The following is a 70124-nucleotide window of genomic DNA, read 5'->3' as shown; positions in this document are numbered from 1 at the left end:
ATGGGGCACGTTTCCTGTACTAGCAATCATCCTTCTTTCAATCCATCCTGTTCTCAAGGCCTGTCAAATTTATCTCCTGAATAATTCTCAAATTCATCCATGTTGCTACCTCTTCACTTCCACGATCACTATGGGACGGTCGCATTTACCTTTGAACTGGTCCCACACATGCCCCCACCCTTCCCTCCTCCCACCACTGCCACACGCCACGAAATGTTGATCACGTCACTCTCCTGCTTCCAACCCTTACACGGCTCCCCTTTCTCCCACAACAAAGTCCGTATGCTGTCCATGGCCTGTCCCTACCACTTCGGTGTCACCGCCGTGTTTCATTTCCCTCTCTCTCTCCGCTTTCAGCCACACTGACCTGAGCCCATCCCGGGCTTCTCTCCACTGGGAGCCCCTCCTTCCCCACACAGATCACTCTGCCTAAAATTCTCTTTTCCACCGCATTCTCACTCACCTGCCTGACTCTCCCTCGCCTTCGGGCCTCCTCTCAAACATGACTCCCTCAGGAAAGGAACCCCCACACCACCCTGCGGGGCCCCCGGTTCTCCCGACTAAACCTTCTCTGAGCCTCCTGAGTTTTGCCTTTGAAACACTCATCACAGTTTGAAGCTATACGCCTGTAAGATTGTTTGGCCAAATCCTGTCCCCCTGCCTAGACTATAAACTGCATAGGGTCCAGGACCGCACTTTCCTTGCTAATCATTGGACCCCAGCACCTCACACAATGCCTGGCACCAGTCAGGTGCTCAATACATCATTGTCAGAGGAAGGAATAAACAATCTCTCACCTTCCCAGACAAGGTGGTGCTCATTTTTAAACTCCACCCTCAGAGCTTTAGGCAAATAAATTCATCTTCAGAACAATGGTCTTCCGTGAAATCAGAGAATATTAGTGCTAGATGAGACCCAAAGACTTTTCAGATAAACATACCAAGGCCTCCGGCATTCACTGGACTGTGCACGGTCCCTGTGTGTCCTCTCTGCCCCGTGCTGTGCTGGGTGCTGAGAGCACAGAGTTAACTAGGACAGGGTCCCTGCCCTCCCAGAGCTCCTGTCTGGTAGATTTTCCCAATATTTTCTCCCTTCTGCCCTCCCCTGACCCAGTTCTCCATCTGTCTTCTGAGGCACCAAAGGCAAAACAAGTATGACAGCAGGACATCACGGGGCCCTGCTCCTGCCTGGGGGTGACTTAAGGACTTCCCAAAGCTCTGGTCTGGAATAGAAGACTCCTGGCCAGTCCTTGTCCAGCAGCCCATGGAATAAGGTACCACTGAAGGTTTTTAATGTGCAATGGATGGATAGCTGTAACTGCCTCGTTTCCCCAGGGTGACTTCCTCCTTCAGACGTAAGGATTTCCGGGACAAGGAAAGAGGAGAATTTCAAGCTCCATCTCAGAAGAAGATAAAAGTCCTATGGAATGCTCCTCAGCTCCCACTTTGGTGACTTTTTTGCTCCCTAAGAGGACACCAACCCCACTGACCAAGGTGGAGCTGCCAGAACCCCTCAGACCTGAAGTCAGGACTGACAAGGAGACCAGGAAAGAGCTCAGGTTCTGGTGGGGTTGGAGAGAGATGCCAAGGTCAGAAAACTCTCATGGGGACTACCAGGAAGTGAGTTTGCAGGGCAGTCTCCAGGCATGTGCTAAAAATGGACTCTCCAACTGGGCACCAGTACCACCAGACGGGCATGACAGTCCAAGCTTCTGGGTCCCCCAGTGCCTTTCTTTGCCTTGCTCTCTCACCTCAGATGCCCCCATGGAAGATGCTCCATTATCGAAGAACCCTTCTACAGACTGGCAGGCAGCGAGGGCTGGAACCAGAGGGAATGTGACACTGGAGAGAAAGCCACAGGCTTGTTTCTCTGAGACCTCAAGTGGCCTGTCCCAGCAAGATGGGCCGAGGATAGCAGCAGACCAGGGAGAGAAGAAAACTGGAAGAGAAAATTCATTTAAGGAAAGAGTTTTGTTTTTTAATTGCTTAAATACATTCTCTCTTTGCTTTCCCTCTCCTCCCTTTTCTCCCTCTTTTCTCCCTGCTCCCTCCCTCTCTCACTCCTTTCTCTCCCACCTCTCTCTTCCCTCTCTCTTCACTCTCCTCCATCTGTCCTTCCCCTTTCTTCTCTCTCTTCCTTTCTCATTCTCTCACCTCTCCTCTCTCTCCTTCTCTCTCTCTCTCTCTCTCTCTCTCTCTCTCTCTCTCTCTCTCTCTCTCTTTCTCTTTTCCCGCCACCCATCTTTCCCTTCCTGCACAGGAAGTCTTTATACAATTAAACTAGGACAAGAATGCTTTCCAAGGCTGTAAAATATTGTTGTTAAGGAAATTCACTGGGAGGAAGAAACTCTGCTTAATTTCTTGGAAAATAAAAAGCATATGGTGGAAACCCCTGCTGTTTCCCCATCCTCCAATCCCCTCCCGAGGAAAGCACAGCTCTGGCTCACCTGTCAGGCACACCAGGCAGGTGGGGCCTGGATGGTGACAGCCAAAGCCAAATCTGCAGTCTCCCATCTGGCTCCTGTCCTGAGTTCTGCTTGACAGGTGAGTTTAGGGACCAAGAAAATGCCTTTGAACATCTGTTTGTTAGAGAAAGAAAGTAACAGCTCCTCCCATTTCCCTCAAGTGGTCCTTCTTTCCACACTGCAGGCCAGAGCTTCAGTTAACCCACCTGGGCCCCCACTGCACCCCAAATAGTCACTGCAAAGGCCCACTATGTAGGCACAGGCCAGCTCAGCACTGTGGGGGCTCACCTCAGACATAAGGCAGCATTTCTATCCTTGTGGACTGAAAGACACAGAAATGACCCAGAAAGGGCTAGTTTTGCCCAATGAGAGTAAATAGAATGGTTAGAGTGGTGGTACTTAACTTTTCTGGGTCACTTTGGAGATTTGATGAAAATGATAAAACCTCTTCCTCCCCACAATGTACATACACACAAAGAAACGAGATTTTGCACATGATTTCAGTGAGTCCATTGAACTTAAGTTAATACAGTATCACCCTTAGACCCAGGCAAGAGGGGACTCTCCCCTGTGCCTCACTCTTTAGAGGGCTCCACTCTGGTCCTTCTCCATCCCTGTCCCTCTCCACAGAGCAAGAAGTCCTCACAGGTGGAGCTCACCTCTCTCCACGTACCTGGGACCCTTGATCCTTTGTCCAAATAGACTCAAGACTCAAGCCCACTCCCAGGGCCTGCACGTTACTCTTCCCCTGATTTGTCCTCTCTAGGATGGACCTTGCCCCCTGTGTGCTGATCCCAAGGCCCCTCAAGCAGCTGTGTGCAGGGGAGCCTGAACTATTCACATGGTGTGCACAGGGACCCTGGGGGCAGTGATAATGCCCCCCCCCAAAGATGTCCACGTCCAATCCCAGAACCTGTGTATCTGTCCCCTTACATGGCAAAGGGACTCTGTAGATATGGTTAAATTAAGGCTCTTGAGATGGGGAGATTATCCTGGATTATCCAGGTGGGTTCAGTATAATCACGAAAGTCCTTCTAAGTGCAAAGGGAAGCAGGAGAGAGAGAGAGAGAGAGAGAGAGGAGATTGATTTGAAGATGCTATGTTGGGGCCTTGAAGAAAGAGGAAGGGCCACCAGCCAAGGGTGCGGGCAGCCTCTAGAAGCTGGAAAAGGTGAGGAGACAGATTCTCCCCTCCAGCTTCCAGAAGGGAACACAGCCCTGCCAACACCTTGATTTTGGCCCAGTGGGACCCAATTAGACTTGTCTCCAGAACTGTAGACAATAAATCTGTGTTGTCTTAAATGACTAGCTTTGTGGTGATCTTCTACAGCAGCAATAGAACACAGACCTGGAGGTGTTAGAGAACCAGGAGTGGGAAGAGAAGGGGAGTGGTTTGCAAGCTGGGGACAGGGGGACAGAACATTCCACCATGTTATGACAGAACGTCGAGGAATCCGGGGTTTCTGAATTTGAACATGGCCTCCCAGGTTGTGATAAAGGCTCATGTGTCAAGGTACAACACGAATGTATTTTGTGTAACAGTTCTTAGCTTGCTTTATAACTTTAAAATATTTAGACATACGGTTCATGGGCTACCATTTGCACTCCTGCCCCAGACTCTTCAATCGTTTGCAAGAGCCTCTCAGAGGAAAGGCTCAGGACTAGCTCCCTTCTGGTCATTTACGTTTAGGCCACCACCTGCTGTTACAGAATAAATGCCCAGCACCAACAATGTATTATTTTCTACAGATGACCACACGACAGGGCTCTGTCCCACTCTGAAAGGTCACTTTGTCTAATGCAGTGATCACACTAAACTTAAGAGTCAAGCAAAATGCATATGTGGTGATCTTCATCACCATTTCTGGGAAACATGGGAAGGCGGCACAAATGGCAGTGTTTTATTGTATTTTTCTTGTATTTATACAGCCACTCACTTCTTACAGTTCTCATCTTCTTTGATAGAGAACCTCCAATGTTTGTAACAGGCATCAATGGAGATGTGATCTTCTCACACCACGCACAGTGTAGCCCTCATCCTGAGCGGACACTCAGCTATACTTCGGGACAATGGTCCTTTCCATCTTTCCAGCAGCCACGATTGTCTGTGTCCACCAGTGCCTTTTTCCTCCCAGCTCGAACACGTATTATGGCCAAGTCCTGAAGTTCCTGAGCTCTCTGTCACTCCGTCCCAATGCTCAAGTGCCTCCCTCCTCTGTCCCACAGAAGTCCACCTGCTTCCACTCTCCACCTCATACCTGGTGGCCTGGCTTCTGCACAGTAGGAGGTGGGGTAAACGCTGAGTCCTCCTCGGGACTCAGAATAGCAGCAGCAACAGAAGAACCAGGGGGAGAGGCAGAGCCACCGCACATCCTGCCTTCTCCTTGTGTTCCACTTCTTCTCTCTTGTGGGGATCCTTTCCTCCCAGGCCCTTCCAGGTTCTTTCTCTATGGCTTTCTGCTCCTTCCACTAGACAAAGCTTCAGCTAATATTTATTAAGCACTTCCTATTATATATACCAAGTGGCTTGTATGTACATTGTACCTTCTGATCACTATAATAAGCCTATGAAGTGCGTCGTCTTCTTTCCACTCAACAGGTGAGGGAGTGCACAGGTTTGCGAAGGTTCTGCTCTCCCACACACAGCTAACCGAGGGCAGTCGGATTCCCACTCGGAGCTTTTGCTTTCCAGTCCAGTCAGCGTCCCACTACTTTTTATTCACTGCCCAAAGACTAACCGTGGAATTTCAGGCTACAAGCTGCCAGATGGATAAAGCACTCCAGGGGCGAAAAGGTCTCGGAGTCTCTCTGCAAAGGCGGCCTTCTCCCTCTGCTCTGTGAGGGCCTGTGCAAGGTCAAGTGCTCCTGCCCAGGCTGTCTGGGAGAAGCAGACCCATGAGAGCTACTGGGACGGTCCAGGTAGTATTGCCAATCTCACAAATAAAAATATAGGACATCCGGTTAAATTTGAATTTCAGATAAACAAAGAATCATTTTTACTGTAAGTATTGTAGGGCATACTTGGAGGATACTATACTAAAAAAATCTTTCCTTGTTATCTGGAGTTCAAATTTAACGGGGCATCTATATTTTATCTGGCAACCCTGGGCCCAGGCCACCCAGGTGTGGGTTTCAGCTGGGTCAAAGGAAGGGCACTTGCAGTTCCCTCCACTCACCACAGGTGGGCAAAGAAGGTCTGGAAAGGCAGGTCCAGCGGGAGCAGCCAGGAGAAGGAACCGGAAGCCCTTTTACTCTAACCTGCCCTTTCCCTCCTCTGCTGGTTCTCTATGCCCACCTCCGGACCCGCCTCTGGCCCTCTTCCTAGCCTCCACTCCCCCCACTGCTCACAAGGCTGCCTCAGCCCATTGAGCTCTTTGCTGACTCCAGCACACCCAGGTCTGTGAGCCAAAAATGCAAGTCAGCCCAGGGCCACCTTTTCTGTGACCTAAGATGGCAGGAGTGGGAGCGTGGCCAGATCCCTGGGCCAGCACAAAGTCCTTCCAACACTGGAAAATCCCTCTATGGCAAACTCATTCACCAGAGCCGCTGTTCTTGTCCCTGAGCTGAGGGCTGACCCTGGTGGTGGACGGCTTGGATCAGAAGCCAGAGCAGGCAGGTCAGAGGACCCAACCGCTGATATTCTCACATTCTCCCAACCCTGGTCCCTGGGGAACTGGGGGAGGGGAGCAAGGGAGTGGGGGGAGAGACACAGGACATTTCCTATTTCGCAAAGAAAACTGTTAGCTCATAAAGCAAGTGTTTTTTATGTTTGTCTTCTTTGAATGAATCTTTCTACTGAATGCCTACTCTGTGTCAGGCACGGTAGGGGGCAGGGGTCTAGCAGACAAAACAGAAAAGAAAACTATCCCTGCCCTCATGGAGTGCAGGAAATGGATGATGAGAAGATACATGTGATAGTGATGAGTGCTAAGGAGATACATTGAGACGAAGGCAGGGATAGGGCTGGAGTGCGGGCTGCAGTTTTGAATAGGGAACCAGGATGGGCTGATGGAAGTGGCCCAAAGCATTCCAGAGGGAACAGCAAGTGCAAAGGCCTTGAGGTGAAAGCACGTAGCTATGTGTAAGGAACAGCAAGGAAGTCGATGTGGAACAGCATGAGTGAAGAGGGAGAGCATTGGGGCAGAGAAGTCATGTGGGGCTGGACCACTTACAGCCATTGACAGCACTTGGACCTGGGCTCTGACGTGTGAGCACTGGAGGGTTTGGGGAAGAGGAGACGTGAGTGATGTTTTCACGGGATCAGCTGATGTTTGGAGAATGTATTGTGGGGTAGTGGTGGGGGTGGAGAGCAAATGCATAGAGACCAGTTGAGAAGCTACTGGAATAATCCAAGAGAAAGGTTATAATGGCTTGAACTAAGGCCAAATCAGTGGAGGTGACAAGATGAGGTCAGATACTGGATATATTTTATAGTGGAGCAATACAAGTTTGGACAATTAAGTTTGCAAACTCATCCTAGAAAAAGTGCTATACACCTGAAATCTATGTAATTTTACTAACAATTGTCACCCCAATAAATTAAAAAATTTAAAAAAATTTAAAAAAAAAAAGTGCTACATACCTCATTGCTGAATACCACTACGGTCACCCTCAAAGTACTCCCCTTGGGAAACTGTGCACCGATGCCAGCACCTAGTCCACCCTTCATAACAATTTTGGAACTCTTTTTCTGGAATGGCCATCAGAGCTGTTGTTGTATTACCCTTGACGTCCTGAATGTCATCAAAATGTCTTCCTTTCAATATTTCCTTTATCTTTGGGTAAAGAAAGAAGTCACTGGGGGCCAGATCAGGTGAGTAGGGAGGGTGTCCCAATACAGTTATTTGTTTCCTGGCTGAAAACTCCTTCACAGACAGTGCTGTGTGAGCTGGTGCATTGTCACGATGCAAGAGCCAGGAATTGTTGGCAAAAAGTTCAGGTCATCTAACTTTTTCACGCAGCCTTTTCAGCACTTCCAAATAGTAAATTTGGTTAAATGTTTGTCCAGTGGGTACAAATTCATAATGAATAATCCCTCTGATATCAAAAAAGGTTAGCAACAGCATGGCAACAAGTTTGCAAACGTAATTGTCTGCCAGCGTATGACTTGCTGTAGATTGGATGTGGAAAGTGAGAGAATGAAGTTAAGGAGAACACCAGATTCTTCTGGGCACCTGAAAAAATGGAGTTAGCAGTTACTGAGAGAGACTGGGAATCTATCAAGAGAAGCTGATTTGATGGGAAATCTCAGGAGAGCAGTTTGGGACATGCTAGGCTGAAAATTGACATCGAGTGGAGACACAGGGTAGGTAGTTTGATAGACAAGCCTGGAGTTCAGGAGAGAAGTCTGGGCTGGGGAGAGTGTTGGAGTCATCATATAGAGGATATTTAAAACATGAGAGTGGATGAGATCACCAAGGGAGCAAATGCAGATAGAGAAGAGGAAGTGCAGGGCCGAGTCCTGGGTTACTCCCTCATGAATCTCTCAGAGAGCCTGGGAGCAAACAGCAAGGGAGGGTGAGAAGGGGTAGCCAGCACAGTTAGCACAAATCCAGTGTGTGTAACTATGATTGTTTGCTGTCCTTGCTGCTGCATCAACACAGAACGAATCCTCAGGACAGAGTGAGGCTGTCTAAGTGTACAGAGGGTGCCTGAAGGCTCTGAAAATTAGATAGAAATGCTCCCAGGTGCATTTTTCATCAGACCAAAAGAAGAGCAGGACTCAGCTGTATAGCGATAAAAGCTAGTGTGAGAAGGAGGAAAGATCTTGCCAGGGAAAGATGGAAACACACATAAAAGGAAAAAGAGAAGGAAGGAGGAAGTCATACCACTTCCACCCCCTGCAGCCGCCCTCTTCCACCTAGCTGAATGACAGAATAACAAGAGACAATGAGAAGACAGGAGCATTTTTTTTCTTTGAGTCACTGTCTTTATTTTAAAAGATCAACTTTAATCACATGATTAGGGTGCCTTGTTTGACTGAAGTATAAAAAGTCATACTTGATTAGGACAGGAAGTAATTAAAGAGGCCTCTTTAATTTCATAACTAGCTGGCCTCTTTCACTTGCATCCTGAGGGCACTTAGGAAATTGTGAATCTTTGGCCAATGCATTAGGGGTTGTTAGATGCCCAGAGGATGGCAGACATCCTAAGGACTACTCTGCGGTGGATATTGAGACAACCCTTAGGCTGAGAGCCCAGCCAACCCTCCAGGTACGAAGCCAACAACTCAGTCTGCACCAGGTAAGATGTGGAGCAAATATCTAAGCAATTCATGTGCAACCACCTGAAAGATAATAAGATGTAACAAGATTGCTACCGTATCCTAGAGGGAAAGCAGAAACTGCAAGACCAACTTCAACAACCTCATAGCCTCTGGAGGCGGGAGGGAGAGGGCACAGCATGGATCATAACTATTGTTCTCACGCTACCCACACATCGTGCGTACATCACACGTATGTAATAAAGAGCGCTGCCTTTTGTGAAGCACTCACGGGCACTGAACTAAACCCTTTACCTAAACAATCTTATTTACTTCCAACAACAACCCTGTGAGGTAGGGGTGCTAGTTTTACCCCCTCCCTTTTACAAATTAACGTGTTGAGGCTTAGGAGGGTCCATCGCCCTCCCCAAGGTCACACAGCTAGCTATTAAGCAGCTAAGTCGGGGCTTGAACCTCAGGCGGACTAGCTCTAGAGTCCAGTCATAATCCCATACCATCGCCTCCCTTCCTGAAGTTTCCAGGCAAGCCTCCTCCTCTTGCCTCCCAGCCCTCCTCCACCACTTTCTTTATTGGCTTCCTCCCTGCCAGGAAACTCTCAGCTTCCACCTACCTCCTGGTCAACGCACAATAATAGTACATGGTAAGTGCTCAATAAATACTTCCTGAATTAAATACCTGGTATCAACTTTGAATTGGGTTCCCCAACATGGACAGTGAGGAAACTCAGTTCCAAGGGAGACAGAGAACCGAAGCCTTTGATGAAGATAGAGGCAGGTTGAGATGGGACCTTTTTCCACCGGGCTTTCAGAAGCACTCTAACCAGTCCCATAGGTTGTTCTTGGGCCGTCACTGGCCTCCTGCCATTGTCCAGTTTCACCAGCATTAGGAGAGGAGCTTACTAAGTGTGTGACTATCCCCATTCTATCACCACTATTGTGTCAACACAGTGTCACAGCAACTGGTCAAGTAAGCAGGAACTAGAGGACGACCACCCAGGCCTTCTGGTGCTGTGTAGACACCCAGACCTCCCTTCTCTTATGTTTTACCCTTATTAACTCGTATGTGATATGGTGTAGACACGACCTACTCAGAAAGGCTTATTCCTTCGCCTTCTTGTCCTGAGTTTGGGAGCTCCTATCATCACATTAGACATGCCCTCTAATCACAAAATCTTTTTATGGAAAAGAAGAAGCCTGGCAGTTCCTTATCCAGTGGCTTTACAATCTCAACATAAGAGATATCAAAGAGACTATATCTATGCCAAGGCCACATTTCAAAGCCAGAAATCTAGACACGTAATTGGACAAAAGATTATTAAACTACTTCCATAACCAAGGGACCCCATGGACATGTGGGCTAGGTGGCAAAATATTAGAATTTCAGGGACATTGCCATGATTTATGGAAACCATGTGATAGCATATTTGAAATTGGGACGGTACCAGAAAATCCAGGATATATATGATCCTACCACCAAAATATAGACTGTTCATGTAAGACATTTTGCCAAACCATTCTGGAGGCCTGGAGAATATAGATCAAATTCTACAACAACAGGTTTATGAGAAATCTTCAAGCCCCAGGTCTGTAGCCTGCTTATTGGAGAACTGTTTTAGGATCCAAATCCTAATTGTCAAAACTTTCAATGGCGCCCCCATTCTGAGAAGCTGATTCTTCTTTCCTCAGTCTGACCAAGAGGCGATACCCAAGACCTCAGCACCAAGGACAGCGCTCACATAATCGGGGAGACATGGTTCCTCAACTCTGCAAACAAAAAATGTTGGTGAGTTCAAAATGAAACCACAGAATGTTAGCACTAGACACAATTTAAGTAGCTGAACACTTTTGTTTTACAGATAAAGAATCTGGGACCCAAAGAAATCAAATGACCTGCTTAACATCCCAGAGCCAGAGCGTTAGAACTGAGGTGGTCTGAGGCCCAGGCCGGTGCTCCTCCCCTGCCCTGTACCGGGACCTGGAGTCATATCAAGAACATCCCCTTGCTCCTCTATAGAAATCTTCCGTGAGCTGTCCAGGCGCAGTCAACTTCAGTGCTAAGAGTGAATATATGCAGGCGGAGGGAGAGAGCTAGAAAATACAGAGGAAAGAGAAAACTCCGTAACTTCTTATCTTCTGGGAGTGCAACCAGCTGGAAAGAGAATACAGGTAATGAAGCACAAGTAAGTGGGTTGCGCCGGCCAAGATCACAGCTTGAGAGAGAATGGATAGCAGATGGGAAGCCCCAGCCAGCCAAACCTAGGACTGAGACCATTCCCCAACTCCAAACCTCAGCGAGTCAGCAGCACATGTTGAGACCCCAACGGAAGTACACAATACCAGAGTCTTAGCGTTAAACGTGACTCCTCAGGGATGCACGCACGCCCGCATGCCAGACCTCTGCTCAATCAGCCACGCCATAGACCAAATCTGTGGCTCTCCCAAATGTGAATCCTCCCGTGTGGAGGATTCATGGGGTTATGTGAATCTGGACAACTTATATAAACTCTCTGAGCCTGAGTGTCCAATTGTATAAAGTGAGAAGGTTAGACTAGACGGTCTGCGTCACCACCTTCCTGAGTCACCATCCCAGGATTGTCCTTTCAAAGTGAGACACAAGGGACTGGAAAGATACTGCTAGGTAATGAGTCTCTGAATCTACAGGTCAAGTTCAGGGCCTCCCTCCCCCAACCTCCCCTACCAACCAGGAGAGATCATCCCTCTGATCTCACCGAGATTTGTATGTGCCTGGACAACAACATCACCATAGAATTGGAAGGGAAGGTGGTTATTAATGCAGAGACTTCATGAGGCCAGTTGGCTGGACCACAGAGGCGGCTTCTCTTCTGATGATGTTTCTTCCTACAAGGTTGTAGCCCTCGGCCTTACAAATTGATCAACTCAAGTTCTATCAGGGATCCCAAATGAAGTCTGTCAGATTTGGGGGTAGTGATGTACACTAACAAACCGTACATGAAACCTAAGAAAGACCAGAATGCCAATTAAATCACAGTGAGCAAGATAACTGTCTAATAGATCCGAAACTTAATGAAGCTGACTGCCGTCTCTCCATGGGAGACAAATTATAGAAACATTGAGGGGCCAGCCAATGTGAGTTAATTAAATTATTTGATGGCCTAATGGCATTGGGCCCTCCTGCCCTACCACACCCCTCTCTACAACTGGGGTCCATCTGTCAGCAGACTAGCTCCTCCCAATACCTGCCAGACAAGCTCCATCCAGACAGGGGTCAGATGGCCTCTGCCGCTTTCACCTGACTGGTTCTCCTTCCTTCTGCTTTTGTTTCTGACTGATTTTTCTTCTGCTTGATACGTTCTTTGTGTGCGTATGTGAATTCATCAAGTCTCTTTGGCCCTCTTGGCATTCTCTCTCTTTAAGGTTGTCTCTGTTCTGATCCATCATACATTGGCCATGTAGTTTGACTGTTACCTGTTTGCCAAGTTTGGGAATTAGAGGAGGGACACTGTATCAGCTAGATATTATAACATCACAGACTACCCTCAAACTTGGGTTTAAAACCACAGTCACTTACGATTTCTCATGCATCTGTGGGTTGGCTGATCTTGGCCAGGCCTGCTCCTGTGTCTGGGGGTTGGCTGGAAATCTCGTGGTCTGAGCTGGGCTCAGCTGAGGCAGCTCTGGTGTCCATGGCTCCCACTCTCCTTGGACTAGCAGGTTCGCCGAGGCAAGTTGTAAGGCACTGACAGCTGAGGGAAACCAAGCAGAAATCCATAAGACATCCTAAGGTTGAGGCTTGGTACCACCATGCTGACACTTCCACCTCCTTTTATTGGCAAAGGAGTCATGGTTGAACCCCAATCAAGGGCTAGGAGGAACCACAAAGTCACATGACAAAGGGCATCGCTATAAAGAGGGTGAAGGCCAACGGCACAACTGCCACAGGCACACGTTACAGTTTGAAAGCACTTTCCTGGATGCCATCAGCTGTGACCCTCACAGAAACCTCATAAATTAGGACTTGGTATGATCTTCCCTACTTTACAAATGAGGGAATGAAATGCTGAAGGATTTGGGTAAATTGAGATGAAAGGGCTTGATTCCAGCTCATCTGTTTCCAGATGTGTGCTCTTCCCCTCTGCTGATCTCCTTCCTCCTGCCCTGGCTGAGCTTTGATGCAGAATCAGGAGTCCCCTGTGCTTCTTGGACCCTGTGGCGGGCCCTCATGCTCTGTGCCTAACCCCAGACGCTTGCCCTCCCCAAGTCTGAGTCAGCAACTCCCTGGCTGACTCCTTGAGGTCCAGCATCTCCCCACCTGCGCCCCGCTGGCAGCCAGCAGCTAGCACACACACCCTCTGATCTGGGGAGAGTAATTCCCTGCCCCCAACCCACCATCCTGGGAGGTGTCCTGGGCTGTGGGGCCCTCTGCCCCCTCCTCTTGTTGCTGCTTTTTCTAAGAGTAGCCAGAGCCGAAGGGGCCTTGGCTTACACACCACAGACTGAGTGACCCAGAGAGGGGCTGGGAGTGCCGAGACTGTCCTAAAAAGCAGAGAATTTGGAAGTGGCCTCTCAGGCTGCACTTTCAGGAGCTCCTTTCTGGCCTATCCTCTTGCTGCATGGACATAAGTGAAGCCCAAGGGGAAGACTTATCGGGAAATAGGGCCTTGTCCCTTTCTTGGGGTCCCACCAACACTGGACCTTTCCTGAAACCTGAAGTGATTTATTCAACAAGAATTCATTAGATGCTTACTGTTTGCCAAACACTGTACTAGTCAGAGACAATGCAAAGGTGAATAGCTACTGTCCTTGGCCATAAGAGGAGGGGAAACAAGCAGTTACAATGTGCCCGCTGCTACGTAGACGAATGTACCTGGTTCCGTAGGAGCCTGTGGGAAGGAGGGCTTGAACAACCTCATGTGACCAAAAGAGAAAGCTTCGATGAAAGGGTGATGCTCTAGCTGGACCAGAAGAGTTTGCCAAGTGCACGAGCTTCGGGGGGACTGGGTGCCAAGGCATCCCAGACCAAGGGGACAATAAGGACAGAGTCCAGGGGACATCAGAGGGGGTAGCATGGGCAGAGCCCAGGGAGCGTGTCATCCTGGCAGTGTTGAAGGACCCACCCAATGAGGTCAGGGTGCAAGGTGAGGTGGGACTGGTCTTGTGTGCTGTAGTTGGGTTAGGTTTGACTGCAGGTGACAAAAACAAAAGTGGCTTAAACAAGATAGAATATTATTTCTCTCTTACATAAAGGCCAGATATGTGATCCAGGGCTGGTTTGGATTCCAATGTCAGGGAGCCAGGCTCCTTCTGTCTTGTTGCTTCCCTGTGCATCGACTTGACCTCACGGTCAAGAAGGGACATCTTGTTTCAGGCCGCATGGATAAGAAAAGGACAAAGAAGAGAGCAAGGGGCACTTGAGTGCCGGCTCTTAAAACAGGGCCCCCAGGAAGCTGCCAGGTAATCCCTCACTTAGTCCCTCCTTAGTCACATGACCACACAGCTACAAGGGAGGCTGTGAAATGTCTTCCTTCTTGCAACCTCACACCTAGCCAAAAATGACATTATTAAGCAAGAAAGGAAAACCAATATTCAGGGCCCACAAGCCCCATACACCATGAAAGGAGTTGCAGTTCTGCACCATAACAGATGGTGAGTCATTGAAGAATTTTGAGGAGGGAAGTGACAGATCTGATTTGCATATGGCACTGTCACTCAGGATGTTGCATGGAGAGAAGACTGGAAGGAAAAAGGAGAAACCTGTACAAAGATCACTTCAAAGCATCCATGGCCAGAGAGAGGGAGGAGGGCGGCAGAAAGGAGAGACGCCAGGGAGGTGAAAAATGAAAGGAGTGGGTGATTACTTAGAATAGAGAATGGGGCTTGGGAGGGAGTCAAAATTGACCCCTAGTTTCTAACTTAAGACAATAATAATGCTCAATAAGTATTTGTTAAATAGTGAAATTTTAAAAACTTTGAGTCATTTTGAAGATGAAATAAAGAGCTAAGGAGAGTGTCTAGCCACAGTAAGCACTCCAAAAGTGATCGTTAACACTCTGATCTCAGAAAAGACCTTAGGTTAACGGTGTTTCCTACAGGGCAAGATGACGACCTGCTAGGTAGCTATCTGCCCTGTCCTCCAGTTCCCTCCTCCACACCCCACTTGGAGTAAAGGACTGGCCAGCCTCCTGGCCTTGATCAGGTGGGTCCTGCCAGTGCTGAGTCACCAAAGGTAAAGAGAATGACCCAAAGGGGTCTGGATTCTTCAGCCTGTTCACAAAGAGCTTGCCGGGCCCACCCAGACAAGCAAGCAGTTCTCCTCCTAAACCACTGGAGTGAGAAATACGGGGTCAAGGGGTTTGCTCCGTGTGTGAGCCAAGGGGTGAGCAGGTGGATGCGGTTGGCATCACTTGCTCACAGAATGGGGGGGGGAGGCCTTCTCCAACCCCTACCCCAGCCAAGTCAGCCATATTTAGAATAAGAATGTTAAGAAATGGCTCAACATGTTGAGAACATTGTAGTTGTTTTCTTTACACTCTTCCATTTTTCACAAATTTTCTATTTGTAAACGTGTGTTTCTTTTTGAATAACAGGAAAATAAAATTTTAAATCACCGTTCCCCCCTCCCCCCAAACAAAAAAAGAAACAGCCCAAAGTGCTGGCCTGCTGTAGCTCTAATGAAAGGTGGGAGCCCTGGCCAGAGAGGAAGCTTACAGATTCTTGCCAACTACCCAGAGCTACGGAGAAGCCCCCTCGCCCCCACCAAACCTCTCTGCCGGAACTGACAGACTTTGCTATTGGTCGGTGGTCACACCCTTCATCCTATTGGTCAAGGCTGTTAACTTCATCAACCATCTCTCAGCTGCCTCCTGTGTGCCAGGAGCTGAGGATACAAAGATGACTAAGCCTTGGCCCACGGCCTGGAGGTGCTCACACGGAGAGACCTATTAGGACTGGCCTGCTCTGGCGGTAGGAATCTGGCTGGAGCTGAATGTTCGCGCTCGTTTGGCAGATGGAGATGGAGGGGTCTGGGCCAGAAGGCAGCGCCTGCAGAACACAGCTGAGAAGGGAGCTCACATTTTGTTACCACCCCCACCTTCTGGGAGAAGCCGAATTAGAGATAAACAGAGTTCTGGCCCTGACCTGAGGATAGACACAAGAAGTGCTGCGTCTGTGTCTAAAGCACCCTCCCCTTTCCACCCCCACCTCCACCCCCACCCTAGTCGGATGTGTGGGCATTTTTCATGAGGGCGCCCCCTCCAGGACACCGAGGGGAATGCACCCCCCACAATCACACCCTCCCATAGTAGCGCCTCCTCGGGATGCGGTCTCCCCCCTGGGTTGGAGAGGGAGGTGGAGCCTCCGGAGAGGACTGAGCTCCCATCTGCCTTCATCAGACTAGAAACTGAGCCACTCAGAACCTGATCCAGTGCGGTTCTTTTTCCAAATCAGTTTGATTAAAATCAGTATCACCTGAAACCCAAGACTAACGCGTGTCCACAAGGCCCCCCAGGTGGCCCCTGGGCAGGGGCACTCTCCCTCCTTGCAGCCCCTCGGAACAAAACTCAGTGGGCAGGAGGCGCCATTATCACCACAGCCCCATGCGGGGCCCGCGCTGAACAAGACCAAAACACCATTCTGAAGAGTCTCAGGGCATCAATATTTTATGCCACTGGAGCTGTCTTTGTTTTTATGCAAATTGCTCGGGCTGCCAGATGGGCAAGGCTTGGCAGCGCTATCCATCACCAGGCTGTTCCCTCCTCACAACCCTGCCGGCTGCCAGGGCCCCGCAGGCTGGCCTCAGCGGTGGCCAGGCCTCTCACTCAGTCTGCACCGAGGGCCACAGTCCTATCCTGGACCCTGGGGGACACAGAGAAAGCCAGAGGCCAGGTCGGCGCGCTGGGGGACTCACAGGTGGAAGGACCTCATGATGAGATGGGAGGCAGCTTGTCACTTTAGTACAAGGCAGTGCAGCTTTTATTTTAACCTGCAGAGAACCTATGAGGCAGGCAGAGCAGGGCTGTTAGCCCCAGTTTGCAGAGGAAAAACCAGGGCTCAGAGAGGCTAAAGGAATTGCCCCAAGTCACCCAGCAAGATAGCAGCAGAGCTGCTGCAGGGTGTCCTTCCGTCGTCCAGTCATACCTCTAATCTGACACCATTGTGAGCCGTTATCTGGAGGCGCTGCCCTTCCTGACCCAGCCTGTCCGTGGTCTGCATGGTTCCCAGTTTCTACAGCCTCCGTCTCCACAGCTAAGCCACCTGCCCCTACTAGCAGCCCCCAGAGGCCACAAGTAACACTAGCCTGATTCCCAGGGCCTTCGCCCATGTCCACGAACTTAGCCAGCGGCCACTTCCTCCAGCTTAGGGGTCTGCCTTGCTCTTGCCAGTTCTTGCCCACCCAGGATCGGGAATGAGAGATACCGCAATGCTGACTCCTGCCTGGTGGCTCCCTCTGTGCCAGGATTCCATGGTGACTCTGGGCTGTCCCCTGTGGGGACACCTAACCACCTGTGCCCAGCCTCCAACACTGACTTCTTAACAGTGTTGAGTGTCCCTCGGAATTCTCAGCATGACATCCTTCCTAAAACTGCTGCCAACCTATCCCACCCCAGTTGGTGCGTTTAGTCCCACCAGCCTGCCCCAGTCTGCCCCTTTGGCCCCAGTGTCCTGTCCCTGACCGAGCAGGGACAAATCCCCAGTCACAGCACTCAGTCCTGCCTGGTCCATGCAGGGTTCCAGGGCAGTAACTGTGATATGGTGATGTGAGTGACACTCAGCGCAAGACCCTTCCCAGCCTGCAGCCTTAGCTCCCAGAGCTCAGCCTGCAGGACTTGGTCAGCTCTCTGGGATGCCACTAGGCTGGAGCCAGCTCAGCCGAAGGCTGCTGTAGAACAGCCCTTCCCAGGGCAATCTGGACACCTGCCTTAACTCACTGGGGAACCTTGGTGTGCGTCTGTGTGACTAAGAAGTGAGGATCAGTGACTTTCAAGGCTTCCTTCTAAGTCTCTGCATCTATGAAGCAGTGGTCACGATTCCTAATCGCTCTCTTCCCCTTTTTCTGTCCCCTAGGACACTGTCAGAGTGAGATACGATAAATGGCTATAGTCAGCGTTGTAGTAGACAGTGACGTTCGCCCAAGCCCAAAGGTGTCAGGCAGAACCTGGATACCACCTGGCAGTGCAGCTGGAGAAGGGCTCCCTGCCCTAAGGGGCTGCAACAGACTACTCCTGACACCTCCTGATTCCAGAAATCTGAGTCTCAGGTTCTGGGCCTCACAGAAGAGGCAGGAGCAAGGTCCCACAGGCCGTGCATGGCCTGGGACTGCATTGTTTTATTTCGTCCTGGCATCACAACAGTTAATCAAGGTAAACAGTAAACTCCCCTTTACAGCTGAGGAACTGAGACTCAGAAAGGTTCAGAAATGGCCCCAGACCATACCGCTACAATTAGAACTGTCTGAGTCCAAGTCTGTCTGAGTCCAGAGAGCAGTTCTCCACTATACAATGCTGCCTGGGAGGGTGCTGACCTCAGGTCAGCTGGACATTCCTGAGCGTGGAGTTTCCCAGGTAAACTAGGCTATCTATCACAGGCATTCGGCCTTCCTTTGCACGTTCTATTTTGCATATGCCTAGAATGCCCTTCTCTGTATCCTTTCTTCCACTCCACAAGCAAAACCTCTTCTCTGCTTTGGAAGATCCCGTTTATCTTACAAAGTCAGCAGCTCAGGCTGCTCCTGACAGTCAGATCTTCCCTTCCTCCCTTGTCTTATCTCCCTCCGTCACCCCTACCTAAGTGTTCCCTCCTCTGTGCTCCCTTTCAAATACTGCTATTGTTTTCCCAGGCAGCAGGCTCAGAGCTAGGTGCTTGCGGTATGTGCAGGCAGGAGTCATCCAGTCCTCTCGGCGTGCTGTGAGGTGGCTCCCGATATTTCCATTTTACAGTCACAGTCCCACCTTTTTGCCCCCCCCACTACAGCTCTGTCTCTACAGCGCCAGGCACACCTGAGGGGCGTGTATGAAGAGAACCTGCTTGCACAGCTGAGAGATAGAGCAGGTCCACGCTGTGGAGATGAGCCAGAGCCATTCAGACCTGATGGTAGTTTGTTCACTGACCTGTGGAAACAGCTTCCTATTCATTTCGACACTTTGTTTCACCCTCCTCCTGCCTCTAAGCTCTCTCTCTCTCTCTCTCTCTCTCTCTCTCTCTCTCTCTCTCTCTCTCTCTCTCTCTCCTAGTCCCAGTGTATACAGCTGGGGTGATGAAGGCTCCCCAGAGGTGAAGGCAGCCATGCTCATCCTTTTGCCCCAGAAACTGGAGCGCGGGAGTTTAGGTCAGAGGGCAAGCCCAGACCGAAGCCTGAGAGGCCCCAGAATCTGATAGGGGAGTTTGTTTTTCATGGCTTGGTGTCCAGTTGGTCAGACGGAGGCCCTGGGCCCCTGGGCCTGCTTCCAGCTGATGGTGGTAACAGAGCCAGAGGTCAGAGTGAAGAGCAAGGAGATCAGGTTCTTGGGTGAGGACCCAATGGGCCTGCATCACTGGGTCTGCATGCTGGGGAGAAGGGGGCCAGAGGACATGTGCAGGTGGGGTCCAGGGCGTCTGGGAGGTCAGACCTCAAGGGGAAGCATGGGAAACAGTGGGTGTCCGACTGTGCTCCAGGGAGCTGGAGAGGTTCCAAGGAGCAGGGAATTCAGGGGCCCAGCAGACAGGCTCAGGACCCCCACCCATTCCTGACTCAAGCATAGCAGCTTCTTTGTCTGTTTTACTATTAGACTTTCCCGCAGTTTCCTTTGAAGAAAGAAAGGGTTGCGGTGATAATGAGGAGGAGGGGGATAAATGGAGGAGGAGGAGGAGAGGGGAAGGGGGAACGGAGGGGGGAGGGCTCGCCCTGTCTTAGACGCCCTGTGTCCTGGACCTCAGCTCCTTCTTTCCTGTTACCTAGTGACATAAGAAAACGACCGGCAGGCTCGTTTTCTTATGGTGAACAGTCCACATCATCACTTGACAGCCTGTGTGGCTTGTATAGACACGACCTAACTCAGACTGCTCTCTTCCTCAGCACACACACTCCAGTCTTCAGAGAATCACTCTTCTGGGCCTTCACGCCATCTCACCGAAAGGTCCTCCTGTGATGGAATGCCTTCATCACCCACATGGCTTTTTTTTCTCGGCCTGGAGCACTTTTCCTTTACTGCAAACGGTACGCCCTCTGGGAGCCCTCACTGACTTCCTCAGGCGGGGTGAGTCCCCCAGACACCCACACGCCTCTCGCCCACCTGCTGCCTGCACGTTGTAGCACTTCAAGCACAGAGGTGAAGTCTCAAGTCTAGATTCACATTTCGGCTCTGCTGTGTCAGGAGGTACGTGAACTTGAGCAAGCAAACCTCCCTGTGACTCCATTTCCCCAAACTTGAGATAATACCAGTACCTGCTACTATTGCTGAGAGGATCGAATGAGACAGCATGCGTTCCTAAAGACTGAGCCCTGGGCCTGGCACTGCGGGAGCACTTAGAAATGGCAGCTGCTGTGAATATTCTCGTGATCCAGTGAGTTTGCGTGACCAGCCTCAAACTCCGTTTCCTGCACCTTTTCCCCACCGTGACTTTTGCACAGACCAAATACATTTCCATTTTTGTCTCAACTTACTCTTTTGACAAGAATGGGAGGGCAGGTTCCTGTGCCGATGGGAGTAGATAAGAGATGCAGTGTCACAAAGAGAAAAGAAATGAGAAAGGTGAATGTTTTTGATAGTTTTATAGCAATCAGGAGAGTCATTTTTTTCTACCCATAGAAAACCCTGCTTCTCAGCCAGCACTCACGGCATTGTATTCTTTCTTTTTTTTTTTTAAGTTTTTATTGGGGAATATTGGGGAACAGTGTGTTTTTCCAGGACCCATTAGCTCCATGTCAAGTCCTTGTTTTCAATCTAGTTGTGGGAAGCGCAGCTCACTGGCCCACGTGGGGATCGAACCAGAGACCTTGGTGTTCTGAGCGCTGCGCTCTAACCACTGAGCGACCGGCCTCCCCGGCATTATGTTCTTTAGGCATCATTGCCCATCATGCCTACAGGCTGCCTCGCCAGGTCACCATGAGAAACAGCAAAAAAATTTATTTTCCCAGGATGGACCAAAATACCCACCCGTAGAGGCCTTTGTGGAGTAAAGGCATTGTGCATCCATGGGCCCCAGAAAGTAAAAGCCCTGATTTCCAGCGGCCATTTCCCCATGCCAGACAGTATTCTAAGTGTTTTATACGTAGGTACTAATTCAGCTAAACCTCACAGCAACCCTGTGAAGGATGTACTATTATTCTCATCCCCATGTTATAGATGAGGAAATAGAGACTCAGAGAGGTTAGGTAATTTGCCCAAGGTCACACAGCATAGAGCTGAGCCTGGATTTGGACCCGGGCAATTGGCTCCAGAGCTTGTGCTGAACCACGGTGCTGTGTTTCCTCAGAGAAATTAAGGGATATGCTCAAGGTGACCAGCTAGTAAATGATGTAAAACAACACCAAGTCTAACACCAATGTAGTTTTATTCCAACTCTCTGCCTCTCCAAATAGAGCCCCTCAGGATGGTGAGTGCAGAGAGTAAGGGGAGGCCCCTGTGGGAACGAGGGATCCTCTCTCTGTGGAGGGAGTCCTCCCTGACACTAGCTCTCCAAGGCCATGGACTTCCCAGGGAGTCTGAAGGGGGTCTGGAGGAAGTTGGAGAAAGCGCCCTGTCCCCAGTGGATCACGCAAGCTTCTGTCCCCACAGGTCCAATGAGACTGAAGAAAGCCCTCAGCTGTACCCCTACCCTGGCCCTTCACACAGGCAGGTGGTGGGGAGGGCCCAGACAGAGGCGAGGGCCACTTTCTAAGAACCTCAATGCCAGGGGTCAGTCACTGAGCAGCCCAACAAAACCAGGCCGGACTTGATCACCTACTTATGGGAAAGGTCTCCTAAAAACTGGGGGTAATGATAGGAGACACGAGCCCACCACCACCACCACCACCTGCAGTGCCTACATGCGATCGCCAGCTTTTAGGAACTGTCTCCTAGGTCAGCAGCTAATTCAGCAGCTGGGTCAGTATCTGATGTGTGCACTTTCAGCCATGAAGGTAGAGGGCTGTCCTCTGCTGAGTTCACTCTGCTCGTGTTCCCCTGCACCTGCACCTGTACCTGCCCACACACCCTGGCTGGATCCTCTCTCTCGGGCTTCCTTCAGAAGGGTGCTCCTGTTTCACAGAAGGATAAGATTTCTGAATCCCAGGCATCAGATGGCACGCTCCTTCCTGCCAGTCCTCCTGTCTGCCCTGAGACCAGCACATGGGCTGTGGGGAGCCGGCCCAGCCGGAGCACCGAGGCCCACACAAGCCGAACCAGAAACACCTTCTCCTCCACTGCTCCTGCTGGTGAGTTCTTGCCCACGTTTTCTCTTTGACCCACACTTCAATCTCTGCAGCTAGATCTTAACCACCATATCGAAGGGCCCCAACCGTCTTTCTCCTCGAGTTCCTAAATCCCTCTGGGGAGATTTGGATCTTTGTATCACCGCAGTCCCTAGTATGTTGCCTTGCTCCTAGAAGAACCTCTGTAAATATTTGTTAAAGAATTCATTGATGGGTACACAAAGGCATGAGCTAATGAGATGAAGCACCCATGGTGGGGTTGCAGGCTTCTGCCCGTGTGGGTTGGGATGGGCAGTGAAAGCTGCCTAAGGCGCCCGACAAAATGCCACAGAAGCCATCGTCTATTCTCCTGGCTGGAGCTCTGCTCCCGCCTTCTGGGCATGGCAACAAGCATGATCTGCCCAGACTAACTTGGCTGGCAGCATGCTGTTAGGGAGACACGCTATTCCTATGGCCACGTTCCTTGCTCATGTAGCTCCTGCAGCTCAGAGACTTCTAAAACACTCGTCTCCATGCCCCACCTGAGCCAGGCCTTGTCTTTGCACCAGAAGAAAGCATATCTGTCCCCAGATCCCCACCCACTATGCCCATTTCTGGTCCAGAAATTCTGGAGTCTTCTTGGGATTAAAGGAGGCCCGGAACCCCACTGCTTGATGCCCCCACATAAGTGCCAATAGAAGAGAGGCTGGCATTTGGCACTATTTTGTTCAATGTTGACACTGAGGCACAAGACCTGTCCTGGTCTGCCTGTATGGGAAAGGACGATGAGGGGAACGGGGTAGGTGACGGCCACGTGGAGCACGGCCGTGCTGGTTCTTCTCCCCCAGTCCCCTGAAGGGTATCACATGCGGCAGATACCCCAGAATTGGCCGCAGAGACTAGATGAGGCTGGGGTCCCACCGCAGCATGGGACGAAAAGGGCACACCGAGTGCCAGGTTTTGATCTGGGTGTGGGGGAATCGCTGGAGCTTTATGCAGGGGTCCCTGAAACCACCTCGCTGTGGGCAGGAGCGCCTGGTAACCACCTGGGGAAGCCATGGCAGCAATCCAGGCAAGAGGTGAGGTCTGAACAGGCTGGCACTGGAAGAAGATGGGAGCGCAGGGGCAGGGAGATGAGACCTCGTGGAGCCAGGTCCCACGGGATTGGGAAACTCATAGGGTGTGAAAGTTGGGCAGACGGAGGCCTTTCCCTCAGCAGAGAAGCAGACTGAGGCACAGACAGAGAAGGAGGACGGAGAGGACAATGTGAGCTCAGACATCACAGGGGCATCAAAGGAAGGCCCCAGGGATGCTCTCAAACTCAGGCCAGCAAGGCCGCTATTCCTGGGGCAGCCGGACCCAGGCTCCTAAGCAGACTGTAGCGCACCTGTATGTAGCACTCTCCAGGTGTCTGGTGCTGTCCTAAGGGTTTTACAAACACTCACTCCTTTAACTATCTCAACAGCCCTAAGATATAAGTAGTCTCCCCATTTTACAGGTGAAGAAACTGAGGTGCAGAGATTAAATGGCTTGCACAGAGCTAGTCGGACACCTAGGCCGGCTGGCTCCAGAGTCCATGCTTGTAACCACTGTAACAAGGCAAACAGGTAGCAACATGAGACCCTGACGGTGCTCAAAATCTAGAAGCCCAGGAACAGGCCCACACGTCCTGTGTCCCAGCTGACTTCCAGGGCAAAAGCATTTCCCCAGGGCTGGGAGGGAGCTGTTCCCGCCCCCACGGTTAATTGCTGTGGTTACATTGTAAGCCCTCATCTTCCTGCTGGAAGGAATTATCCTGTGATCCTTCTTTTCACCATCACTGCTGCTGCTGCTGCTGCTGCTGCTGCTGCTCAGGTTGTAAAGGAAAGCTGTTGCCCGTGTCATTCTGTCTCTTCAGGACGACAGCTCTGTCCTTGAGCAGTCCATGCAAGGAGAGAGACAGACTGCCCCCGCGGTGCCCACCCCACTCTAACGAGGAAGCGAACCATGTGATGGGCTTCCAGAGCCCCTGCCAACCCTCCTTGTCTTCTTTCAATTGCTCCAAGTAACAGAACATTCTCCTGTTCCAAGAGGCAGACAGACAGGATGGGGGGTGGGGGGGGGCGGCGGTCAGGGCACGCCAGAATCATCTGTGAACGTGGGCAGTTGCTGGAGCTGCAAGTTTATGCACGGCAGCCCACTCGTGTGTCTCCACACATTTGCACACGAGTACCTGTCCATCGATGTGTTGGGTATTCTGGTAATTTATGTGCAGCAAGTATGTGTCTGTGACTATTTGTATGAAAAGACACACGTCACCATATTAATGTGTGTGGGGGGGTCCTGTGTATGGTGTGGTGTGTATGTCCCAGTGTGTGGGACTGTGTATGTGTGGCCATGCGTGTATTTGTGTCTCCATGTGTGTACGTGTCCTGGGCACAGTCCCCGGATGAATGAGAATAGGTCACACACGGTGGTGAATCTTCGATTGTGGGACGAAAGGATACCGGAAGGAATGTTGGTTTCGAAAAGAGAAAACTTGGGTTTGATTCACAACTTCATAACTGAGTGATTGAAGGACCTTTGGACAGGCATGTACCTTTCTACCTCCGTTTCCTCATGTGTTAAATGAGGAATGACCCCGAGCAGGTAATGACCCCTAGCTACCTTAGCGGTCATTGTGAGGCTCAAATCCTGTGTGGAAATGCTTGGCCAGCCTGAGTGTAAGAGACTGGAGTGGACAGGAGGAAGCAACTTCGCCACAGGCAGAGATGCTCAGCGTACAGGCAATACAAGTTGTCCCTGGCCTTCAATGGCCCCAGGAACATCGGTCCCCAGGCATCCAAGCAGGCTTAGCCTAAGCAGGAGCAGCCTCTGAAAGGGCCCGCCTGCTGTACTAGCATGGACGTGACACTCACAATTTACCAGTGCCGGGAGAGGGAATGACGAAATGGCCATCCCACCCCAACTGCTGACCCGTGGCCCCGCAGCTACAAGCTACCAGCATTTGCTGAGCACCTAACACCTGCTGTGTACTTTCTTTGTGGTGTCACTTCCTCACTACACACTTATGAGGCAGGTCCTAGTAAGGCCATTTATTCCGGGTCACACAGACACTACATGTCCCGGCACTCCCATCTGCCCCAGAGCCTGAGCTCTTAACGAGGATGGAGAGTCTGCTGCAAATTCACTAGGGGCTGGTTTCTGCAGACCCCACCCCAGCCGGCGGGCTGCCTTCACTTCCTCATCAAGTTCAGGCCCCCTGGCAGAATGCTGCTCTTGGCTCTGAGCGCTACCTGTCTGATGCCTCCGAGGCTGCCATGTCCACCCTGGTCTTCTGCCCAGGAAAGCTGAGAGAGCCGGGTACTTGTGGTCACCTCCCCACCATGAGAGAGCTAGGGCAGGCAGCTGAGCGAGCAAGTCTTGCCTAAGACTGCATCTTATTATGCCCCAGTCAGGGAAACTGAGGCCCCCGAGGCTGGGCCAGTAATTCAGGATGAGGGAAGAGATGGGGCTTGGACTGAGGACCCGGCTGAGACCCGGAAGAGGTGGGCGAGAGAGCGACCATGGAGGGTGAGTCCGTGAGCCTTGAAGCCTGGCTGAGTGAAGAACGGTGTGGATGAGACGCGGCACCCCAGATGGAAGGAGGGGCGCTGTGGGGACGGCTGCGCAGAGTGGATCAGGCACTGGAGCCAGTAGAACCACAGCGCCCTCTTCTGTCCAGCCCTACGCGGCTGCAAGTTTGGCCTTTCAGCCATGGTCCTCTTCTTCCCTCAACAAGGGGCAGTGGGAAGCCACCCTATGCCAGCCTCACCTGCCCACCTTGTCTTTCCCCCACCTGCTGCCAGCCCTATGACATCTGAACTCACCCTCCATGCAGCTGTATGTCCCCGTCCCTGGGGCTCTCCAGGCCTGGGTCGCAGAGCACACAGTTGTCTGTAGGATGACTTCTTTCAGCCCTCCTCTGACTCAGATAGCTACGCACTCACCGAAGGTGTCAGGGTGGGAAGCAACCAAAGGTGAGCATGAACGAGGCCATAGGAGGCGCTCCAGGGATCAAGCCACTGACGCTCAGTGCAGTTCTCTGATCTTGAGAGGCCAGACCCACAGCCTGGCGCTCCCACGGACTTCTGAGTGACATCTGCTCTGGGAGAGGCAGAGGGCCGAGCCTCCACAAGGCCCTGTGTGCAGGAAGGGCCTTGTCTAGACGGGGACGAGACCACCATCACCATCACCACAAAGCCACGTGCGGCAAACATGAAGTGCTGCAGAGCGTGGCAGACAGTTGGGGTCACTGTGGACTACACCAGGCGGCCAGAGGAGGCCTCCCAGGACAGACGGAAATGATAGCGGCTCCATCTGGAATGCTTGCTGTGTGCCAGGCACACTAGTCACCACATACATTATTTCCTTCTTCCCCCAAGAACCCCGAGGGGAGGTACTATTAGATCTGTTTAAAGAGGAAGAAAGGAAAGTTCACAGAGGTGGTGATTGGTCCAAGGCCACATACCCAGTGAGCACAGAGATGAGATTCAAACCCAAGTCTGTCTTACTTAGGGGGAAGGGGAGTGAGTAAAGGTCAGAGAGAGGCAGGTGTAAGATGCACGGGGACCAGGAGTGGACAGCCTGTCCCCATGTACAAAAACGACAAAGCTCAGGGGAGCTGAGACACGGATCAAATATTATTGTGCCAAAACCTTGTCTAGGGGGTTCAAAGGAAGGCAGGAATACCCTTACCTGGTGTCCTCTGGAAAGCTTCATCTCCAGGTGAGGTTAGAAGTAGGCGTGCAGGTGGCAGGACCTGCATAAATAGTGACCTAGAGGGAGTAAAACACAAGTATGTTTGGAGGGGAAAAGAGGTTGTTTTAACCCAATGTGCTGTCTTGGCACTGTGCCAGGCAAGCACAGAGCTTATGGGTGGACTCAGACACTGTAGAAGATTCTTGAATATGATGATCAACTATGGAGAAGAGTTCATCCTTGAGTACTGGTAATTTTATCGAAGCCTTAGCATACTGGGCAGAGGAAAAGATGTAGGACTCAGGGAAAGCCATCAAGGACCCCACACTCTGCAAGCCGAGCAGGCTCCAGGACCCTGCCCGGTGCGATGGCTGACGACCCTCAATACCTTAGCCCGCAGATCCACCCCCACTGGTGTGTCCCACTCTACCCAGAGTGTCCCTCGCCTCCCAGGGACCAACGTGAGACAGAGGAGGGCAGCCCGGGAAAACCCAGCTCCAATCTTGGCTCACACAGTTATTGTCACTTAGTCGTGAGATAAGCGAATGTGAATGCGAAATCGCTTTGAAAAGACTACAACGCTGTCCACGGCAGGCTACCCTTGTCATCTGTCCGTGAAACTGCTCCCAAGGCTGTGACCACTGCGGATTTGACCTCCTCCCACTCTCATCCCCAGCCTGCCCGGCTTCCGTGTTCTTGAGTTGAAATCGAAGCTTGAGTGACTCTGAGGAAAGATTCTTAGTCTGTTTGTGGAGCTCCAAACCCAGTTCTCTTAACCCCACCCCCAACACACACACACACACACACACACACACAATTACTTCCCACTGCCTAAAATGATTTGTTTTAATGAAATCATTCCCCATAAACATCTTGGACTTAGGCCAAAAAAAAACAGTGTCTGTTGGCTTCTAAAGTTCCTGTTATGTGGGAAGATTGGCAAACAATAGGTATAATTTAATAATCTTTCCGCCAGGCACTTTACATATGCTATCTCATTTAATGTACCCACAAAACAAGCCTCGGAGTTCCCAGAAAGGAGGGGCTACGGCACAGATAGCTTCCTGCTGGAGGAGACACTTATGCCCACGCAGCCTCCATCCTCTTGTTTTTCCTTCCCAACAGAATCCATTGCGTTCACGTATCCATATCCACCCCACCCCCTGGTCCAAGAGGCAGTGGCAGAGGTGATGAGAAATGGTTGAAACCTAGACATATTTTGAAGATATAACCAAAAGGATATGTGAAGGACTGGCTGTCGAGTGTGAGAGAAAATAAAGGGGTTAAGGAGGAGATGGGGTACGGAAAAGTGCCGGGTCCACTGGAGGACTTCACGCAAATACAAAAGTATGTATTTCATTATTAAGAAACATTAGCTTCCTCTTTCATTGCGGCCTCTATCTGCCATCGTGTACAGAGACCTTTTTTGGCTGGAGGAAGTTTTCCCCTCTCAGCCAGCCTCCTTCTTTGCCATTTCTCCAGTAAGTATGTGAACACCCAGGCCGATGCAAGTTGATCTCAATGTTGCCAAAACAACCATGAGTTTCCTTTCTCAAGTTAAACATAAATCAGTTGTTTATCCAATGGTGTCCCTTACGTGTATAAACAAACTTCTTCTCCACAGCTCACAGCAAGCAGGGAAGGCTGAAGGTCTTCATGCTTCTTCCCTGACTCCCCTAGAATGGATGTGTGTGGCTGGAAAGAAATGGAGGTCGCTCTGGTCAATTTTGATAACTCAGACGAAATCCAGGAACAGCAAGACTACGCCACAGATTTCGACCCAAGCAGCCGAAACGGCCAGCCTGGGAGCAGCCCCTTCTCCAACTGGAGTGTCATCAGCGACAGCACCAACCACGAGACGGCCTTCTCCAAGCTCCCAGGAGACTTCATCCATTCCGCGGGGCCTGAGCCAGGGGTCATGAGCGAAGGGAACCAGCGGGTCATCATCAACATTGCTGGGCTGAGGTTCGAGACCCAGCTCAGAACCCTCAATCAGTTCCCAGAGACCCTTCTGGGAGACCGGGAGAAGAGGATGCAGTTCTTCGACTCCATGAGAAACGAGTATTTCTTCGACAGGAACCGGCCCAGTTTTGATGGAATTCTATATTATTACCAATCTGGCGGGAAAATCAGGCGCCCGGCCAATGTCCCCATTGACGTCTTTGCTGATGAGATCACCTTCTATGAGCTAGGCGCCGAGGCCCTGGACCAGTTCCGGGAGGATGAAGGCTTCCTCAAAGACCCGGAAACACCGCTGCCCACCAATGACTTCCACCGGCAGTTCTGGCTCCTCTTCGAGTACCCCGAGAGCTCCAGTGCTGCCCGTGGCGTGGCCACGGTCTCCGTGTTGGTGGTGATCGTCTCCATCACCATCTTCTGCCTGGAGACACTCCCTGAGTTCCGGGACGATAGAGAGCTGAAGGTGATGAGAGACCCCAGCCTCAACGCAAGCAAGACCGTCCTCACCCACACCATGTTCACGGACCCTTTCTTCATGGTGGAGTCCACCTGCATCGTGTGGTTCACCTTCGAGCTGGTGCTGCGGTTCGTGGTCTGCCCCAGCAAGACCGGCTTCTTCAGAAACATCATGAACATCATCGACATCATCTCCATCATCCCCTACTTTGCCACCGTCATCACAGAGCTGGTCCAGGAGACGGAGCCCAGCGCCCAGCCGAACATGTCCCTGGCCACCCTGAGGATCATCCGGCTGGTGCGCGTCTTCCGCATCTTCAAGCTCTCCCGCCATTCCAAGGGGCTGCAGATCCTGGGGCAGACGCTGAAGGCGTCCATGCAGGAGCTGGGCCTGCTCATCTTCTTCCTGTTCGTCGGCGTCATCCTCTTCTCCAGCGCCGTCTACTTTGCCGAGGTGGACGAGCCCGAGTCCCATTTCTCTAGCATCCCTGATGGCTTCTGGTGGGCAGTGGTCACCATGACAACTGTGGGCTATGGCGACATGTGCCCGACCACCGCAGGGGGGAAGATTGTGGGCATTCTGTGTGCCATTGCAGGGGTCCTTACCATTGCCCTCCCTGTGCCTGTCATCGTCTCCAACTTTAACTACTTCTACCATCGGGAGACTGAGAATGAGGAGAAGCAAAACATCCCACGAGAAATCAACAGAATCCTCAAAAGTACAGAGTCAAGAGCGGGCAGCATAGACTCGCTTAATAAGACCAATGGTGGCTGCTGTGCAGAGAAGTTCCGGAAGTGATCTGTCCAGGGCTTCTTGGCTTCCTGTGTCTCTCTGTCTCTCTCCCCCTCCCCCTGCAGCCTCTTGCTCCCTGTTTCCAAAGACCAAAATTTATCTTTTGTGACCAACAGGCCATCGTTGACTGCAAGCTGTTTTAATAAACTCATAGTCCTGCTGTATTCGCTAAGCTGTTTCCTCTCACCCGACTATAGGAAGACGTCGCTGTCCTTTCCTGTGCGGGGCTAGTTCAGGTCCTTGCGACTCACCTGTGGTCCCCAAGACCAGCAGGATCGGCATCACCTATGAGCAAGGAGCTGCATAATCCCGGCCCAGCCCAGACGTACTGACTCAGAATCTGCATTTTAACAATTTCACAGGTGATTCATTTTTCACATTAAACATGAAGAAGCACTGGCTTTGGTCTCCCTTAGAAGAAGCGCGTTAAAAGGTCAGGGATTGCTAGGAGCAATGAATAAGAGCTCAGAATTGTTTAATAATAATACCTTACCCTTGTGTGGCCTTGCATCAATTTTCCAAAGCTTTCCCCCTACGTTGTCTCACTGCCTCTCAGAATAACTAGTAGAAGAGACTTGATAATTAGTCCCATAATAATCATGCAGCTGAACAAACTACGGGACAGCCACTTACCTAAGGTCACCCAGAAACAACAGTGCCCCAGTCAATGCTGGGACCCAAATCTCCTACCTACTAGTCTAGTGCTGTTTCCACACGTGGATGTGATGGAATAGGGTGGGGAGGGAGAGCAGCGCTTGAGGGCTTTGTCTTTCAGAGAATCCAGGCAGCGAACCTGTGGGCAGGAGCACACTTTCCTGGGGGCTCGCCTCGTCTCCTCGCAGCCTGGGAAGGCTCTGCAGGGCCTCGGGGAGCACCTCCCAGGCACAGAGCTGCCCATGTGGTGTGGAGCCCCTGCTGTCCCAGACACTGCTCCCACAGGCTCCCCTGCCCTGCTCTCCCATCTTGGTCAGCAGCTCATCTCCTGATGGCACTGCCCAGCTCTCACTCTGCTCTGGACGTCGTCCCTTCCCACGACTTGCTCAGGTGCTGTCTGAGGATACACAAGCTGGTACAGGAATACGTTAGGCAGGATGCTTTGGGGTTGCAGGTAGCATCGGCTCACGCGATTGAGAAATGCAGGAGGAGAGCAGATGGTAGGCCCCCTGAGTCTGGGGACTCAAACATCACCTTCAAAGCTCTTGTCACCTCTGTCCATCTCCCTTCTTTATGCTTTCCTCCGCTGGATGGACTTCGTGCCCCTTGAGCCAAAGGGCATGGAGTGTGACAGCCCCAGGTCACAGCCTAGCTTCATCTAACCAAACCAAACCAAACAAAAATGCAGAGGGTGCCAAAACAATGTGTACACATTTTAAGAAAGGAAAAAAACAGTATTAAAATTGTAATACCCAATATATACTAACACCAAAAGATGAATACAAGTCATATGTATATGTTTTTTGGCACTCCCAATATATATGCATATGTATATATATGCACGCACGTATATAATCACCTATGTACCTAATTGCTGGTTTATAATTCCTCACAAAAATGTTAGATCCAAAAGATAGGGACTTTTCTCCATCTGGTCCACTGCTACATTCCCAGGGCCTATCACTGCACATAGTAGGTACTCAATAAACATTTGTTGACTTAATGAATTGTCCCTTCAAGCTCTCTCTCCCAATTACCCTAAAGAGATCAAAATAAGCCACTCTACAGGCCTGGTGAGATTTCATTCTCCCTCACCCTCACTCTCCCCTAAACCCTAGACCTACAGGCTAAGGCCAGACGCTCCTTAAGGGGAGGTGTGAGTGCAGGGGACCCTTGAAGGCGTTATAGGGGTAGGCTCTGAGGCCTGGGTTGCAGCTGGTAGAGGGGCATGGGGGAGGCCTGGCCTAGAGACCCTGCATGCTCCCAGTCCCTTGCCCTGGGGCTGCTCTCCCTGGGAGAGGCTTAGAGGAGGGCAAGGAGAGCAGGAACCCCCCCTCTGAAACCCCCACTCCAAAGGCCTTGTCTCAGACCCCTTCACGAGCTTTCCGGTGAAACACCTGAGCCTTCAAAAGGCAGCCCTTCTCAATAAGCATCCTGGAAGTCCCACCTCCCGAGACAGTTTGGACTTCTCCCTCGTGCCCTGCCTCCGCCGAGACCGTGCCCTGACCCAGCCTGGCTCCACCTCAGCAGATCCCTGCTCCCAGGGGAGTCCTGCTCAGGCCACCTCCACTGCAGCTGCCAAGGAAAGAGTGTGGTCCCTCCCCCAGGGACAAGGCCCACCCCAGCCCTTTCTCCATGCCCACCCTTTACCCCCTATTCCCTCCTTAGTAGGTCCTGGAAATGGAAGGGAAGGAGACACCAAGGTGCCCCTGCCCCCCTCTGCAGCTGCTTCCAGCCTCCTAAAAAATAAAATGCATTCACCCCTGGAGTGGAGTACTCCAAAGGCCCTTTGAAGCTGGAGGAAGAAAGCCACCCTGATCTCCCCAGAGACCACTGTGTCGCACATCCGACAGACAGGAGAAGTCTGCCCTCAAATGCAGAGATGAAAAAGAACAGGGGGTGGCAGGGAGCTAGGGAGCTGGGGAAAGGGAAGATCAGACAAACTTTTGTTATTGCGTCTCAGGGGAAGCGGAGGTAAAATGCCGCCTGCGAAATGTCACCAGATAACGAATGCTATTTCACTCCCCGGTGCTGAGGTGTCTGTCAGATGCATGTGGAGAGAGTGACAGCGAACCTCATTAGGAATTTTGGGTGGATCTTCTGCTCTTCTGAACCAGAAGGGCCATGGCTGAGCCCCCGCCTTCCCACCACCACTGTCCTGTCTTATTGCTAAGAGAAATAATACGTAAAAATATAACATAATAATAAACAACTCCAAGCTCCCAAGATTATTGTGGAAATTAAATAAGGTAATATGTGAAATTCCTTAGCAAAGGTAAAACATGCTGTACAAAATGGGTTGGAGGTAGATGACGCCTAGGATAAGAACTCACCAGCAGGTGGTAAACCGTTGAAGAGCCGTGGCTGTGCCTTTTTGATGCTATAATCTCAGCCCAGTGTCTGGTGCATAACAGGTGCTCAACCAATGAAGGAAGGAAAAGAGTAACAGAAAGAAAGAGAGATGATGCAACGATCAGATCGTGTCCCTTGAAAAGAGACAATAACTTACGTCTATTGCATGCCATGCACTATTCCAAGATGCTCCATGTAAATGACACGCTAAGCTTGTGACACCCTGGAAGGTAGAACCTACTATGAGCCCGGTCTTATAGACGAGGGAATGCAGTCACAGAGCAGTCCAGTAACTTGCCTAAGATGCTACAGCTAGCAAGTGGCTGAGCCAGGATTCGAACTCAGAGGCTTGGCTGCACGTCTCAGTGTTTCTCCTCTGCCTCAAGCCACCTCTCCCCACAGTGCTGCCTCAGGAGAACCACCATGGCTGAGCCTGGGAGGCAGGTGGAGGTTGTGGAGTCCTTGCTCCAATCCCACCTCCCATACGCCACAGATCCCACGGTCACCTGACGATTCTGTTCTGTCACTGTTGTTAGGAAGCTGTGTGGAGGTGCACGCACCCTCCGATTTTGCCTAGTGGTAATCCCATCCAGAAGACAGGAGCCAAATCTGTCCAAATTTTTCTCCTCTGTGGTCAGCTCAGTGTCACATGTTGGAAAACACCTTGTACCACCTCTGATCCTTCCCCCATGGAATACCCCCACCTTATTTCTGCCTTTTGAAATCCTCCCCATCCCTCCACACACCCCTTCCTCCATGAAGCTTGTTCTGATCTCGCCTTACGGTGCCTCGTCTGCCTGTTCCCTCCACTGTGAGCTCCTGGAGGGGGGGTCTTGCCTGGCTCATCACCAAAGCCTCAGAACCCGATACCATGTGCCCCACACAGAGTCGACGCTCAGTTGTAAATTAAATGTGTGATGACACTGTGATTCTTTAGTGATGTATGAGACTTTACAGCGTGTATTAGCTATCTATTGCCACGTAACAAATTACCCTGAAACTTAGCAGCTTAAAACAACACGTAATTATTATCTCACAGTTTCTGTGGGTCAGGAATCCAGGCAGCTTCTCTGGGCCCTGACTCAGGGTTTCCCATGAGGCTGCAATCAAGGTGTCAGCCAGTACTGCCGTCACCTTAAGGCTCCACCAGGACCTTGCAGGGACCCTCCTGGCATCAGCAGTTGCAGGTTTGGGAGGCAGTTCTTTTTTTCTCTTCCCAACGAGTGTGCGCTCTCTCCAACTTACACATCTGTAAGCCTAATACTTCCTTTCCATTTGTAGAAACGATTCTCAATAAAGAAAACAGTGAGGCTTGGTGGGCAAGGCATGGGATTGGGGGGCGGGGTGTGGACACACGTCTGACTGTGATGTCTTAGCCTCGGTCCTCGGCTCTCTGGGTGTTTTAAGGAGATCATCCTGCTATGGTTTGGAGGGAGGGGGACCGATGTTGGGGGTACTGGATGGGATTCTAATGACCTTGTCCTGCAGCAGACCTAGAGAAAGGTCTCCCACTGAGGATGAGGGCAAGGTGTGTTCTGAAGGAAGACGACTCTTGGTGTCGTTATCCAAAGAGGAGGGTCTCGGGCAGGTGGAGGGAAGCCCCCACCGCTACTAGGGCCCCCCTCTCTTCCATCTAGACCTCAAGGAGGGAAATTGTCTGGCTGTGAGCTTCAGAGCAAAGGGCAATAAGTTGATGTGAGGGGCAGAATAGCCCCCCCCAAAGATGTCCACACCCTAATCCCTGAAACCTTTGAATATGTTACCTTAGCCTGGCCTAAGGGACTTTGCAGATGTGATCACATTAAGGATCTTGAAGTGGAGATGATCCTGGATTATGTGCGTGGGCCCAAGGTAATCACAAGGGGCCTGTAAGAGGGAGGCAGGAGGTCAGAGTCGGGAGATGGTGCCAATGGACGCAGAGGTCGGAGCCTCGGAATGTGGGCAGCCTGTAGAAACAGGGAAAGGCAATGAAATAGATTCTCCCCGAGGGCCCCCGGAAAGAATGCAGCCCTGCTGAGATAATAAATTTGCGTTGCTTCAGGCCACTGCGTTTGTGGTAATTTGTTGCTACGGCAATAGAAAACTAATACAGCTGGTATCTGTTATAAAGAAATCAGCCAGGAGACTGAGTGGGTCAACATGATAGCTCTTAAACCTGACCACCTGGGTACATGTCACTTTTCTTTTTTTGCCTATAATTAAAACTTTATTGAAAAAAATGACACCAAGATAGAAGAAATCACACTGTTGTGTACTTACAAAATTACATGTGATTACATCACCTTTGTAGCTGAACTAGAATTCCTGAATGGATAAGGCTTTCTGTGATAGAACAAATACAGGAAGTTGTGTGGCCCACTAGCATTGCTTTCTTCTAAACCAGGGGTGTCCAAACTCCGGCCCGCAGGCCAACTGCGGCCCGCGATCCATTTTGTATTGGCCCGCAGCAAATTCCAAAAATATATTTCGTTTACTTCAATAAACCAGGTGAGGCAATACGTACTTCACCTCGAGTGAGTGGCCCGGCTGTTTGTGTATTTTACCGCATAGGGCCCTTGGTAAAACACGTTGAAAAAAGTTTGGACACCCCTGTTCTAAACGAACACCCTTCTGTGAGTCTCGCCTTTCCTCTTATTGGTTGGCACAACACTGTTGAACAACCTACACAAAGAACCACTGTCTGAGCCTGGCGGAAAACCGTGGCCATCTTGTAGCCTCCTGGACATTTTACATCCATAAAATAAGAATTTGGACTTTCTATGTTTTTCCTTGTCCTCTTCCAAGGACGGATGTAGTAAATGTCTAGCCAGAGGCATGTTACTCTTTTCGCAAGCCCAGCCCCAAAAGATCTCTCCGTACATGTCACTCTTGCATACTCCCCTTTGAGTCGTCCCGGGCCCGTGGTGCATTAGTGTCGTGTACCCATACTTGGGCCACAGAGTTAACAGGAGCAGCACCCTTCACGGGACCATGTGGGGAGGGCAGTAGCGATTACCAGAGACCCCCCAAAAGGCGGTGACTTGCCTATGAGATGCAGCCTCTGCTGTCCAATGAGAGAGCCTCTGAAAGCCCACCCTGAAGGATCAGGTCCTATTTTACCAAGGAAAGAAGTCCTTGCTTTTAGGGTCCCCCTCCCGGACATCCCCTGCAGGGGCCAGGGGGTCTGATGTGACAGTCCTCGGCTCCAGGGCCTTAGACATGGGGGGCTGCAAACTGTTAAAAGATAAACTGAGGCATAGTCAACATTTTAAGAGTTTGTGTGAGCAAAAATCAATTCAAATCAAGCAGCATCCGATCGCTAGAAAGGAGCTCCAAGGAGCTATACAAAATGAAAGACTTATAGGCAGAAGCGAGCGGGAATAAGGAAGTTATAATAGAAAAAAAGGGGGTTGGTTATTGCAAAGTTCCTTTCCTTCAGGGAATGGCAGGGGTCAGGCAGCTTCTTTAGTCTGATCAGGTGAGTCCGGATGGATGGGTTTAAGATTCCATTTCTGGGAGAACCAAAACTGTAATTAAGTCCTTGCTCACCATGGTGGCTTTAGTACCTAGTGCTAGGTGTATGCCCAGTATTTTTGAGGTGGGGCTCCCCATAAGCAACTTTATTTGTCTTGTTTTTAACACCACCAATGGACCTACGGAGATAGTCAAAGCTGCCAAAAGCCTCAAGGGCCAATCCTCCGAAAGGTGCCCCTGTCTCCCCCAGCCAATCCAGCTTGGGCCCCGGTGCCCTGCTGAGCCTGCGTTGCAGCCAGCTCACAGCCACGCCCCCTTCCTAGCCGTCCCCAGCTCTCTGCTGCCCTCTGGCTTCAGCTCTCTGATCGTTCCGCGAACCCTGCTGGGACTATAGGGGTCACATCTCATGGGGGCAGGGGGAGCTAGGTAGGTTGTCCAGAGACTGGGAAGTCCAAGGAGCCCATCTAGAGCAGCAGAGCGCGGGTGGGAGGGGGGTTTGGGGGGTGGGGAGCTGGTCCTAGGCTGGCCTCAGGGAAGAACAGGCTTCCACAAGCCAACAGAGCACACACTTGGCAACCAACTGCCGGGGTAAGGTTTCCAGGTCCCGGCACCTGCTTCCCTTTGCTCCATTCAAATCCCTGCCCCACGTCAAGGGCTCAGAAACACAGGCTGAATGGGCACCATACCTTCTGGACTGAAAACTAGGACAATCATTGGTGTAAGAAACAATCTGGCAGTGGCATTGGATGTCAGAATGACCAGCTTGCTCAGGACACTGCAGTCAGCTGAGAGAACAATGGGACAGAATGTTTTAGACATGTGGCCCTTCCTGACAGATCTCACCACAATAAAGCTCCTGATAAGGCTCGCCCCTACACAGCTCTGATCGTGGTTTGCTCACCATGGTGGCTTTAGTACCTAGTGCTAGGTGTACTCCGTAAATAGTATTTGATGGGACAGAAAGAGAGAGCATTCACTTTGACAAGGCCCAAGAAAATGCCCAGCATGTTTGTCGCCCAGCCCTCAGGCCAGGGCAGCCAGCTGTGTGGGAAAACCTATAGTCCCCTGTGTCTCCCTTTTTCACCTCTCTAGCTCAGGTACCTCCAGCAGGGTAGGTGATTTTCCAGTGACCCTCTATCACTGTTGGGAAGACGTGCTGGATCCCACCAGGTACCTGCACCCTTTGGGGTCTGACAGTCCCAGAATGAGCTGGAGTGATGCCGAGAAGGTCAGGGCAGCTTTAGCTCTGGGGGAGGGGCTACTTCTCAGGGCTGGAAGGGAAAGGACTGGGGAGCAGCAGGTTGGTGTGGGGCTGACAGACACCATGGGGAGAGGAGAACTTCCCTCCTAGGATGCAAGACTATATTATGTCCTTCAAAAATCCCTGTGGTCAATCCCTAGCCCCCACTGTGACCGGATTTGAAGCCAGGGTCTTTAAAGAGGCAGTTAAGGTTAAATGAGCTCGTAAAGGTGAGGCCCTAATCCCATATGTCCTTAAGAAGAAGAGACACCAGGGATATGCGGGCACAGAGGAAAGGCCATAGGAGGACACAGCAAGAAGGTGGCCGTCTGTAAGCCAAGGAAAGAGGCCTCGGGAAAAACCAACCCTCCCAATGCCTGATGCCTCGATCTGGAGCTTCCAGCCTCCAGAACGGCGAGAAAAAAAATGTCTGCTGTTTAAACCAGCCAGTCAGTCGTATTTTTCATGGCAGCCCGAGCTAACTAACATACCATTGGAGACGAGGAAGAAGATGCGGAAGTTGGAGTGGTCAGAGGAGAGAAAGGGGCCTGAGAGACGCACATACAAAAGTCCAGTGGTCTTCGTCAGGGAGCAGGCCCTGGGCAGTAGAAAGCCCTTCCTCTCCCTCCTGGGTCTGAATAAATCCTCAGAATCCAGTCCAAGCCCACAGCCCAGCTGCCACCAAGTAACCAGAACATCAGCATGGCACCTCCTGCACCAGCCTGTCAGTGGGTCCATTGGCCTGACTCTCAGGCCACAGACAACGATTTCTGAAGCTTCCCAGTTCTCAGTCCACTCTTTCCCTAACTGCTCCTGGGTATCTCTGGAAATGTGTGGACTCAGGAAAGTGTTTGGAGAGTCTCTGCTTATTGCATGTTATCCAAACCCACCAGGGCCACAGGTCCAGATACTGGAGCTCTGGCCCAAGCGTCCCTTCAGCTTGGGGTATCACTGTCTCAGGAGCGGAGGCTAAGAGATTGACCACCAGGGAGACTCAGGGAGTCTCAGGGACACAGGCTTAGGCATTTGGACAGCCGGTCTGCCCACAGTCCACTTTTCTGCTTGTGACTGACACTCTCTCAATGAGAAAAGCCCTCCAAGGGAGCTGATATGGGGACAGTGGATGAGATTTGGGGCTGGGTTTGCAGGACTCCCCAGGCCACAGTTCAGAGCTGTGGGAGGTGTGTCTGGCACCCGCCCAGCACAGTCCTCAGCACAGGACAGGTCTGTCTCCAGAGGTTCCTTGTTCCCTCTCACAGGCCCTAAAAATAAAGCTCCAAGGACACAGTTATTCTGGTCTCAGTGCTAAACGGAGCCCTGGGAAAGAAAGGGGCTCTCAAGTTTCGTGGCTGGAGCCAGAGGGGAAGGCAAGGACAAGAGTGGGGGAGGCTCAGAACCTACAGATGGAGCTTCAGCATTGGCGCTGAGGAAACCAAGGCCGCCAGCTCAGAGGAGGTGGCGGGGCCATGACCAGTCTCTGAAAAGGAGGCAAAATTCCACCAGCCAGAATGGGGAGACAACTTTGGTCTGCATCTTAACCAGCCCCAGCCCTGAAACTGCACGGGGCGTCTAGTGCACCAGATTCTGGCTGCTTTCCAAGCTCCCCAGAATTATAGATCTTTGGGGTGAAGGGCTGGCTGTTCCACTGATCCAGAAGGGCTAATGGCCTGACCCCAAGCCCCTTGGGCACACACTGCAGGCACATCGTCGCCTGGTCAGCTATAGCCCAAGCTGTAGTTCTGGTATTACAGACGATCCAGAAAGATCAGCGAGGGAGGACACCAGAAGGACACTGAGAAGGAAAAGGCTAGCCAGGGAGAGGTCTGGTGAGGGAGGGGTTTGAGGGAAGAGACCACGTCTCCTGTATCTGTGCCTTCTGCAGAAGCTGGTACTGTGCCTTGTGCACAGTAGTCACTTAGTAAATTCTATTGTTTGGTTGGCCACTGTCACTGGGGACTTTGGATGGGGAGAGGAAAGTTGCAGATATAAAACAAGGTGTACAAAGCTGGCATTTGAGATTAGGACACTAGAGGGCGCTCCAGGACAAAAGCTGAGTCCCGGCAGCCCTTGCCCTGTTCAGGAGCTTAGAGGACAGTTCGGAGTTTGTTTATTCATTCAACATACATCCACCGAACAATTTACTCTGTGAAATACTAAATGCTGTGAAGGATACAAAAATGATTGAAATGTGACATCTGCCCTCAAAGATGGGTCATCTCATTAGAAAGATAGGAGGCATAAATTAACGTATCCATATTTACCTCCTGGTAACTTCTATTTATTAAGGGCTGATTAATCTTCACACACTGTTCTTTCTACCCATAATGCTTCCCTCCCTAATATCTGCATGCCTTACCCTCTGTCACATCTTTGCTCAAATTCACCTTCTCGTGAAGCCTACCTTCCCACTTCATTTTAAAGCATAAATGTCACATCATTCTCAGTCATCTTCACCCCCTCTGCTGTTTCCCAGACACTTAAAACCATCTGCTATGCTACACGGCTTACACATTCATTATCTCCATTATCTGTGGCCCCCACAGAACTCCATGCGGGTGGAGGGGTCCATCTGTTGTGTTCACTGATGCACAATGCATAGAACAGTGCTTTATACAGTAGGGACTCAAAACATGCTTTTTAATAAATAAGACCGGTGACAATTCTAATTAGTCCCCAGTAAACCAAGTGGCCGGGGGTCAGCTAGCGAGTACTCCTGCGGTTTGGAGGCTTTGGGTGAAGTGGTCGTCATGTGCAGTCGGGGTCTTCCCAGAAGAGGTAACCCTTAAGCAGGCCTTGAAGCAGTTCACAGGTGAGAAAAAGTGGAAAGGGACCTCAGGCAAAGGGATCGGCCTGAGCAAAGGCCCAGAGGCCAGCCCTGCAGGGTGCTGGGTGTGACCATGACAGAAGGACAGACCACATGTCCCTCAGCAGGAAACTGAGCGTGCCCTGGCCACTCTGGGCTCCCAGCCATGACCTGGGCTACTGGGCAGTAGCCAGGCCACGTCCCTCACACATTCCCACTCCCTGCTTCCTGCTCTTTTCACTTGCCTTTCTGGCTGTCCAGGGCTTTCTGACAGGGGGCAACCTCTACCACTCCTGTCTCAGCTATATTCTCCCTTCTGCTGCAAGCAAGAAACAAACTGTGCAGCTCAGAAAACAATCCATCATTTTGTCACAACATTTCCATTTCAAAGGCTTCTTTTCCAAGCTTCCTTTGGCCGAATGCTTCCTCTAATTAGCGTGAGAAGAACTGGCAGGAAAATTGAGTGACAAGGAAGGAAAGGAAGTAGAAATGGAGCAGTAGGCCTGAGGACCCTGCCTGAGGCCAGCAGGGGCAGGAAGGGGCACTGGCCTGGGCAGGTACTCCAGGGAGAGGTACTGTGTACACATGTGTTTGTGTGTGCCTGTGTGTCTGTGTCTATCGGTGTACGTGCGTGTCTGTGTCTGTGTACGTGTGTGTCTGTGTGTGTATACTCATGTCTTTGTGAGCTCACATTTCTCAGCATTCATGATTCCTGCCAGCCGGGCAGAGATTTGTCCGCTCATGGCACCAGGCATAAGCCCCTCTCCGGCACTTGCTCAGCCTCCATGGTGTGCCAGGAACTCCCCTGGGTGCTAAGGAGTCAGAGAAAAGACTCAGGTGCTGTCTGTCAGAGACTCAGCAGAGAAACCAACCAGTGAGTCACTACAACAGGATAAATTCAGCAAGTTGGAAGTGGGAAGATGGGAGTCGGGAGGAGAGCGAGTGTCACCCCAGAGGACACCACATAAGCTGGTCTGGAAGGATGAAGAGCAGGTCCCAGGCTGCAGAGAGTGGAAAGGGTATAGCAGGGAAAGAGAAGGGCGTGAGCCAGGCCCAGAGGCCAGCCCTGCAGTGTGTTGGATGCAGCCAGCCGTGGCAGCAGGCGCATGGCAGCAAATGCACGGTGGGTGGATATGAATGGCCACGAGGCTTCCTCAGCTGCCCTCTCCCTGCCCTGGTTCTCATCAGCAGGCAGGGACGGTGGGAGACCAGGTACTGGGTCAGCCCTGCTCCCACTGGCCTCCAGGTTGCCCCTGTTCACAAGCAAATAGCAAATGTGCTGACGGCCCCTTCCAAGGCCCCTTGATCCCCTCGCAGGCCCCACAGAGATCTGGGCCTGGTGCAGAGCCCAAAGTGGGCCTCTTGGTAGAATCTTAAAACCCTGGAGGCGGCTGGGCCACCTTCTCTTTCACATACACTGAGCCATTCCCCAGAAACAGCAAAGGATTGGGCGTGTTCCAGGCTCGGGAAAGGGAGGGAGAAGATGCAGAGCGGGCATGAGGTGGAGGTGGGGAAAAAGGGAAAAGCACACCAGCAGCAAGCGGTGCGATTCTTGAGGACCTCGCTGATGGAATCATTCATTCCTTCCTTCATTCATTCCTTCAACAGTACTTGATGGGGGCGTTCCATGAGCTAGGCACCCAAGGTATCAGAATGAGAGGAGCGCAGTGTGTGACCTGGGGGGGGGGCCCACAGTCCCTGATGGAGACAGACAAGGAAGTAAGTGTTAGAATACAAAGCATTACACTGAGGAGAGTGGGGGCACCACCGCAGCCTGCTCAGGAGCATCCGGAAGAGATTCGGGCTGAGATGAAATTTGAAAGACAAAGGGGCTGGAGTGTAGAGAACATTCCAGGCAGAGCAGCCTGTGGGGCCGCCCACATCCCGTTAGCCCCAGGAGGAAGCTGCCTCACTGTATGGTCACTTTCAGGAGAGGGATGGCCCCTGGGCCAGGTGGGCCCGGTGTGGGCCAGCGGGTGCGGTGCGGGACCATTTGGTCCAAGCTTCCCATTTAGGGAAGTTGTCGTGTTTAGACTTTCTACATTATCTCCAGTTGAGATCTGGATGCTTCAAGTACAAGTTGTTAAGCATAAACCATTGAAATATAACACCATTTTTGTGAGCTTGTTTGGCACTTTTTTTTAACTTACAAGAAGCCTAAAAATAATGAAAATGGCCCAGTTCTGTCTCATTCTTGGCAAACAGACAGTATTGGTTCTAGATAAGAAAAGCAAGGCTTAGAGAAGTCACCCAATGCCAGCACTTACTCCTCCCACGCTCCCCTCCCTGACCCTGTAAGCCTCAGACATCAAGGCCCGCTGCCCACTGTGCTCGAAGTCCTAGAACGTTCGATGGTAACCTCTGCCCCAAACCCCCCCTGGCTCCTCAAGTCACCACAGATTGCAGCCTGAACCCTCTTTCCACGTCACACCCTCCAGAGCCAGGCCTGCTCCTTCCCTGCCAGAGGCCACCAGTCCCTCTATGACCAGAGCTGGCTGCTCAGCCACAGATGCAAACAAGCCCTGCGGACCGCATCGCCACTGCCTGGGTCCTTCTTCTTCTTTGTCTTTGGGTATAGCCGAGAAAGACCCCACGAGAGGGGCCTGTCAACAGGACCACATCCACGGCTCCTGTGGGGAGCCCCCCCACACACACACACACACAATCCTCTTTATAAAAGACCGTCTCCTTTGTGAAGTGTCGTGGACAAACCTGTTATACCTTCAGGCTCTCTGAGACTGCTGCAGGACTCAACTGCTCCTCAGCTGGTATGGAGGCAAGTGTGGTCAGGGTAAGGTGGGACAGGGGTCAAGAGTAACATGACCCCGGAAGCCTAATCAATTGTTCTGTCCCCTGTTGGGGAAAAGACTAGCCTTTTCGATGAAGTGATGGAGCCATTCTCCAGGCACTAGCAAGTCAGGTTTGGAGCCTCTAAAACTGAGGGTGGAACTCTGGGCTGTGGGCCTTCCCCAAGGTCACGGCAACCTCAGGACCTTCAGGCTTTCCCAGATGCCTTCTGCCTATTCCCCAAACTGTGTCTAGTGATAGCCCAGAGCCTTTCTCTCCCTGGGTCAGTGTTCTCTGCTCAGTGTTCTCATACCCCCAAGCCCTTGCTCCCCAGGTACAAGACTCATCCTGCCATGGTCTCCCTAACTGTACCCTTTCCTGAGAAAGATCTAGAGTGGGAGAACAGGAAGGCAAGACGTACCTTGATTTTACCTGACCTGAGCTTGAAATGAGCCATTCCCTTGGGAAAGTCTCCACCCACCAGCAATGTCCCTGACCCTCCCCAACCTCTGCGGCCCCAGCTCTGCCAGACACACCATGTGACCATCACGCCCCACCCCATAACGACGCAGGGCTTCAGCCCCAAGTAAAACCAGGCTTTGCAGAGGAGTGGTATTTATTGAGAACCATCTGCCTGACAACCTGATGCATGTGCATGCGTGCGTGTGCGTTTGGGGCAGCGTGGTCCGCGGTCAGCCGTGCGGTCAGATGGCCTTGGCCAGCCCCACGCGGTTGTTGGCTCTGTCAAAGACGCTGAAATACTCCCGGATGAAAACATCCCCCAGGATCCACTGCTCGGAGCTGTCGTCACCCTGGAAGCCACTGGTGCAGAAGTTCTGGTCCTGGGAAAGGCAAGACTGAGATGGAGCCGGTTCTAACCCCAGGTGCTGTGCCTACAGGTCGGCCTTTCCCTAACCCGCCCCACCCCCAATTACTCTCTCCTCTAGCATTTCCTTCCATCCTTGAAATCACCTTCCAAGGTAGGCAAACAAATATCAGATTCTGCTCACTCAACAGATGAAGAAATTGATGTTCAAAAAATATAGTTACTTAATCCAAGATCACCTGGTGAGGACCCGTCACCCCACTTCTCCTCACTTGTCCTCTCCAGCCCCCCCGCCTTCCAACTCTCATTACCTGCCGCCCTGATGACCGGCCAGAACGGGCTTGGGGGCTGAAGGCCTTGCTAGTTTGGGGTGCTTAGGTTTAGGTCAAAGCTGAGGCCAGCAGATCAGTGGGGATGAGAGCGGGGTCCCCACAAAGCTCAGGCTATCTAAAAAAATTCCAGGCAGCGCTCAAGCTTCCTGGGCTTAGCAGCTAGAGCAGTGTATGAAGGTTCCCATGGTGGGCTGTCCCCTGCCTACCCTGTCCCCCTCAAACTACTGGGCTCTATCCTTCCCATCTGCCCCATTTCTCCTAGAACGAGCCGGTAGCAGCCACAAACAAAGACCAAGGCCAACAGGGCCCCACTCAGAGGGAACAGTTGGTTTACACATACATCCTGCATGCTCCATCTAGGACCTGATGCTTACCACCCACTTCGGTGACTTGCCAGGAGGGAGAAGGAGGGAGCTGGGTGGGCCAGGCTCCCTGGCTTGAGACTCATACCTGGCTAGTGTAGGCGGAGGCGGGCAGTGGGTACTTCCTGCCGTTGATCTCAAAGACCACCGTAGGCATGCTGCTCAGTCTGCTGCAGTCGATGTCAAACTAACAAGCGAATAAATAAAACAAAACAGAAACAGACTCACAGACTCAGAGAATAAACTGGTGGCTGCCAGACAGGAGAGCGGTTGGGGGATGGGCGGAAAAGAGGAAGGGAATTGAGAGGGACCAACTTCCAGTTATAAAATAAATGACGCACGGGGACATCGTGTACAGCATAGAGAAAATAGTCAATAACATCGCCATAACTCTGTACGGTGACAGATGGCAACTAGACTTATGGTGGTGATCACATCGGAAGGTATATACAAGTTGTCAAATCACAATGTTGTACACCTGAAACTAATATAATGTGGTATGTCAACTTTATGTCAACAATATGTCAATAATAAATAATATATATATTTTTAAAGACCAGAGAGAAGTCCTCTTAAAAGTGTGATGGGTGTGGGGCGGCCAGTTAGCTCAGTTGGTTAGAGCGCGATGCTCGTGACACCAGGGTTGTCGGTTCGATCCCCACATGGGCCACTGTGAGCTGCGCCCTCCACAACTACCTTGAAACAACTATTTGACTTGGAGCTGATGGGTCCGGGAAAAACACACTTAAAATAAATAAAAGTTTAAAAAAAAAAAAAAGCGTGGTGGGTGTGATTTGACTGGAAGCGGCAGAGAAGGTCCCAGCTGAACCCCTTCCTCTACAATGGAAACCAAGTGAAAACCAGGTGATGAGGAGGCACCTGCCTTCTCAGAGGACCTTGGGGAGCCTCTCAGGCTGGGACTTGGTCCCCAAAAGAGTCACATTGAGGGGGACCAGCTGTCAGCCCACCCAGGCACAGACCCCAATTGGGACGAACAGGGGTTTGCCTTGGTGTTTCCCCACCAGGCACATTTAGCTGGGGAGGAGAGGAGGAGGAACAAGGGGACACAGCCACGCTCAGCTGTCAGGGAGGGATGCACAACCCTCCTGGGGACAGGAGGTCAGGCTGTGGCCGTTGCATGAGCCCTGGGAACAACGGGGGGCATGCCATTGTCAAGGCCTCTGGAGAAATGCCAGCCTCTGTGGGGAAACAGGCTCTCTCACCATTCCCCTTTGTCATTTCCTCCCTGTGCAAAGGGGCCCCATCTTCAGGAGAGTCTGGGGCGGGGGAAGGGAGAGGGGAAGGGCCTGGCCTCACCATGCCAAACTGGTCCTGTGTGGCTCCAATGGCCTTCTGGATGTTGAGGATGTCGCTGGTGGGCCCGACCAGCATGGAGGTGCCCGTGTCCAGGATGGCCTGACAGCCACCATCACAGGCCACGACCACACCATCAACGGTGACGCTGCAGAGGGAGAAAGGACGGCCTTACAGCACATCCAGTATCTGGCCCTTCCTCCCTGGGCCCCTCCTAGCTTCCCTGACAGGGTCCTCAGACAGAGAAGGAAGCCCCAAAGCCCAGACCCTTTCCCTTGGACCCCTTCTCGTAGTTCCCACAACTTCCCAAGCTCAGAGAAAAGACTAACACCATTTTCTCCCAGTTCAGCGGCTAAAGGAAGCCTGCCCCACCTTCTATGCAATACAGAAGAACAGAAACTGCAATAAAACAGCAGTCACATGCATTAGGGGCAGGATGAGTACTGTACTAGTTGCCTGAAGATCTGGTTTCAAGTTTTCTCCCTGCCATTTACTTGCTACACGTCTTAGGCAAGTTGCTCAACCTTCATGCCCTCAGCCTTCTCATCCACAAAATGGGTACATTAACAACCTCTTCCTTGACTTCCTCAAGGGATGGTCATGTGGTTCAAACTCGTTGGTAGTAAATTATAAAATGAGGAGAATAATGGCACCCGCCTCATATGGTTTTAGTGAGGACTAAATGAGAGTCGTATTATCACTCAGCGTAACAGCCAGTAGGTAGCAAGTTCTCCATAAACTCAGCTCGTCTTGTTGGTAAGCAACAGGTTGAAGGTGCAACATTCTCACTGTCAAAGTCCCTGGCCATTCAGACTCTCATGTGACAGTCTGAAGCACTACCGGGCTGCAGTCCTTCTCAGAGCCTCGTGGGCTGACACCAGGGTCCTCAATGTCCCCACGACTGGAATCAGCCTCTCTGGTGGGGCCCACAGCTGCTGATCACCTACCTGTCCACAGTGAACTGCCAGTACTCCTGCACGGTCACGGGGATCCAATGCAGGGAACCTGTGTAGTAGGACGAGTCGATGGCTCCCAGCGTAAGCATGCTTCCCTGGTCATTCCTGAAACCAAGGGCAGGATTGCGGTGGCACCCCAACACCCTGGCTGCCGCTCTGAGCTCGGCAGCCCCCCAGGTTGAGGCAACACTGGGAGCTGTGTGAGCGGGGTCAGGGGGCCACCTGCCGTGCAGGTCACATGACTGCCGGGACATCCTTGGGTATTCCAGCTGTTGCCTTGTGCCCCTGCCTCCTGCCACCCAAGGCTTTCTGTCTCCAGCCCTTTGGCCTCGAGCAGAGAGAGTGTCCTCAGCAAGGTCCCTCCCACCGCCGGGCTCTAGCACACGCTGTCGCCATTGCCTAACATGCCCTGTCCCTCTGTCTCACCTCGATAGCTCCCACTCATGCCTCAGCAAAGCTTCCCCTGCCGCCTCCACACACACACACCTCGGTTAGGCTGGGCTTCCCTGTTATTGTTAAGCCTTTAACACACGCAGATCTCTCCCGCAGTCAGTGCCCTTTCCACGCATAATCGCAATCATGTGTGTCACTGTGTGTTGTCTGTTTCCCCTGCTAAACAGTGAACTCCAGTTTGTCTTGTTTGCTGATCTATCCCCACCTCCTGGCACAGCCCCTGCACATAGTACGGGCCCACAAGCATCTACTGAGTGAATGAACGAATGAATGAATGAATGAACGAATGAATCGATCGATCAATTTACCCCTTACCTAGGTTCTCCTGACCTCAGCCACCCAGCCCCATTTCCTACACGTGGTCCCCTTCTCCCGTTCTGTCCCTGCCCCTGTGCCCCACTGACTTGCACCATCAGAGGGACAGGCGGGGAGAATAGGGACCACTGAACTGCAGTCAGAAGCCCTGGGCTCCGAGCGTGTCTCAGCCACCAGCTCCCAGGGTGATCGTCTCTCCCAGCCTCAGTTTCCCACATTGTAAAAGGAGAAGGTAGGACTCAGCTGGAGACTGCTCTAAAAGTTTATAAATCTCATTGACATCAGCAAATCCTTCCTGAGGCCTGCTCCTTCGGAAAAAAGGTTAAAAACGCCTATGCAGAGATGGGATCAGGCTTCAATTTCTAAGTGCCAGAAATGAAAGTCAAATTTCAGCCCAGTAGACTCTGGCAACATTGATGGCTATGGTGGGGAACGTTGGACATGAGGTCGAATGTGACTGGAAACAAGGAGAGGCTTGGCCTGGATACCCTGGAGTTTCAGTGTCCCTAAGGGGTGGACCCTATCCTCAGCTGACAGTCCTTGCCAGGCCATGGAAGTCTGGCCCCGGCTTGGTGCAGCTCCTACCTGCTCATGTAAACTGAGAACAGGTCTTGGGCCACCAGGTGCTGTTTCATCATGTTGTCAAACACGGGCACGGAGTACTCGGAGGCAAGAGACGGGTAGGCCAGCCCCAGGATCCCGTCGAACTGGGAGTAGGTGAAGACGGTCCCAGGCTCCCGGGTGCTCAGGCCCACAGTCTGGTGGGAGTCCACAATGTTGGAGATCTGCAAGAGAAGCCGTGTGACCTCCACCAGGGCCCTTTTGGCCAGAGGAGGAAGGTCCGGGTCACCCTGTGCGGGCCCACCCTCCCTCGTCTAGGCAGCAGTTACGTGAGCTTAAAGAGGAAAGCCCTCCTTTCCCAGCTCTGTGCCATGGTTTGGAGGGAATTGGTTCAAAGAAGACAGGGAATGAGGGCTGCTCCAGGGCCCTCTGCCAGCCTGCAGCCCTCCCATTGGCTGTCCCTGGGGCATGTCCCAGGGAATAGCTATAGACGGACAGGAAGAACACATATGCAGTTTGCATCTAAAGGACCCAGAGGTGTGTCCTTGCATCCTTTGCCTCTAGAAGACCTCCTGTACTGACCATGCGACCAGGGACAAGTGTCTCTCTGAGCCTCAGTCTCCTCATCTGTTTAATGGAATAATAACACCTGCACCTCAGGGCATTGCTTAGGCGAAAGAACATTTATCTAGCACGTACTAAATGTCATTGGTCATTGAACATTTATTGGCACTCTGCTAAGGAAGTGCCAACTCCAAAATAGCCTGTTAATCTGTTCACGTCTCAGGAAAGCCCACACGTTCACCAGCTTAGTGTGAACCACCAGTGTCTCACTGGGCCTCCTGCTGCTACTCTGTCCCCAGTGACACACCCTCCAGACAGGCAGCCAAAGCGATCTTTAAAAACAGACATCCTGTCATGTCACCCCTCCAGAGGCTCCTGATGGCAGTCAGGATGAAACAAGCCTCTGTCCTAGAGTCCCCTGTGCTCTGGTCCTGTTTCTTACACCTCCTCTCACTACTCTGGCGCCTTCACTCCTTCCTCTCCACACACACCGATCTTCTTTCTCTCCTTCAGATGCCCCAGCTTGCCCTCACTTCCACAGCTAAGCAGTCCTGGCCCCTGGGCTCTCACTCCCACCCCCCGCCCATGGTGGGTGAGTGAAGACAGCCAGAGGTACCCTAGTCTAGGCCGACAGGCAAGGGCCAGCTCCCCAGTGAAGATGGAGGTTTTTCCTGGGAACCCAAAGGAGCAGAAAAGAAAGCAAATGGCCCCAGGCAGCACAGGACGTGAGACACCTGGGCAAGGGACTTAGCCTTCCAGAGGCCTGTCTGCTGGGCCACCTCCATCGGTGGCTCTGGGGCCTCTGCTGTCTGCTGCTGACTCTTGGGCAGCCTGAGCTGGGCGGGCACCTGTTCAGCCAAGGGAAGAGCCTGAGAGGAAGGCTGTCAGCAGAGAAAGGCTGTGTCCTTTTAGGCTCAAAGCCAAAAAGACTTTAGCCAGACCCAAGAAAGAACACCAGGAAGATCAAGGTGATAAATACCAAGGGCTGTTGCTGCATTTTTCATCTTGGATGATGGATAAGGAAGGAAAGGAAGAAGCTGGCATGCATCAGGCGCTCACTTTGTGCTATATTAGGGACTTCAGGAGCCAAACAGAGGTGAGAGAAAGGGGACCTCTTGTCCAGAGGGCACAGACGTTCTCTGACGTGAAAGAAGATGCTGCTCTAAGACTTACAAAGAGTGAGCTCAAGCCAAAAGCAGTGCTCAGGGAGTGGGAGACGTGGGTCTGACACTCAACTCCCACAGTCACCAGCTGTGTGACTTCAGGCAAGTTATCGATTCATCTGAGCCTCAGTTCCCTCATCTGAACAATGGGGATAATATTATAATACCTTCCTCAACAGGCTGTTGGAAGAACTGGATTTAAAATGAGATCACACATATGACACTGAAGAGTTCAATGCTAGCACAGTATCAGGATTCTGAACTAACCATGGCAAGGACAAATGAAAGAAACGATTGGGAAGATGGAAACTGAATTTGAAGAAGCCTCTGAAAACTGACATGGGCAGGAGAGGAGGGAGAGACGACCCACAGCGGCTGATGGCTAAAATCCTTCTCAGGATCCTTACCCACCAGGTCACCTCGAGGGGGGACCCCAGCTCCCTTCTGCACCAGCAGGATGTGCAGCCTACGAGAGCCAGGCTGTCTGAGCAGGAAAGCAGCTGGTGGGGAGGGAAAGGTGAGCGCGGGCTGGCTCAAAGTCCAACTCACAGTGACGGTGTCAGTGCCCAGGATGCCCTCCATGCTGCCCGTGCCATACTGGATGCTCAGGGGCTCGTTCAGGTTCCGGAAGGTGGAGGACTTGGACGGGTTGAAGCGGTGGTGGTTTTCTGGAACACAGACCCAGGTTTAGTGTGGCCCGTCAAATCTTCTCACCACTCAACAGTGCCAGCCAGAGCTGAAACCCTCACCAGGCCTTGTAAGAACATCGCCTAAATACTAACTATTCTCTCTACTGAAAATAAGAACCAGTTCTCTCTTGAGCCCACAGAGTTTAATAAAGAAAATTATTCTTTGCTGCGTGACCCACCCCTCTGAACCCCGTGCTATCTGTGAGCTTCCAAAAAAAAAAAAAGAAGGAACGAAGGAGAGAGAGAGAGAGAGAAAGAAAAACAAAGAAACAAAGAAAAACAAAGAAACAAAGAAACAAAGAAGCCAACCCTGTGGTTTCCTGGGACATTTCACTTTTATCAGCTTTGCAATCTTAGGCCCATCTCTGTTTTTCTCTGAACTTGGTTTCCTCATCTGGTAAATGGGGATGGAAAAGACACCAACCTCCCAGGATTATTGGGAAATACATTGTACCATATATTAAATGTTTTCTCATCATTAGTAATAGGTCCTCTCCCTTTATTCACCCAGCACCTCCTGGCATGTCATAGCCCCATTCTATAGAAAGGAAAACTGAGGACCCAGGAGCATAAGCTTGCCCTGGCTCCTGATAGAGACACAACAAAAACCCAAACTTCCCTCATTTCCAGCTGGTGTTCTATACATTAGACCCAGGACTGGCACACCTTCCCAGACTGTGACCATGTGGAAGGGTTGGGCAAGGAGCTGAGCACAACTGGGGAGTGGGAATGTCCAAGGAAGCTCTCCTGCAACCTCACGTTTCATCCCGGCCACCCTGAGCACTGCCGGCAGAGTGGCCCTGGGCCTGGCTGTGGAGGGGCGGGTGGGGACGGGGGTCACTCACGGCAGGCATCGCTCTTGCAGTAGACAGAAGGCACCCAGAGGTCCGAGGAGCCCGTGTCGAACACCACAGTGAACTCCTGGGGCGGGGTCCCGATGTAGATCTTCCCAAAGTACTGACACTGAGGACAGATAGCACAGGGTCAGGGACATGCAGGACAGTGTGTGGGTGAGGGTTCATGCTGCGCGTGGAGCCTGTTCAGTTTCGTGGGCCCCGTGCTTTCTGCCCAGAGACCTGGGAGGTCGGAGGCCCACTGGGAAGGATTCTCCATGCTGGGTGCCCGCCCCTGGCCACGCCTGGTCTGCCCCTCCCACGAGGGGCAGCCCCTGCCGGAATCAGCCCTAGGAGCGGACATTAGACCAAAGCATAAGCCCTGTCCGGAGGGGAGATTGGGCCACCCTGCCAGGGGCAGGCACAGAGAGGTGGGCACCGGCGAGGTACGGGCCCAATCCCAACCAAGCTGGCCCTGCCACACCTCCTCGCCAGCTCTGCCCACGTGTCAGAAGCTGGGCTTGGGGGTTGGGGGGTGAAGACGACCTCAATAAGGAAACAACAGGACAGAGAGAAAACAGCCTGGTTGTTGTTTACTGCCACGAGTGACAGATGAGAAAGACGGGCTCCAGAAAGGAAGAGGGCACAGGGACCTTCCTTCCTGCCGTGTCCTGGGCAGCCGCAGTGTCCACACACAGCCCCAGCCCTGTCCAGCCCAGAATGAGACGTGGGTTCCCTGGGCCAGGAAAGGCAGGTGTGAGGTTGCATCTGGGAGCCGACAATGTACCCCCAAGGGATGTTTTCTACAGGAAGGTTGTCTGAGCTCAGACCCTTCCAGCGGTGACGTTCAGAGCCGTGAAGGCAGGAACACAGGTACTGTGGGGCTGACTCAGTGGCAGGGAGATGGCCTCCACACCCCACAGGGCTGTGTGATTCCTGAAAGAGGGGAAAGAGTTGGCGGCTTGGGCGGGTAGGGTGGCATCCATCACACCCTGTGTGAGAGTCATTACTGGAAGGCTGACAGAGCCACTCACGTCCAGGTAGTTGAACAGGGGCTCTCTGGCCACCTCCCCGAAGTTGGAGAAGTTCCTGTTCTTGGCATAGGGGTGTGACTTCAGGAAGTCCTCCAGGAGCCCTCGCTCCTTCAGGGCCTTTCTCACCGACTTGCCTTTGTGCAGAGGGATCCTGAGGAAATGGGGAAGAGTTCATGAGGAGAGAGGGCCTCTCCCCAGGGCTGCCCAGCCTCTGAGACGTGTCCAGATGCCCCTGGGCTCTGTAAACCTCCCCTTTACATTTTTATCACAACCCAAAGTAAAAACATATTTTACACCCGCTCATAAGTCCATGCCTACCCTTGCTAAATGCAATGCACTCTGATATGTTTAACTTCTCTTTTTTTAATGCTGGTGGAGACTCAACAGATGTCTTTTATAACCCATGAATGAGTGTTGCAACTCTGAGGTGTGAGAGACATTCAACACATTATCATCCAGTCTCCAAAGTCTTGCTGTGCACCTACTATGTGCCAGACACTCTGTGGGGCACAGGGGACCCGATAGTGAACAGGGTCCCGTCTCTACCCTCCAGAACACACTGTCCGGAGAGGAAAACTTACTTTGTCCCTCACACGAATAAATGCTGTGACAACACTCCGCCCTTTGTGACCCCTTTTCTCTGCTCTCTGGGGAGCCTAGGGTGGGTGGAAACTCTTCAAAGGCTTTCAGTACAGAGCAGGGTCCCTGTGGACATCTTGATAGAGTTCAGGTGTTGGATGACAAAGGCAGATTAACAAGAAGAGACTCAAGAGGAGAAAAAGAAGTTGTGGTATATATACACAATGGAATGCTATTCTGCCAAAAGAAAAGATGAAATGGTGCCATTTGCAACAACGTGGACGGATCTTGAGATTGTTATGCTGAGCGAAATAAGTCAGACAGATAACGTCGAGAACCATATGATTTCACTGACATGTGGCATATAAAACTGAAAACAACAAAGGAACAAGACAAACAAATGAAGAAACAAAAACTCATAGGCACAGACAATAGTTTAGTGGTTATCAGAGGGTAAGGGGGGAAGGGGGTGGTAGATGAAGGTAAAAGGGATCAAATACATGGGGATGGAAGGAGAACTGACTCTGGGTGGTGAACACACAATGGGATTTATAGATGATGTACTGCAGAGATGTGTACCTGAAACCTGTGTCACTTTACTAACAATTGTCACCCCAAAAAACTTTAATGAAAGAAAGAAAGAAAGAAAGAAAGAAAGAAAGAAAGAAAGAAAGAAAGAAAGAAAGATAGAAAGAAGAAAGAAAGATAGAATATTTGTAAACCTAGTATAAAATGTATCAGGGAATTTAACTAAATTTGTAAAAAGGGTTCATCATTTATGGAAGTTTAATCTAAAAACCCTATGAATGCACGTACATTTCATGAATAAATACGTTATACTAGTAATTTTAAATTCATCAACAAAAAGCAGAAGCTGGTCTGTGTCACCTTGGCGCTCCCAAAGCCCTCTGAGCTGCAGCTCCCTCCTCTGCACAACGGGTTAACTCCTTCCTTTCCAGCCACTCTCCCAGCCCCGCCTTTGACCCCCAAGTGTCAACCTCTCTGGCCCTTAGTCTCCTCTCCTGGGGGTTGAAGGAATGGAGATGGTGATTCCCAGTGTCCTTTCCAGCCCTAAGAGTCAGGTGGTCCTCCTGTGTGGGGCCAATTTAAGGAAACCACAGATGTGAAAGTGCTTTGAAAGTAATGAAATGGCAGCAGTTTTAAGACCCATAAAGAGGACGTTTTTTCTTGTGTCGTTCACGTCCCAAGTGGATCCCATATGGAACAGCCTTGTGTGTGAATTACGATCTGTGCTCTGGCGCCCCCCGCCCACAGCCCTCCTGTGTGACTTCAGCCAGGAACTGACTTACAAATGAAAGGTTCTGGAGACTGAAGCCCTAAAGGCAGAGCTCCTGGGGCCAAGCCCACAGCTGCCCTTTCCTGTGTTGTCATATCCAGGCCGCCAGCGCTTCCTGCTTGCTCGACTCTGGTTCCCAACTGACTCTGGATCTCCTGGCTGAATGCTTGGCGACTCCCACCATAGTAGCTGTGGCTCTGCTGAGTTGTCCTATCCCAGCACAAAGCCCCAGAGAGCTTCCCTCAAAGGGAGCTCAAACCTGGCAACCAGCAGTAGTGTGATGTCCTGGCAACAGACAAGTCCATCTGGGACCAAGTTCTAGCTTCTCTATTACTAACCACGTGGCTTTGGGCAGCTCAGTGACCCTCTCTAAACAACACTTTCCTCATAGGTAAAATGCAAATAATATCTCCCTAGCCCACAAGGATTAATGACAGCATAGGTAAGACCTAGTTAAGGGTCTGGCATCTGGTGGCAAGCAGCTCAGTAAATGTCAGATGTCATTTTGGGAGGAGAAACTGGGACCTTCATCCACAAAGGCCTTCATAGAACTAGAACTTCATTTTGTTTGACAAATGCATGCACGGCTCTTACAAGGGGCCAGGCACTGTTTGAAGCATTTTACAACTACCTGTGTTAACTCATCTGCTCCTCCTGACAACCCTATGAGATGGATGCCTCCGTCATCCTAATTTGACAACAAGATAAGGAAACTGGGCACAGAGAGTTAAGTTCTTGATAAAGCTGGGGATCAAATCACAGGCAGCTTGACTCCAGAAGAAATATCCTTAATCTCCCAGGCTGTCCCCACACCCTGAAATGTAGGGGCACACGTAGAGGAAAAGGTCCCTAAATGCAACGGCAAGACTGACAGGGGGCGATTATCCGGGAACCTGCCGCATGTCCTCCGAAGACTCCCCAGTGGGGATGATGGCTGGAGACCAGGGAGAGACCAGCCCAGAAGGATGCCTGAGACGCCCTTCCCTGCCCGGAAGCTTGACACCTACCTGAAGATCCCACTGCACTGGGCCACAGTGAAGACTGCAAGTAACACCACGAGAGACCTCATCCTGGATGGCGAGCTGGCCACTGCTTGAGCCAGCGCCGAGTCCCACAGCCTTTATAGAGGGTGCGAGGTTCCCTCTGGCTGGAAGCCCAGGCTGCAGAGATAGCCCCTGACCTCAGACCATTTTTCAAACACATTAAGATAGCGCGCGGACTACCCAACACCCCCCTGATAAGGGCCACACGTTCCACCAGTCCAGGGACTTCAAAGGTGAAGTGTACATATGCCGAGAAATGTCACACAGGCCTCCCTGATCTGATTTCCCCTTCTAAACAACATTTCTTAAGCTAACACAGGTGGCCACCAGCAGAAACCTATCTCATGTTCCACATTGTGGTCTGCAAAGAGGTCTATTTCCAACGGACCCCTCTCCTGCCCTCGCTGCCTCCCCTCCCTGGGCCTGACTTCCTGGGAGTCGGCCGCTGCCCTGTCCGGGAATCTTCCAGCCTAGTTCCCCAGGGGCACTCGGTCTACTCCCAAAGTGGCATCTGAGGCAGCGTGTTCAGTCTGTCGCTTAGTCCTAAGAGACTCTGCTGTGGCCCTTGGTTCATGTTAGGAGGGTGTTGGGAAGGTAAAGGGTAGATACTAGATCCCAGGAGTAATTGGGAGGCCTGGGGAGGTGAACAGGGGAGGCAGGCATGTGCCACACACAGAGGGGAAGGAAGAAGCTGACAGGATGGTCGGGTTTAGAGAGCAGGTTAGGCCAAGACAAGACATCTGAGTCCCGTGCAAGGGATCGAGGAAGAGCTTCCGCGAAGTACACAGGCAGGGATCGTGATGAGAAGAGGGTCCCAGCGACCAGGCCACCCAGGCCAGATGTGTTTCAGGCCTGCAGCCTGAGGGAGAATGAGGATGTGAAGGAAAACAGAGACTTAGCCATGAAAGGGGTGGAGAAGATCACGTCCCAGGGCGCGGGGAGGCTATAACATGGAAAACCAGGATCAAGTCAGGATAAAGGGCTTTGGTACCACAGATGTGCAGAGGACTACATGGCCGTCTGCCGACTCCCTCAGGAACAGACGTCTGCAAAATGAGGAGGGCCTGCTAGCTATGGCAGAGAAAGGCATGGAACTGGAACAGAGAGGGCAGGCTGGGCAGCCGGAGCCGTGGGCGTGTGGGCCCTGGACGTGGTGGGCACCTGGGGGAGAGCCAGATCTAGGAGTTTCCTGTATTTGACTTGCAAAACACCTTAGAAAAAACCTGAAAAGGCCCGCCAACAGGGGAACTGGGTGTTCTATGACAGGAGTTAGGAAGACAGCCGGATCTGATCCCTGCCATGGTGACATCCCACCCACGCCTCCTCTCGGAAGGCCGGGACACCGCTGCCCTTCAGGCCCTAGAAAGCAGCCACAGCACATCCAGCTGTCTTCAGGGCACCCTCCCTTTCCAAAACCCAGGGTAGCAGAGAGAAAACACACACCAAATGGCACCGCTTGTTTCCTGTTTCCTGCCCGGCCGGCCCAGGGCCTGCCTGTCCTTTCACAGTGGCCCTGTATCTGAGCAGTGTTTCTTCCCACACACCAGCACCTAACATGACACCTAGTAGATGGTCAATAAATGTTTGCTTAAGCAAATGCGTGAATACATAGTCTTCCCACCACTCGCATGGAATAGCCGGCTGCATCTATATTATGTCCTGCAGGTGAGGAAATGGAGGTTCACGGATGTTAAAGGGTTTGCACACAATGAAGACGAGTTTGAACAGTCACAAGACTCCTGGTCTGACACGCTACACACTACACCACTGGGCCAGGCCCGCAGTGGGAATTTCATGAGTTTACATGCAAGTCTGGGGGCAGCTCTGCTTCTAGCCCACCCCTCCTCGCCTCTGGACAGCCGTTGGGACAGCCGTACCTGTGGGCAGTGGGCCCGTCTGCAGCATCTGGGGCTGGGACCTGCTGGGGTCAGCAATGTCAGGTGGGAGCTGCACCGCTCTGCTCCGTCAACAGTGTCCCACGCTGACCCCACAGCAAACGCTGCTGCCCCATGAGCCTTGGAAAGGAGGCTTGGCCACCTCTCCCACTGGAAGGTGACCTCAAAGCCAAGACACAAAGATCCCTTGGCACTGGTTGCTCTGTTTATTCGCAAGATTGGGATCATTCTAACCGCTTTCAGGTGCACACCATCGGGAACGCTGCCTGAGATTACACAGAGTGTTAAGGCTGTGTATCCAACGGAAGCAGGCCAAGACCTGCAAAAAGCTTTTAGAAAAGCCACGATAAGATTTCATTACTGCTTACCCAGCACCAGTGGGAATGACTCTAGGGGTCTAGATTCCTTGTGTCGGGGGACTGATCCACGAACATGGAGAAAACAAAATCAGGGCTGGGGACAACCTCATCTGGGTACCCAGCCTTGTGATCTCCACTCAGACACAAGCATCAACAAAGCCAATTCAAGTCAGTTTCTTGAGCATCTTCTATGTGCTCCCACCGGACCCAGACATATGGAAATGATGTCATCTCCACCCCTAGGGAGCCCCCAGTCGATGGGGACAGATTGTATTCAATATGTGACCCTGCTGTGCTAAGCAGTATAAGAGGAGATCCAAAGGGACAGACGCCTTCTGCTGCAAGGGGCCAACAGGCAGGGGAGTATGGTTTTGGGGATGTGCAGGTGTGACCACCCTGGGCCTGCCACATGGTGGTGTGAACTTGAGTGAGTTCCTTTACTTCTTGGTGCCTCAATTTCCTCTCCTGGAGGGACAACGATACTGAGAAGGTCATGTGAGGACCAAAGATAAGTCAAATGCTTCCATGTGCTGGGTCTTCTGCGGATATGAGCGGTGAAGACTGCAGTTGTGTGACCTTGAATGTTCCATATCATTCCCCAGTCTCGATTCCTCGTCTGTGAAATGTGGGAGTTACAAGCTCACGGAGCTGGTCTGAATCTCAGGTGTATACAACGCCTCTGTTCTTTTCCTGCTCTATAAATCAATTGAATTTCTGCATTGTGCCCTCATCCCTCCAGGCTAGAGAGAAAGTAATCTTTGTCATTTTCGCGCAGTGTCCCACAGATGTGCTTTGGCTCACGTGACTCTCCAGCCTGCCAAATTTCGGGGTTGTGCCCGGTGGTCATTCCTTGTCCCTGCCCAGGGCCCCAGTTTCCTCCATGCCGCACCTGGGCCAACCTAGCCTTCTGGAAGCTACTTTGATCATACTTCCCAGACAAGCCACATGTTACTCCGCTCTGGTCTTTCCAGTTCCCTGTGCCCCACCAGGAAGCAGGATCCACGTCCCCACCCCTCAGGACCTGACCGTCTCCCCCCACCTTTTCCTTCTACATCCTCTGAAGACCCCAAGTTCTCCTATGGGTTCAGGCTTTAGGCAATAACATCCTGACCTGGAAATCCTGCAGGTCACTTCTGTTTTCTGCCCTGCTCGCATCTTCTCTGAGGCAAAGAAAGCCAGAGCTGGCTTTTCCTTGCCTGAGGGAAAGAGAAAAGGAGAAAATGAGAGGTTTTTTAAAAAATCAAATCAGTATCTCAAAAATATTATTCAACCACGCTAAAAGTCTAGAACGTGCATCACATGCTTACTTAGTGGCGGGCATCAGGTATCGACTCCTTTAAAGTATCTCCATTGCCCAAGTGAGCAAACAGGAGCTTAGAAAGCTTCACTAATTTTCCAAGTCACTCAGCTAATAACAAATGGAGCTGGCATTTAAACTTGTCTGTGTGATTCTTGACTACACATCCTCTCAGTTTGACAACACGGCCCTCCCAGCACCAAAATTCGGTGATTCAGCAAAGATAACTGCGTTACGTCCACACTTGACAAACCTCAAGCTGAAGGAGATCAGGGAGTCATAGGGTCTTAAGTGTAAGACAGAGGAACATCAATGGCTCAACTGGGAGAGACCTCAGAAGGACAGAGACCTGGAAAATGCGTCAGAAGACTGTCCTCAGCATTTGTGAAAGTCCCCACCCTCTCCCTTCCTGCCGTCAAAGTGATCTCAGCCGTGGTTGACTGAACTTCCAAATTTGTTTTAAGCACGATGCACACCAAAACTGTGCAGATCAAACAAATTATTCACAGGTCAGCGACAAACCCCCGCCACCAGCTGGTGTGGTGGCGCCCCTGACAAGTGGTGGGTCCCGGTATGTCGGAACTACCACCAGTTAGTGCCACTGTGGCAACCCAGCTCCGGGATGCCAGGGCTTTCATTTTCCAAGAGATACCGGAAATGCAGCTTTGGAGGGAAATAGACCAACTTTTACATAAGGGTAAACTTTTATTGTTATCCTGTGCAGACGAAGCCCCCCTAGTGTTGGTCTCCAATATGAGTCCCTTCACTTATTGGCAGAGCCCAGATGAAAGAGAAGTCTCTGCCTCCCAGGCTGTGATGAAACCAAGCAGTGGCTCCTCCAGCCTGGGCCAGCCCGGGACTGGAGCAGGAAGCACAGAGGACAAGGGACGGGCAGAGGGCAAGAAGTACAGGACTCCCAAGCCTGCTGGTCTCAGCCCAAAGGCAGGTCCACAAGGGAATCTGGCTCAGGGTTCACTTATTTTCTTCTGTCAGATCTTTCCCTGAAGCTATAACTAAAGTTTTCCAGCAACCCCTCACCAATGGGAGGGCCGCACAACACCCAGCCATTAATCAAAGAGGATTTTTTCCCTCTGTGATGAATTTATGTTAAAAAATATCAAACATTAATCACTGGCAACATTAATTTATGAGGACGCTTCTCTCCCTCTCAACTTCCAACTTGACATCTGGTGTGACTGCTTTGAAATTAACACTCCATCTTGGGAATTATAAATAGTCCAAGTTAGAATCTTCACCTTGAACTGAACAGACTGACTCCACGCGGCGGTTTACAGAATGAGGAGGGCTGCAGTGTGCAGTCAAGTCCTGGGTGGGTCTATTTGGGGTAGCATTTAAAACATTTTTTTTTTTAAAAAAAAGACTGCAATCGCAGAGCGGGAGGGAGGGTGATGGATAAACATGAGCAAAGAGGGGCTCTAACATGTATCTTTTCCTTGGGCTCGGGGAGGTCAGCCTCACCCCCACCCACCGGGCCGGTTTCATGGTCAGTCAGAGGCGGGAGTGGGCGTAAGCTGTTTCTTTCCACCCTAAGTTCAGGATTCAAGCGGAGAAAATTGAGTCGCTGAGGTCACCTGGCTTAATCGCTGCTAAAACTCCAGCTTCCCAGGCCGCCTCTCCAGCAAGTCAGATTCAGTGACTCTGCGATGGGGGACAGGACTCTGGGACCCTAACAAGCACCCCCGGGCCCAGGGCAGGAAAGGCCAGTGACACTCTGTCGTGGGTATAGCTCATGACAACCTCACAAGGTGGCAGGAATTAGTGTCCCCACGTATCAGATGTGGAAACAGACTCTAAGAGCTGCCTGACCCCTCAGGGAGCTGAGCTAAGAATCTGAACTTTTGGTCCCAGTGCCACCAGGAGAGATTGGACTACCAGACAGCAGGGCCAGGAGAAGGAGGAGGCAGGTAGGAGGTAGGGAGGGCAGCGTCTAGGGAAGGGGGTAGGAGGTGCTAGGGGCAGCATACAGGCCCATTTCTGATTGTACTCAGCTCCCCAAAAGCTCAGGGTACCTCTGGGGCAACCCAGCACAGCCCTCCCCCTCACCCCCCCCTCGGCCCACATGCTTTGTGATAGGTTGTCTCCATGGGTCCCCCCAGGTCCAGGGCTCCAAGGAGGGTGCAGACTGTCGGGGGAGGCGTGGTGGCCACAGGCGGCCATCCTCATGATAGGAAGCACCCAAACTCTCTAAGGAGAAGAAGAAAAAGAACATCTGGACACTAGACGACTGACAGTGCCCCACTTAGTCATATCACAGCTGCCCCTTGCCAGTTAGGGCTCTCAGGGCCCATGCTGTCCACCCGAGACTGCAACAGGGAGTCCGGCAAACCTTCTCTACCATCTTTCTCCAGCTGCGGCTTGGCTGCCCTGCTGGGACCAAACCTCCCAAGTGCTCCATCCCCCTCCCCCAGAACACTCAAGCTTCCTCCCTCTGACCCTGCCTCTCTGGGCCTGCACCTGGGCATCTTCTCAGTGTCCCTTCTTGGAGGCTAATAAGACCAAGTATGACAAGCCAGGCAGAGGGGGCTATCAAATGTTTGATTCCCTTCCCCACACCCTGGAGCCAGTTGTGGGCTGCCTCCACCCACGAGGCTACTTACTAAGATACCTGCCACCAGAAGGCTCTTAGAGAGTAGTGCTGCCCTTAGCCAAGGGGCCTGGGTACCACTTTTTGTTGCCTGACTCCCTAATCCCCCATCCGGCCACTCAGCATCCCATTTGGTGGTTCAGGTCCCTGTCTCTCCCTCTCCCAACTGGGCCCCAGATGGGGACTGGGACACATTAGGACACGTGTCTGCCTCCTGGCTGGCACCTTGGGGCAGTCACTGCGGACTACATGGCTTTCCAGCATCCAGGTGTGGGCCCAGCTGCTGCCTTCAAGAGTGGAAATAATAGCCCCTTAGAGGGGTTTCCTTTCTCTCTCCTCCACAGCCCCACCCCCACAGTCTTTGTATTCTTTGTTCAATTTGCCACTTTTGTGATTGAGGTTTTCACAAGGACAATCATTCCCCCTTTGGAACCTACTTCTGGGTGGATGCAGAACCAGGCCCAGCCACATGCACCCTTTCTCCCCACTCCCTTCTCTCCTGTGTTGTTAGTGCTTGTTTTAACATGAGGATCCCACTCTAGCTTGACTGGCGCTTTTTCCGATAGAAACTAGCCCCTCTGCCCCTTGGAAAGAAAACTAGAATTTTCACTTTATGTTTAATTTATTTCCTCCAGCGGTCGGGGTGACAGGGTCGGGCTGTGCTTCTCTGGGGGCGGAGGTGCAGCAGCCACCTGCATCAGAGTCATAACCAGAGAGTTGGGCTTGTTCAAGGCTGAATTAGAATATCTGGAGGTAACCCAGGGACCAGCATTGTAACACCTTCTTCCTGTGCTCCTGTGCACACTTAAGTTGGGGACCTGCAAGTGTATAAGGCGAATGACATTTCCTAATATTGTGCCCTCCTGGTGGGGGGGACAGCCGCCATCCACAGTGGAGCCTGTCTCAGAGGACACACATGCTATGTCAGGTTTAATTTGAACACAATCTGAGAAGAGCCAGGAGAGAATTCAGAGCCCACTCTCCTTACGCGTTTTTCAGGGGGGAAAAAAACGAATAGCAGTATTAAGATCATAGCCCATTATTGAGCAAACATTCCATTTTACTATGGAACAACAGTTCATGTGTTTAAACAAGGTTTCAAGGTGCGCTTAGATAAGATAGCCATATCTATGTTCCCAAACAGAGTTGTTACTAAGCTTTGCCTACCTAAACCTGTGCTTCTAAACTCCATGATAATAATAGAACGTGATCTGGACAAACTATAATTTTCTTCCTATCATGTTTGAATCCTAGGGAATTGAAGCACTTCCAGGATAGGTTTTCACTCATTGCTGGCAGTTTCATCAGTTTAGCCCACGGAGGAGATGCCCCTAGGTAACGCTGGCCTAGTGAGCCGGTCCCGAGAGGCACAGGAATCCCAGAGGTGACTGTCCACAATGTCTTCACAAATAAAAAAGTATAAGACATTCCCATGGAGCTTCTGCATGCTGGGCCCATCCTAAGCACTTTGCATGAACTAGCTAACTCACAGCAACCCTAAGAGGCAAGTACTATTGTATTATAGCCATTTTACAGATGGAGAGACTGAGGTCGAGAGTTTCGGTACTTGGCCAAAGTCCCTACCTAGTAAGGAGCCTGACCAGGGTTCAAACTCTCAGTCTGTGCTATTAACCACTGCGCTAAACTCCTGTGGGGAAACATCACCAAGGTAGCTTTGCTGCTAATTCCATGAGAATGTCAACCAAGCAAAATGCAAAATGACAAGAAAATGTCAAGCTTGACGTATTTGTTTACTGAGTCTCTGGGGCTGTTTTGTGACAGAATTTCACAGGCTCCTCTAGGCCTTGTCTCTGTCAGAACTGTGCCCACGGCTTCTTACTCATCAGTGTTTCTCTCTGTTTAGACCCAGTGAATCCTCCTCACTAATTCTCGCCCTCAAAACCAAGTCCCCTCTGTACCGCCAGGCCAGGAGGCGGGGAGTACTGGGGGCCCTGATCCACACCCATGCTTTTCCTCCAAGTTGTGCTAATATTTAAATGAAGCTGATGTCCCTGTGAGCCTTTCCAAGTAGGCAGAGGCTGAGATAAGAAAGAATCTTCTGGACAGAGAGCCATCCTCTGTGGCCTGGGCCAAGTGGTCTTCTTGAGGTCCCAGCAGTTCTCTCAGGCTTGTGACTGACTGCAGTCTCCCTCCAGACCCTTTCATTACTGAGTGGAAGGCCTCAATGGCAGCTTGCAGACGTCTAGAGGGGTCTCAGGAGGGCTGAAGAAAAGTCAAGTCTTTCTCCATCTAAAAGTTGTTTTCCAACGTGACTCTATGGCTTTGGGCTTCTGAGGAATAGCCCCACCAGGGTTGGCACAAGGAAAGAATGGTTTATATTTCAACCTTATTCCTCCCCAGGGTCAGCGGTCCAGGGTGCAGTTCTCAGAGAGGCCCACACATCTCTCAGCTGCTACCTACCACAGGAACTTCTCTGCTTTCACAATGTGGGCAATGCCCCCCACATACCCAGTGGAAAAAAATATAAAAACATTCTTGCAGGAGACATCTTGCCTCCAGGAAACGTTTTTTTCATGCACACATCTGTGAGGTCTAAGGTGCAGCTATGCAGTGCGTTATTTCCAGAGCTCCATGGCCTCTGAGTGCAGCCAACTGACACGCATTTTAAATTGCAGTCACAATAAACAGAAAGCCCAAACTGCATGGTGCACGGTACAATGCTTTTGTATGGCTAATGAAGGATTTCTTTTATTTATCTACACTGTAAACAGCTTGGAATACCATGCAAGTTGCCTGCTATAGGAAACCACATATTGCAAATGCCTTATTTCATATACCCTTCTTCTCCCCACCACACAAAATAAACGTTCAATGAACATAAAAGGACAGCAAATCATTTGCCAGCCTGCAATGTCGCAGTCCTGTTGTTCCCAAGACCCTGAGGACCTCTAGGGTCCCTGGAAGCCCTACACCTCAAAAGCTGAGCCCTGGTTCTGGTAAAGATGGGCCATTTTGTTCAGCTGTGAGGGACACTGAGATGGGTCCTGGCCTCGTTCTTTCCAGCCTGGGGGCGTTGGCCACAGCCTATGCGCTGACGTTGGACAGCTTTTCTTTTTTTCTCAATTTATGGATTTTAATATTTACTTTTAAAGGCTTTCTTGTGCTATAATTCACACGCCATACGAATTCACCCATTTAACATTCAGTCGTCTTTAGGATATTCACAGAGTTGTGTACCTATCACCACCGTCTCGTTTTAGAACATTCTGGCCACCCCAAAAAGAAACCCCATACCCATTAGTTGTCACTCTCCATTTTCCTACCCTCAGCCCGAGGCAACGACCAATCTGCTTCCTGTTTCTATAGATGTGCCGATTGTGGCCGTTTCCCACAAATAGAATCAGACAAGATGTGTGCTTTTGTGTCTGGCTTCTTAGATAGCGTTTTCAAGGTGGCAGTACTTCACTTCTTTTTATGACTGAGTAATAATATTCCATCGCCTGGATACAGCGCATTTTATTCATCCATTTATCAGTTGATGGGGAAAAGCTATTTGTGTAAAGATGGTTCTTTATGTCATTTCTAATTCCCTGTCAGAAAGAGCATCCCTAAAGAAACCCTGATAGACAAAGGGCCCCTAGGGCCACCTTGTGCCACCCTCCCACTCAGGTAGGATCTGATTTTTTTGGTACACCCCCAGGTAAGTCCTCCAGGTTGATTCTTGGGCTGGTCTGAGAGCTGATACAGTGCAAATTTTCAAGTAGCTATTTCTGGAACCCAGGGATTGTCACTGCAAGGTCTGAAAGAGTAGGAATGCCGAGTGTGGCCCTTGAGGGCTTGAGGGCCTGGGCTGGACTCAATCCCCTCCCAACCAAAGCCGCCCTAGATAAATGCACAGTCTAAGTAAAAGAGTGTGTTTGCGGCGCACACTCAACTCTGAAGCAAGAGCCAGCCCTGGAGCCTCCGCTGAGCTGACCTTTTTCTTTGCTTGAAGGAGTCTTTGGCTTCCTCCTCGCGTCTCAGCTCCGCTCACCGACCCTTAGAGCCTGGTGGTCAGAGTCTCGCAGACGGGGAGAGGCGGATGGGAGGGCAGCAGTCGATATGCACTCACAACGCGTTTGCTTAGTCATCAGCCAGTTGGAACTTGATCTCGTGTTCACCGTTAACTATTCAAGGAGAAGAGGGTTTTAGCAGCAGTTTTCCACTTAATCGGCTCCATTTCAGGCCTTCAGAGACCTCCCGGGTGGAGTCCTGGCTCCGACTCCTGCCCCTCACTCCGTCTGTGTCTGGCACTGTGTCTGTCCTCTGTGGGGAGGACTCCAGGCGCTGGCCCACCCCGGCTTCTTTCAGGCCCTTCCCGGCTCAGCTCATGGCTCCATCCTAGGACGGGTGACATCTCCACCCCCTTATGCCGGCAGTTCGGCCCCCTTTCTCTGCTCTGCCTTCAGTGGTGAGTCTGCCCCCAGATGAGGCCTCTGTCCTCTGGCTGTGCCGCTGCTCCAGCCCTGACCCCCACCATTCAACCCTGGGGACACCAACAGGACTCAGACACTGCCCTTCCTTGTCTCACAAGTAGAGGCTGAGCTCCACATGGATGCTTTCTGAGAGGAAGTGCCAGCTCTGTGCCTGAGTGTGTCCTAGGTGCTTTTGTGGTGATGGATGTAGGTGGGAGAGGATGGCATCTGAGCTGATCGTGCAGGATGTGTTGAAGGCACCAGACAGCAGAGGAGGAGCAGAGCTGTCCTCACAGAGGGAACAGCCCGGGCAGACAGACATGGCACCTTCCACACACTATAGACAGTCCTGAGGCCAGGAAGCCTGGTGGGAAGGGTGGTGGAGGCAGAAAAAGGTGGGCAGGGCCACACCACAAGGGGCCTTTTGCTCCCTGCCAAGAGCTGGGTTGTCTTCTTTGGCAGAGAGGCCATGGAAGGATTTTTAATGGGAAACAAACTAGGTCAATGTGCTGCCTAGAAAGCTGGCTGGTAGACGTGTGGGGTGGATTTTAAAGGGGAAACTGGAGGCAGGGAGAATAGGTGGGAAGCAGTTACCATAGACTGCGCTAGGTCGGATGGCTGTTCAGACACAGCCCTGGCTGGAGGAGGAGGCCAGGGCTGAGGGACGCTTGGGAGGCAAAAGAAACAGAGCTTGGTGACCAGCTGACGTGGAGTTCAGGGAGAAGGGACAGTGGGAGGGAAGAAAATCTAGATTGACCTTGAGCTTCGGACTTGGATACTGGGGAATGGTGGAAGCACTGCCTGAGAGGACTAGCAGAGAAAAATGAAGATTTGGGGAGAGGCTCTCTTCCCATGCTGTGTGCCCTGGGCACATAGATGGGGGGGCATCCAATTATCTTCTTCTGACCCCCACCCACCTCTGCCTCCTAATCCTGGAGAAGCTGTGAGAGCTGTGTCTCGGGAAGATGACGTGGCTTCTAAGATAGAAGTATTTAGGGTGGGACAGGACCCAAAGGGGCAATTAAGCATTTCTCCTGTGCTCCTTAAAATGGCAGACCTCGTTCTACAGGTGGAAGCATTGTTTCTCTAAACCTCTGAGTGAGTCTAACTCTTGGGCATATCCAGGGACTGGTCCTCATTTGCTTTGAGAAGCTTGTCTTTCTGACACGGCCGTCTTTTCCATCTCAGCTTTTCTGTGCCATCCGCACTTCAGCCACTAGATGGAACCAGACTCCAGCAGTTGGGGAAGAAGGAGCAGGGTGAATTGCGGGGGGGCGGGCGTGTAGGTTGCCACTGACGGGCCTGCATCTTGAGGGGTGTCCATTTCACCCAATCCTAATTTAATTTAATTATTGTAGGATACATTCTTACTGTGGATATACTATTCTTATAAGTAGACTCTTTTTATATCTACGTGTATGAAAACTATATTCCTGAATGTAAAGAATTCTCACAAAGATTTTTCTTATCCCCTCAGCCTCCCCTCTCTGCTTTTCAGTCTCCAGCAAAAAACAGGGGGGACTGGGGCAGAGACGAAATGTACATTCCTCAAAATGCTGCTATAAAAAAAAAAATGAGAATTGGTCCAGTTAGATTAAATGGTTGTTTCTGCCCATTGACGGCTCAGCAGACAGTCCAGCTCCTGGACGGAGATGGAGAGGGGCAGCTGCGGGCAGCGTGTCGGTGTGCCCCATGCCATGGGCACCTCTGTGCCCGCAGCCATCACCTCTCTGATGTGCCTCCCCCAGGATGGCTCTGCTCACAGAGCGGGCGCGCCTGACCGCATGGCCTGGCAGCGGTTCCTGGATAGCCAAAGGACGAGGATGGTCAAACAGGAATCCTGGGCATGGAAAGGAACTCTGTATCCAGCACTGGAGTTTGAAAGTGGGGGAAAAGAGACTGATGCAGTGTAAGAAAGGGCACAGGTCGTCAGAGCAGGTGACAATGTCTGTCCAAGGAACTAAGAGGGAAGACCGACGCCGGTGTGGGGCCCAGGTCTGGCATGAGTGGGTCCTGGAGCACAGCCTATCCAGGTCAACCCCTGAGCCAAGTTCTGAAGGGATCGAGGGTAAATGAGGGTGGGCAGGAACCTCCCGCTTCAGAAACCACAGTCTCCGTGGAGGCTTAGGAGAACCAGGAGGATACAATGGACTTCCATCTTACTGTTTGCATTTTTCTAAGCTAGGAATTGAGGTGAGAAAGAGGGGGGCCAATAGCCTGGCACGTAGGGGACGCTCCCAGCCCCTGGGTTCAAACACAGGCTTGGGGCCTCACCAGCCCATCTCTGAGATAGACTCACACAGCCACACGTGGTGGCCCGGCGGTGTCAAATACTTGACACTGAGCAAAAGGGACTAAATTTCAGAAATGGGAGTTGCCACCCTCCAGATGCCACCAATGGAGGCTTCCCACCCAGAGACCAGCTCGTGGCCCCATTCATGCCTCCAACCACCAACCCGCACCCTCCTGGCCCAGCCCTCTGAGCTGCCTCTCAGCCTTTATTCAAAGAGACCCTGACGCCACTTTCTCCAAGAAACTGCCCTCGCTGAGGGAAGAATCACCAGTCGCAGCCCTCGCCCACCGGGACGCAGCCCATCCTGCCCCAAGTCCCCACACGGCACAGCGGGAACGGCACAGCCACTTGCTCCTTGTTCATGCTTTTATTCCGCAACCAGCAGGCCGGTGTGCACAGCTTACAGGCTGTTCCGAGTGAGCCTCGGGCAGGGTCCAGATGTGGGGTGCTAACTGGGGTTGGTGTTTTAGACGAGAATGGGGGCTGGGGACACCGCTCCCAGACAAACCGCTGTCAACTTCAGAAACCCTTGCTTTCTCGATAAGACACCTTACCTGGTGTGGTCCCTGGCTGTGGTCCCTGGTGGCAGTTGTCTCCTTGTGTCTGCCATCTACCTCCCTCTCCTCCTAACCCCCTCCCCCAGCTGGGCAGAAGCCTGTCCTCCTAAAGGTCATAGACCTGCTCTCGGGGGCCAATCCTTGGAAAGAAGCTGTAACTCCCTAATTGCCTTCTAAAATGTCAGCAGCTCATTCAATTGAATCCCACCATTTGCCTGTATGGGGAAGCAGTGGGAATTGGGGGCTTCCCTGGTTAACAGGTAAAATGTAAGAGAAGGGGCCCTGGAGCCCCTGCAATTCTGGTCTAGTGAGCAGGTCACCATCCGAAGGCCGACGGGTCTCCCTGGCTCCTCACACAGGACACGAGGTCATTGTCTATCACCCTCCGGGAAGGGCTGACCTCAGGCCTGGAGCCTAAAAATAAGGAGCAAGTAGTGCAAAGGACGATGGACAATTCCAAGGCTGATTGTCAGAGGCTCAGGCAGGGCCAGGCCCTGAGACTCCAAGGACAGCCCAAGGGGCCCATGCTCCAGATGTCAGATTCCGGCAGAAGGGCCCGTGCTGGGCGGGAGAGAGGCGGGCCCAGTGAGGGGGACAGGTCACCTCTGAGGAGAAGAAGCTGAATGAGGTGGGAACAAGGGAACAGTATACCCTTCCTATTACTTACAACACCTCAGGCAGCCTAAGCAGGAAGAGAACTGGTCAGACTACCTCCACGACCACAGCCACAGCTGGGACACCCTCAGGCCAGCCTGGAGGACCATGTCACCTGGTGGTGTGTGGCTGCATGTGTGCACGTGCGTGTGCTTAGAAGGAGTGACCGAGGTAGGAGGTGGGGGGTGGGGGTGGTCGGGACGAGGACAGCTGGGAGTGGAGGGAAGAGCTGGGCTACAGGCAGAAACAAAATAAGTCTGTAAGACACCACCTAGGCTGTGCTCAGGAACAGGCCCAGAGAGGATCCTGAGACCAGACACGCTCCTAGAAGTGGATGTTCTTCAAGTCCGTGGAGCAGCGATACCTGCCGTCTTGGCACCTGGAGCACAGCAGGTTAGGCAAGCAGGGACAGGCATGGTGTTGGCGTTTCCTGAAGAAGGGGATCTGAGGAGATAGGAGAAGAGGGACAACACCTTCTGGCA

General features: G+C 51.7%; 3 protein-coding genes and 1 pseudogene across 3 annotated transcripts in view; 1 reads left to right on the top strand and 3 right to left on the bottom strand.

Annotated features, from left to right (window-relative positions):
• The first annotated feature begins 21900 nt into the window (after positions 1 to 21900).
• On the top strand, positions 21901 to 30423 carry KCNA10 (potassium voltage-gated channel subfamily A member 10). Its single transcript, XM_033093139.1, has 2 exons — positions 21901 to 22054; positions 28374 to 30423. Exon 2 carries the CDS (start codon positions 28431 to 28433, stop codon positions 29961 to 29963), a length of 1533 nt encoding a protein of 510 aa, XP_032949030.1. The 5' UTR covers positions 21901 to 22054; positions 28374 to 28430; the 3' UTR covers positions 29964 to 30423.
• A 4304-nt stretch (positions 30424 to 34727) lies between these two features.
• Positions 34728 to 35779, bottom strand: LOC117015074 (40S ribosomal protein S27-like; annotated as a pseudogene).
• Positions 35780 to 43884: 8105 nt separating this feature from the next.
• Positions 43885 to 55593, bottom strand: LOC117015073 (chymosin-like). The gene is made up of 9 exons (XM_033093449.1): positions 55532 to 55593; positions 52649 to 52799; positions 51627 to 51744; positions 50642 to 50760; positions 48390 to 48589; positions 47028 to 47141; positions 46084 to 46228; positions 44855 to 44953; positions 43885 to 44088 (listed from the first exon to the last, which is right to left on the bottom strand). The coding sequence occupies exons 1-9, from the start codon at positions 55591 to 55593 to the stop codon at positions 43951 to 43953; spliced, it is 1146 nt and encodes a 381-aa protein (XP_032949340.1). The 3' UTR covers positions 43885 to 43950.
• A 13505-nt stretch (positions 55594 to 69098) lies between these two features.
• Positions 69099 to 70124, bottom strand: part of PROK1 (prokineticin 1) — a 4578-nt gene continuing 3552 nt past the window's right edge. The window contains exon 3 of the mRNA XM_033093447.1: positions 69099 to 70086. Within this exon, the coding sequence (XP_032949338.1) occupies positions 69967 to 70086 (120 nt within the window). The 3' untranslated portion in view covers positions 69099 to 69966. The remainder of the gene's footprint in view (positions 70087 to 70124) is intronic.

The sequence above is a fragment of the Rhinolophus ferrumequinum genome, chromosome 22 (genome assembly GCF_004115265.2).
Source record: "Rhinolophus ferrumequinum isolate MPI-CBG mRhiFer1 chromosome 22, mRhiFer1_v1.p, whole genome shotgun sequence".
NCBI classification, from domain to species: Eukaryota; Metazoa; Chordata; class Mammalia; order Chiroptera; family Rhinolophidae; genus Rhinolophus; species Rhinolophus ferrumequinum.
The sequence above is the reverse complement of the archived record's forward strand: the minus strand, read 5'-3'. Positions and strand labels throughout refer to the sequence as shown.

Excerpts from the sequence above, each read along its gene's own strand:
- KCNA10 (XM_033093139.1), top strand. The coding sequence starts at position 28,431 with ATGGATGTGTGTGGCTGGAAAGAAATGGAGGTCGCTCTGGTCAATTTT.
- LOC117015073 (XM_033093449.1), bottom strand. The coding sequence starts at position 55,593 with ATGAGGTCTCTCGTGGTGTTACTTGCAGTCTTCACTGTGGCCCAGTGC. Across the intron at positions 52,800-55,531 it reads CAGTGCAGTGGGATCTTCAG|GATCCCTCTGCACAAAGGCA; the intron begins GTAGGTGTCAAG and ends CCATTTCCTCAG. Across the intron at positions 48,590-50,641 it reads TGGGCACTGACACCGTCACT|ATCTCCAACATTGTGGACTC; the intron begins GTGAGTTGGACT and ends CTTCTCTTGCAG.